At 44.7% G+C, this 72089-nt stretch overlaps 1 protein-coding gene across 3 annotated transcripts; it reads right to left on the bottom strand.

Annotated features, from left to right (window-relative positions):
* Positions 1-17671: 17671 nt before the first annotated feature.
* On the bottom strand, positions 17672-45698 carry map3k7 (mitogen-activated protein kinase kinase kinase 7). 3 transcript variants are annotated; one of them, XM_041975701.1, is made up of 18 exons: positions 45505-45698; positions 44873-44987; positions 44649-44759; positions 43928-43993; positions 43786-43831; positions 40966-41104; positions 36929-37053; positions 36148-36276; positions 35357-35487; positions 32677-32758; positions 31920-32038; positions 31307-31454; positions 30658-30738; positions 26843-26910; positions 22540-22639; positions 21806-21867; positions 20367-20482; positions 17672-18814 (listed from the first exon to the last, which is right to left on the bottom strand). In XM_041975701.1, exons 2-18 carry the CDS (start codon positions 44963-44965, stop codon positions 18634-18636), a joined length of 1797 nt encoding a protein of 598 aa, XP_041831635.1. In that variant the 5' UTR covers positions 44966-44987; positions 45505-45698; the 3' UTR covers positions 17672-18633. The 3 variants fall into 3 exon arrangements, with proteins under 3 accessions (XP_041831635.1, XP_041831637.1, XP_041831636.1); XM_041975703.1 differs by lacking the exon at positions 30658-30738; XM_041975702.1 differs by lacking the exons at positions 44649-44759; positions 44873-44987; positions 45505-45698 and adding an exon at positions 44153-44233 and having other exon boundaries at positions 43928-44065.
* Positions 45699-72089: the final 26391 nt, after the last annotated feature.

Raw genomic sequence — 72089 nt, 5'->3', positions numbered from 1 at the left:
TCTAAAAGTTTTCTGTGTGACTGGGAGCCGCAATTTAATACTGTAATTTGCACAGAACTGAATCCTACGGCTGGAAACAGGAAATACATTAATACCAGATGTTGAAAGTTCTACCTCTAGTGGAAGGGATGTTTATATTCTTCAGCTGAAAATTGGCAGTACCAAGTTAAACGAGTTGTTTTAATTAATTTAACCAGTTTTACATGATCAGAAGTCAAACAACAATCGCAGGTTGACCAACGGTTGCCGGAGCTCAGTTTAGCTTTTAGGACACCTGAAGAACCAACTATAAATCTGTGTGCTCCTTGCAGGTGCAGTAAGCTTTTAAATCATGTGTCACATACAGATACATGTGACTATCATGCATCATTTATTATCCCGCCTTCATGTTTGCTTGCACATATTTTTTCTCTCTTTTAAGGACTGAGGATTGATCTTAAGGTAACCTACGCCTGATGTTAAAGCTGCTGTTATGAATGCCAGTTAGCTGGATCCCCTGAGGCCCCGTCAAAGACGCAGTAATTCATGTAATCAAAGGCATTTGGCTGTGGGTCACATGCTGGCTGACAACGGCGCTGCATTCACGTCTTTGCCTAGACTTGCATTTTTCTTAGCCAGCAAATTCATGGAAGTTCTTGTTGCTTAGCGAGCCTCTCTGAGGCTGCAAGCCCTGATGAATCACTTTGGAAATGAGTCATCCCAGCTCTCCAAGTAATGACTCTTTGACCGACGTGTGTGTGTGTTGCTGGATTTGCTTTGAACACTTTTCCTATGAGTCACTGCTTTGGGCGCATGCAGGACTATACATGTATCTAGTTTGCTTGCTGAACTGCTGCAGCTGTAAACGGTGCTGCTGTTTCTGGATGAAAAGTTCATGAAATCCCCAAAATCCCAAGATCAAGAAACAGAGTCATTAAAACTTGGCATGCATTCTAGTTACACTGTGTAGGACTATGTTCATGATATGGTATCATGTAGTTGCAGATGGACTGCCAAAGCAGCTCTGACTGGTTTTGGGATGGACAGGAAGTGTCCAGGTGTCCCGTGGGAAGCGGCAGAACTCCTGAAAGAGACAGGATGCATGTGCTCTGCAACCGTGTTTTGGGCTAAGACTGTGCTTGCTTATAATTACATGAGTGTCATGGCTGCCTCGTGTACTTTCTGCTGGTCTGAGGCATTGTTTGTGTGTACCCTCTGGAATGAACTCTTAGGTTCAGTAGGGGGCGGTGTAGGGACCAGTGTGACCAGATGGAAGGTCACAGGGTGGACAGCGGCAAAAATGGCTGAATGTTCCTGGTTCTCTACAAGCCGTCATTGCTGCCACACAGTGACAAACAGTTGGCAGGAGATTGGTACGATTTTAGAAGTTGACTTGCAAAAGTTCTTGTAGATATTCAAAATTTTCTACCACGCTTGTCCCTGTCAGTTTCTCACACTGACTAAATGAGCCAGACACACCGTACCGCACCGTAGGCTGCGGTCACACTGCAGGCAGAAGTGACTCAAATTCGACTATGTTGTCCATATTTGACCTGCTTCTGATCTTTTAATCACAGCCTGACCAGCACAAATCCGACCAGGCCACTTTCACATATGGGGCTAGATCGGATCCGTATCCAGACTTAGTCAAAGCGACCTCAGTCTGAATGGTCATGTCGCCTTTCATCCAACTTTCATGGCTTTGCACCTGGCCGGGACACGGTTGAATGTAACCACTGAACAGATCAGTGTTACCATTATTTCTCTCATTGCACATGAAACCGACGCGCACGCTAACACGTGTAGCTTCCATGTTTACCTCTGTAAACACAGCGTGCCACATGTGACGTCAGGTCTTCCTCTGTGCATGCGGGTCACTTCAGGGTGTGTACAGTTCACACTGATGGAGACCAACCACACAAAACATCGGACTTCTGGAAAAAACTGAGCATGAAAGACCCGCAGTGTGAACGCAGCCTAGCGTACCGTCTACGACACCACCCCAAAAGAAGCAAACACTGACCTCATCTATTGTCACCATGTGTATCATGATGTTTATGTTCTACAAATTCAGCAAGTCTGGTCTGAGTTCTCTGACGTGCCCCTAGTGGATTCCTCTGGTACTACAAGCAGGGATGAGCATGACATGTTGGCGGGAAAGAGCTTAAAGTAAGTAAAGTTAAAAGTAAGTACGTTCTCAGTCGTAGAAGTATGTCTTCTTGTCTTAATTCTACAGCCGCTAAGCCAAAAGCACAAGTAAAAGATGGCTGGAGATTGATCCCTACGCTGCCTCGTTAGATACGTATATGTGTGTGTTAGAACATAAATGAAAGGTATAAATAAATTCAGAATTAAACAGTAACAGCATTAAACTAGAATTCAGTAGTTTCACTATTTTTTCTTTTTTAAAAAATCACATTTTAGAGAAATGATCATATATTTGAAATGTGTTATAACTGTCTTTTGGTGTGAAATTTTATTATATTTCTTTTTAAAAATGCAAATGTTATGTATTCTTACCGTTTCTCCTGTTAGACTTGTACGTTCGTAGAATATTTCTGTTATTAATACATTCTAGGTTGAGGAACTTTGTAATGCCACGTGTTTCTAGCGCTACGAACTTCTGTTCTGAAGTCCACGTACTGCAGACAGCACGACAACATAAACATAAATATTTCCTGCTATTGAAAAACTTCAGGAAAAGACAGAAACCATCAGTTTTACTGGTGAGCTGCAAGCTGTACGAAGTAAACAGGGTTAAACAGTAAAGAGAGCAGAATTATTAGATTAGTTAATAAATCTGTGATTTATTTGTCTCAGTTTGGAGAAATATAACATTCAATGATAACAAATCATTCACTAATGCTTTAAAGCTCCATTTCATGCACTAAACAGGCATTTTATTGTGTTATTATTCCCTCTGCTGCAGCCGATGTGCCGTGTTGGGTAATGCTGCGATTTACAGGGTTAATCTTCTTGGTTTATTTCTTCTTTGATCACTTCACAACAAATTAAAGTGGGAGCAGGGCAGCAGTGTGTCGGCTTTACGTCTGGTCCATTGATCTGTTAGATTCAGTCATGACTGAGCATTGGGCCAACACGCAGAAACTCTCTGCTCTATGCAGATATCTGTATATTATTTGGGCCTCAGAAAGATGATCCTGTTTATTTAAATGACATCATTTTCTGTGAACTGAGAAATAATTGCATGTGCATATCCTTCATTGAGCAGCACCTTAGACAATCTAAGCATGAAGTTAGTTTCACTAATGAACTCTAAATGGGATTAAGGTAGTGTCCAGGATGAGTGTTTTACATGCCGGAGCAGCATGTGCAACTTTCCTGCAGCAGTTTCTGGCTTTGCTGCTAAATTTCCTGCATGTGTTGGACATTGATAACCACATTATAAAATGCAGCTACCGTCCCATCTGTTGCAGGATTTATTGCAGGGATGGTTTTTAATTTTAGAAAATCATGTCCTTCCATTAAATGGAAGATACTTTCAGTCTGAAATCTGCACAGTCAGCAAGCAAGAAAGGGGATTTCAGATATTTTGAACGTGGCGTGGTTGTTGGTCGGAGTATTTACTGGGATTTTCACCCACAACCATCTCCAGGGTTTCCAAAGATGGTCTGAAGAAGAGAAAATATCCAGAGCAGCAGTTGTCTGGACCAGGATGCAGCAGAAGACACACCGGGTGCCTCCTGCTAGCTAAGAACAGGAAACTGAGGCTACAATTCACACACACTCACCAACACTGGACAATAGAAGATGGAGAAACGTTGCTGGTCTGATGAGTCTCCATTTCAGCTCCACATTCAGATGCTCGGCTCAGAATCTGCTGGAAACATCATGAAAACATGGATCCATCCTGCCTTGGATCAACGCTTCAGGCTGCTGCTGGTGTAATGGTGGGGGGAGGTTTTCTTGGTCCACTTTGGGCCCCTTAATACCAACGTGGCCTGGTTTAACCAGCACAGCCTACCTGAGTATTGTTGCTGACCATGTCCATCCCTTTATGACCACAGTGGAGCATCTTCTGATGCTACTTCCAGCAGGATAATGCACCATGTCACAAAGCTCAGATCATCTCCACCTGCTTTCTAGAACATGACGATGAGTTCACTGGACTCCAGCGGCCTCCACAGCCACCAGATCTCAGTCCAGTAGAGCAGCTTTGGGATGTGGTGGAACGGGAGATTCTCATCATGGATGCAGCCGACAAACCTGCAGCAACTGTGTGATGCTGTCATGTTAATATGGAGAAAACCTCTGAGGAAGGTTTCCACCACCTGCTTCATCTATCACACCAGGATTAAAAAGGTCCGACCCGGTACTAGAAGGTGGTCCTGATGAAGAGGAGGACCCGGTACTAGAAGGTGGTCCTGATGAAGAGGAGGACCCGGTACTAGAAGGTGGACCTGATGAAGAGGAGGACCGGGTACTAGAAGGTGGTCCTGATGAAGATTTTGGGTCATTTAGGAAACATTTAATGGTGAAAAACAGAAGAGAAGCTGCAGTGGAGACCAGGACCCCAGTAGAAGTGCTGCTTGCTGACAGAGGAAGCAGTATGGGGTCAGTCCAGCCTCCGGCTTTGCACAGGATCCATCTGACAGCGTGAGCCAGACTGAACCTTTCCCATATCTTACAAGTTACCAGGTAAAAGCCTGAACCTTCACAGCACGCAGTGAGCTGGAGAGTTCAGGAAGCCAGTTTCTAGGACATAAACACAACCATTGCAGTTTTCCACAGGCAAAGCAAGGTTTTATAAACCAGATGGACAGCTGTCCACAGAGGAAGAACTGGTGTACTGGGTGCTGAGGTTTGGCAGGTGCTCTGTAAATCTGAGCTGACAGATTTATAATAGCTAATTATTACATCACAAACAGCCTTTCAAAAGCAGCTTCTGCATGTCCTGCAAAATCACTCAAACACATTCTGGATAATAACCAACAAAAGTAGCAACGTTTCTGCACCTGTGAGCTAAAAAAAATGGTTTGTAAGCCGCAATAATCAGGATGCTTACAGCATATCATCCAAACAAAGCAGAGCCAAAAGGGGAAAGCTGTAGTTTGCTCACATGCCTGCTTGAAATACAAAAAACTCATTTCAAAACAGCCATGAGAATTACACGAAACCTGTGACCTAAGTAGAGAGAAAGCAGGTTCTTTAAGCTTTACTGTTGTTTTACTGCACATCGACACATCTTTAAACACTCAGAACGAGATCTGAAAGCCAGCTCATGACAGACTAGATGCTGTTCTTGTTTACTGGAGTCTGGATGAAGAAAAAACAAGAAAAACTTTTTAATCCTTACAAAATAATCACTGATCTTCATTAAAAAAAAATCATCTAGTGTATTCAAAACTATACAACTAATTTCTCCTCATAACCACATCATCAAAGTCATCTTAACTTTCCTGAGGCTCTGCAGCCTTAACTCTGGATCTAAAATGGTTCCTTAGACTGCTTTTATCTAATAAGGAGAAATATACAAACACAATAACAAAGAAGTTGAGACACTGTGTAAAACGTAAATAAAAAAACATCACCCTGGAACTACTTTTTACACCATGCTGAACATCACCCTGGAACTACGTTTTACACCGTGCCGAACACCACCCTGGAACTACTTTTTACACCGTGCCGAACATCACCCTGGAACTACTTTTTACACCGTGCCGAACATCACCCTGGAACTACTTTTTACACCGTGCCGAACATCACCCTGGAACTACTTTTTACACCGTGCCGAACATCACCCTGGAACTACTTTTTACACCCTGCCGAACATCACCCTGGAACTACTTTTTACACCGTGCCGAGCACCACCCTGGAACTGCTTTTTACACCGTGCTAAACATCACCCTGGAACTACTTTTTACACCATGCCGAACATCACCCTGGAACTACTTTTTACACCGTGCTGAACATCACCCTGGAACTACGTTTTACACCGTGCCGAACACCACCCTGGAACTACTTTTTACACCGTGCCGAACATCACCCTGGAACTACTTTTTACACCGTGCCGAACATCACCCTGGAACTACTTTTTACACCGTGCCGAACATCACCCTGGAACTACTTTTTACACCGTGCCGAACATCACCCTGGAACTACTTTTTACACCCTGCCGAACATCACCCTGGAACTACTTTTTACACCGTGCCGAGCACCACCCTGGAACTGCTTTTTACACCGTGCTAAACATCACCCTGGAACTACTTTTTACACCATGCCGAACATCACCCTGGAACTACTTTTTACACCGTGCTGAACATCACCCTGGAACTACTTTTTACACCATGGTGAACATCACCCTGGAACTACTTTTTACACCGTGCCGAACATCACCCCGAAACTACTTTTTACACCATGCTGAACATCACCCTGGAACTACTTTTTACACCGTGCTGAACATCACCCTGGAACTACTTTTTACACCATGGTGAACATCACCCTGGAACTACTTTTTACACCGTGCCGAACATCACCCCGAAACTACTTTTTACACCATGCTGAACATCACCCTGGAACTACTTTTTACACCGTGCCGAACATCACCCTGGAACTACTTTTTACACCGTGCCGAACATCACCCTGGAACTACTTTTTACACCGTGCTAAACATCAACCTGGAACTACTTTTTTTCTGTTGCTGCATCAGATTAACTATCAGCTCATATTTTCTATCACATGGTGAAATGTCTCAGTTTTATTATCTGACTTGTTGTTGATCTTCTACTGGCGATGAAACATGACTTGATGGGATTTATGAATCGTATTTTGTATTTCTTTTCATTTTAGGCAGCATGTAAAGGTTTCTGAAGTCGGGGTTGCATGAAAATGCAAAACACAAGATGCATGAAGAGAAGCGATGAGAGGGGCACCGCCTGCAGTCTAATCCCCGGAGTGTTTTTAGCACACAGTAAATTTAGACCTGTGTCTAACTCTCCCCATCAGTCCAGTAAACAGAAGCTTACAGTCTGCCACGTCTGGAGGCTGTTTACACGAGGAGTGGACCTGGATCTAACTAAGCCGCTTGTCCTGAAGTCTAAACAGGTGAAATCCTTTAAGACGGCCAATCAGTGGGTGCCGGTCTGTCAGCGCTCTGGCTGGAGATGAGTGGAGTAAACAAACAGGAGTGAAAGGATTGTGAGAAATGAGTCATCAGTTCTGGGCTGCCTCAGTCTGCTCGACATCCGCTCCCCTGAAGGCCCTCGTCACCACAGCCATACTTCAGCAATTACCTTCCTGCCCACACGCTGTCACTCACATGGGCTGTAATAACAGGCCGTCCCACCCCAAGCAGTTCACCCGCTCTGCACACGCTCAGTCTGATTACAGAGGACGCACATGCTCAAAGTAAGTTTTTATGGCATGAAACAGGTTCTCAACAAGATAACCAGATGGACCGCTTTAGCCACATTTAGCTTAGCATTTCACAGCAAACCTTAAATAAAGTTTCTCTGGACGAAAAACAAGAAAACGGCTTGTTGTCACTATTAATACAGACGTTTATTTCTGTCTGATATTCACGGTAAACCAGAACATTGGCTTTAAAGAACAGATGTAGTGGATAACACTGAAGGCTGCACGGTGGCGTCCACGGCATCACAGCAAGAGGGTCGCTGGTTCGAGCCTCGGCGGGGGGGAGGTTCGGACCTGGGGGGCAGTGGCCCCCCCACAGAAAGGCCTGTGTATGCCTGGGTTGTCAGCTGGTTCTCCGGGTTCCTCCCACCGTCCAAAGACATGATGTCAGGTTAATTGATCTCTCTAAATTCTCTCTAGGAGTGGGTGGTTGTTTGTCTCTCAGTGATGGACTGGTGACCTGTCCAGGTGTACCTGCCTTTCGCCTGCTAAATGCTGGGTTAGGCTCCAGCTGCCCCGTGACTCATAATGGACAAAGCGGTATAGAGAATGAATAAGTTTAGTGGATAGAAATCTATTTTAATCCTATTAAATACATCGGATGTTCTTCACAGAACAAAAAGTTCAAGAAATTTAAATGTATGCAGTTAAATTTACGTAAATAATGACGGAGGGTTCAGCAGATTAAAGGTCCCATAATACGCAAAACTCACCTTCTAAAGGTTTTCTAACATCATGTGTGTCCTCATAGCCTGTATGAGGCCCAAAAATGAGAAGATTCTGTCTCCTCTCTCACCTGCTTGCTCCACTTTTTAGTGACAGACAGGTGAGTCTGAGATTGTTCCCTTTGTGACCTCATGAAGGGAAATGACCACTCACCCTGGTAGTGGATGCTGCCATCGACCTGCCCTCCCGGCTAGCTGAGCCTGCCCTCTAAAATCACGAGTGGGCACCAGTGAAAGCCGGATCCTCTCCCAGAGAGGGGCGTGGACAGGTCCACTCATGAACATTTAAAGGTCCTGCAGCAGCTCGCCTGACGGCGGTTCCTGCCTACCTGTCCCTGTGTGGGTTTTCTAGGCGACTTTCCTCCTGCAACATGGTCCTCTGACTCTGCTCAGCTTGGGATGGACTCTGACCTGTCCAGGATGGACCGTGCTCTTACCCCTCCCCACCTGATCGGCTTCGGCCCACACTGGGATAATGCAGTAGTCCAGGATTTTGGAGCGCCACACGTCAACATCTCCGGCGTCTGAAGGTCTCGGCCATCTCGTACTTGTAGAAAACATTTAGCTTGTGAGAGACCAGAGTTTCCAGTAATCTTTTCTTTTTCCTTGCTTGTGTGATATGTCTTTTTAACGATTTAGAATAGAATAGAATAGAAATACTTTATTAATCCCTTCAAAGAGTCCTCAGGGTAATTTGGGTACCAGCAGCAATACAACACCAACAGTAAAGCAGGACAAGCACAAGACACAATATATACAGGTACAAAGCAGAATAGAGGCAACAAGGTGCAAGAAAAGCACAAATAGAATGCAATAAATAACAATAAGATAAGTTAGATAAAACAATATAAACAAGCATTGCACACAGTAGAGGTGGTACAGATTCCCAGTTCACTATTGCATGTATAAGTTATTGCAACTGTTTGTATGGGTTATTGTGCATGTGTTGTATCAGGCGGACTGCACACCTCCCTCTCCCCCCTCCTTCTCCCCCTCCCTCCCCCCCCTCCTTCTCCCCTCCTGCCTAATGCAGAGTTGTACAGTTTGATGGCTCGGGGGACAAAGGAGTCTCTGAGCCGGTTGGTCCTACTCTTGGGGAGGAGCAGCTTGTTACTGGTCAGGCTTCTCTGTGCACTGATGACAGTGTGCAGAGGGTGACTGGCATCATTCACAATAGCCAGTAGTTTTTTTAGTGTTCTCCTCTCTGCCACTGTCACCAGGGAGTCCAGCTTCATGCCAACCACAGAGCCCGCCCCCCTGATGAGTTTTTCCAGCCTGTTAGCACACCTTTTTGTCATGTTACCCCCCCCAGCAGACAACAGCATAAAAAGCGTACTAGCTAACACAGACTGATAGAACACCCACAGGAGTTTCCTGCAGATGTTAAAAGATCTCAGTGTTCGCAGGAAGTACAGACGGCTTTGGCCCTTCTTGTACAGGTGATCTGTACAGCATGTTCAGTCCAGCTTGTTATCCAGCCACAACCCGAGGTACCTGTAGTTGTCTACAATCTCCACCTTATCGTCCCTGATGGTCACTGGACGTGGTTGTGGGCTGGACTTCCTGAAGTCAATAACCAGCTCCTTAGTCTTTGAGGTGTTAAGCTGGAGATGGTTCATCTGACTCCAGGTGACAAAGTCACTGACCAGATTCCTGTACTCGTCCTCTCCATCATCCCTGATACACCCCACGATGGCTGTGTCATCTGCAAACTTCTGGATGTGACACAGCTCTGAGTTGTAACAGAAGTCTGAGGTGTAGAGTGTGAAGAGGAGGGGGGCCAGCACCATCCCCTGGGGTGCTCCTGTGCTGCTAATAACAGTGTCAGATGTGATGTCCTTTAGCCTGACATACTGTTTCGTTTACGTTTCTTTACACACTGAATCAGTTTGACTGACTTTTCAGTCCTTGTACCTGAGTATTTTCAGAGTTTGCTTTTCTTTATTTATTTATTTAAGCCTCTGAAGTGTGACTCCAACAGGCTCCGGCTGAAGGGACGAACCAGTGATGTTTTCACACACAACAGGAAATGAGGCCATTTTCAGTCTTCAGGCACTTTGTTCCAGACCTCATTCCTCTGCTTTTACACGTTAGATGTGCCTAGGTCGAGCACTGAAGGGAGAAACTGTTATGGGATGGATCTCAAACATCTTTTAGCCAAAAACTTTCTACAGCCGGTGAACAGAATCTGAAAGTATTCTCCTGAAGTATCCAGCAAAGACCTGATCCCAGGCCTGAGAGATGCATCTGAAGGCTGGATGCTACCCAGAGCTCGGACCTTGAGGGGTCTGATGGAGGGATGGCTCCTCCCCTTTTTTCTTTCAACAGATGGAACCGTGTGGTCGATATGTGGAAGAACAACTTTAGTCCTCCTTCCTGATCCAGTTCCGTTTTCCTGGGCGGTAATCATTCATGTGGTGGCTCATTAGACCTCACAGAGTTAAGAATGGCCCTGCCAAGAAGCTGGAAGTCTCTCCTCTGAGCGGCTGCTGACTGAATGCAGCCAGCAGGTAAATAACAGCTTCTGGACACCTGCTGGTTAGTTAGTTCTCAGATCTGTGCTGGTGGAGAAGCTGCAGAGGTGAAGCTTTGTGTCCATCGGCCTCCACTGTCAGCTCCACCTGCTGCTGAAAGACGTGCTGTAAAAAACTACCTAACCCCTGGTCTCCAGCACAGGCCTCCGTTGCTGTTACATTGCATTTTAAAGGCTTTACTCCCCACATGATTGGCTTGATGAGGTGTACAGGCCTTGCTCATGCTGTACAGACATCTCATTTTCTTTTCTAGCGCTTGTCTCTCAGCTCGTGGTGAACCCCAGGACATCCGGGAGACCTCAGCGTAGCACACGGACGCTTCACTTCCTCCTCCTGCAGCATGAGGCAGTAGCCATGTCTGCTCTTCAACACACAAACACCTTATTACATCAATTTCAAGTTTATCCCAACGTACGTCATGCAGACAGGTGACCACACAGTAAATGAATCTTTTACTTTTATCTAATCCAGTCACACTGCTCCATGTTTGCAGTTTGACAGATGACAGGATCCACGGTCAGATCTTTGACTCATTCCTGCTCCTGTGCTTCAAATAAAATGTCAAACGTTTCCAGCTTTTCTCTCTCTCCTTTCATTTCACTCAAACTTTCACTTTCACCCTGATTCACGGCGTTGCAGCTTCTTTCCAGGCGGAAATAGATCAACTTCGCTCTTTCTTCCAGCATCTTCTGTTTCTCTGCACCCCTTTAGGGGTACAAAGGCTTGTCACTGGTCTGGTACCCCCAAAGGTACAAATAATCATTAATAGTTATTAATATGAATGATTAATAATAATTAATAATGATAATTAAGAATAATTAATAATGATTATTTCCACCTTATAAGTGCAGTTTTGTACCTCTGCTGACCATCTCGTACCCAAACGTAAAGCAGAAACCTTCAGATGCTGCTGAATACAGGGTGAGACCATGTGGGGTTCCTTGTGTTGCCCAGGGAACCTTCAACATGAGGAGAAACCTGGGCTCAAACCACCGGCCTTCTGACTGGAAGACGACTGCACTTCCTCCTGAGCTGCAACCAGGCTGCAGATAAAAATCAGGTTTATGTGAAACAAGTTAAAAAAGTGAAATGATAGGAAAAAGGCCTAAATGCACATAAGACCTCACCGTGTCTTTCCTCATCACTGCTCTGCTGGTTTTTTCTTACTGGCTGCTGTAAAGGTGGTTATTAGATGAAATGAGGACGGAACTACTTTAACAACTATATAGACATTTATTTAAAATCTGCCCTGAATGCAGAACAGACTCTGGAATCTGTGCATAAAGCTTGTTGAACTATTACTGTCTTAATCCTGATGTTCTCTAACAAAAAGAAGAAACAGTACAAGCTTGTACCGTTTACTAATATAAACGTACCTTTTAGGCCCTCAGATGTGTACAAATAGTTACCTTGCTAACCCATTTCCAGTAGAGGATCATGTCTGCTTTTAATGCAGAAGATCACCAGCATCCAGCCTTGTTCCCAGTGCACAGGGATTCCTCCAGATTCTCTGAATCTTCTGATGATATTCTACACTGTAGATGGAGGATCTTCAAAGTCTGAGGAACATTTTTCTGAAATTGTTCCAGTTTTAGATCCAGTTTGTCTCAGATTGATGAAGCTCTGTCCATCTTTCCATCTGAGAGACTGTGCCTCTCTGAAATGCTCCTTTTATACCAGTCATGTTACTGACCTGTTGCCAGGTAACCTGGTTAGTTGTCCAATGCTCCTCCAGGTGTTTCTGGTTTGTACCAGGTACTTTTCCAGCCTTTTGTTGCTCTTGTTCCAACTTTTTCCAAACATAGCATCCCAGTGTTTTTGGTATTCCAGTTGTAAATCTTTTCACAATTCGTAAAGCAGTTAACTCCCAATTTTCCATCAGGAATAGATCAGCTGCCCCCCTCCCAATTAGTGTTCCTCTAAATAGACCTATAGTGAAATTATGAATGGGACATGACAGAGCCGATTGCTGCTCAAAATAGTAAATGAATTCAACATCTCAATTAGCATTCCCACACTTGCTGTGGCCAAAGCAGTTACATAATGCATGAAGTGAAGTAAACAAAGACTTTGGTGAGAACGTGAGTCTCCTTCTCTTCATCTCTGACTGTAAGAGGACCTCACTGAGCTCTTAAATCAGTGCCTGGAGCCACTTTAAAGACCAACCAGGGACTCATGCAGATTAATGGAATCCTAAGTGGCACACGATGCAATTTATAGGTCTAATGTGCAAGATTTTATGACCCAAATTCTGTCCATTATTAAAACTTGTAGCATCTCTCCCTGCCACTGCTAGCCTATTTATGTCATCCAGTTTCCATGGCTACCATGCCATAGATTAAATCTAAAGCACACACAGTTTTCAAGTGCTAGATAAACTTTGGCTTCCAGAGGGGGAGAAACATGACGGCACTGCTTTACACTCATTAACGTACTTAAACAAAGACCAGTCAGGACATGACATCACCGGGATGGGCTCCTGGTTTTCTAGGCGGTTAAAATGGGAAAGTGACGAGAGGCAGGAAGCCTCACCGACTCCCAGTCACACTGAGGTGTGACATGTTTCTGGAAATTAAAAATTCAGAGACAAACACCATGACAGGTTTTACTTCAGCCAAACTGAGTCTGTGTTAAACCAAGTACAGAAAGCAAAATGTTTCCGTAGCAACAAGTACTGAAATCTGAAATGATCTTTTTTTTCCTCTTATGCACTTTAATCTCTGACACTTATCCTGATTTAGAATAAATCTGATTTGTTTCGATTCAGACAAGTTTGGTGTCAGTCAACTTTACGTTTGGAAAATTTTAAAGATTTTCAATGCATTCATTTAAATAATTAAGTCATCTAAAAAAAATGACATCAGGTGTTTCATTTGCCTGCACGGATCTCAGCAGCAGGATGAAGTCAATACACAGTGTCTGTGGACAGAAGCCTTCCTTCCTTGGTCACACACACAAATGAGCTGGATTTCCTACGAGCCTGGGGAACCGACTTTTACATGCCTATCTGGGAACAAAAGAGCAAAACTGCCAGTGGCACCCCACTTCCCCATTATCACCAGTTCAATGAGGTTAAGCTGCAGCACACACACAAACACACACCTTGCAGGAGAAGGAAGATGACTTCATTTCTCAACAATGAAATGACTCATTGTTCCCATTTAAAGCAGTGAGAGAAAAAAAGAGAAAAACAGATTTTGTCAGCAGAATGTTGAGAGGGTTGGGAGTTGGAGTGTAGACCAGCTGTCTGGACTCTGCACAGTAAACACACTCAGCTTATTATTTCATCAAGGATCTTCACAATCAGAATAGACACATCTTCTGTGGTAAATTATTGTTGCGGACTGGATGAATCATCTTTACGAGTGGAAGCTGCTGTTTGAACTGTTTGGAATTAAATTAAATCAGGTCTACTGGTGAGACATTTACCAATTCATTGTAAACATTGAACATATACGGCCCTTTGTCTGGAGTGCAATGCTGAAACTCTGTGATGTTATGTGGATATTTAGTGACACCTGCTGGCTCAATGAAGTAATTACACCAACAACCTCAGGAACGGAGCAGAGCCTGGATGGTTCATTCAAAAAAATTTAAATAAACAAAGTCTGGTCATTTAGAACAGAAATGATCCCATACCAGTCTGCATTAAGCAGCAAATTCTCACACTGAAATGTTGTCATGCTTATGTAATAAATCAAAACATACTAAATTGATTTAACCTCTTCTTTTTTTCTGCCCTCTGAAAACAAAACAAAACAAAATAAAAGTATTATATATTCACAACTATATGGGACGTAAGGAAGTATGAACCTGGTATCGGCAGAGAGCGGAAACATGTCACATTACAACAAAAGAATGAGAATCAAGTTAGTTTCACTGTCAGTGTAAATTCGCCTGTAATACAGTAGAAAATTGAAATGTTATCTCCTACTAAAGAAACCAGGTTACTTTAACTTTAAACCACAGAAAAAGAACCGAGATGATCTAGGAATGAGTAAAGTAATCAAAGAAATGAGTGGAGCAATCCCAGAAATTAATAAAGTAATCCTAAAAATGAGTAAAGTAATACTAGGAATGAATATAGTAATACTAGAAATGAGTAAAGTAATCCCCTGAATGAGTAAAGTAATCCTAGAAATAAGTAATGTAATCCCAGGAATTATTGTAGTAGTAGTCCTAGAAATGAGTAAAGTAATCCCCTGAATGAGTAAAGTAATCCTAGAAATAAGTAATGTAATCCCAGGAATTATTGTAGTAGTAGTCCTAGAAATGAGTAAAGTAATCCTAGGAATTAGTACAGTAATACTATGAGTACTGTAATACTAGGAATGAGTAACGTAAACCCATGAATGAGAAAAGTAATACTAAGAATGAGTAAAGTAATTCTAGGAATGAGTAAAGTAATCCTAGAAATGAGTAAAGTAATCATAGGAATAAGTAAAGTTATCCTAGGAATGAGTACAGTAATACTAGGAATGAGTAAAGTAGACCTAAAAATGATTAAAGTAACCCTTGGAATGAGTAAAGTAGTTCTAGAGATGAGTAAAGTAATCCTAGGAATAAGGACAGTAATACTAGAAATGGGTAAAGTTGTCCTAGAAATGAGTAACGTAATCCCAAAAATGATTGAAGTAGACCTAGAAATGAGTAAAGTAATCCTAGGAATGAGTAAAGTAGTCCTAGGAATGAGTAATGTAGTCCAAGGAATGAGTAAATTAATCCTAGGAATGAGTAAAGTAGTCCAAGGAATGAGTAAAGTAATCCTAGAAATAAGTAAAGTAATTCTAAGAATTAGTAAAGTCATTCTAGCAATAGGTAAAGTAATAATAGGAATGAATACAGTAATACTAGGAATTAGTAGAGTAGTCCTAGAAATGAGTAAAGTCATCCTAGAAACGAGTAAAGTAATCCTAGGAATGAGTAAAGTAATAATAGGAATGAGTAAAGTAATCCTAGGAATGAGAAATCCTAAAAATGAGTAAAGTAATCCTAAGAATGAGTAAAGTAATTCTAGGAATGAGTAAAGTAATCCTAGAAATGAGTAAAGTAATCATAGGAATAAGTAAAGTTATCCTAGGAATGAGTACAGTAATACTAGGAATGAGTAAAGTAGACCTAAAAATGATTAAAGTAACCCTTGGAATGAGTAAAGTAGTTCTAGAGATGAGTAAAGTAATCCTAGGAATTAGGACAGTAATACTAGAAATGGGTAAAGTAGTCCTAGAAATGAGTCAAGTAATCCCAAAAATTATTGAAGTAGACATAGAAATGAGTAAAGTAATCCTAAGAATGAGTAAAGTAATCCTAAGAATGAGTAAAGTAATTCTAGGAATGAGTAAAGTAATCATAGGAATAAGTACAGTAATTCTAGGAATGAGTAAAGTAGTCCGAGGAATGAGTAATCCTAAAAATGAGTAAAGTAATCCTAGGAATGAGTAATCCTAAAAATGAGTAAAGTAATCCTAAGAATGAGTAAAGTAATTCTAGGAATGAGTAAAGTAATCATAGGAATAAGTACAATAATTCTAGGAATGAGTAAAGTAGTCAGAGGAATGAGTAATCCTAAAAATGAGTAAAGTAATCCTAGGAATGAGTACAGTAATACTAGTAATTAGTAGAGTAGTCGTAGAAATTAGTAAAGTCGTCCTAGGAATGAGTAAAGTAATCCTAGAAAAGAGTAAAGTAACAATAGGAATGAGTAAAGTAATCCTAGGAATGAGTACAGTAATACTAGTAATTAGAGTAGTCCTAGAAATGAGTAAAGTCGTCCTAGAAACGAGTAAAGTAATCCTAGGAATGAGTAAAGTAATTCTAGGAATGAGTAAAGTAATCCTAGGAATAAGTACAGTAATTCTAGGAATGAGTAAAGTAGTCCGAGGAATGAGTAATCCTAAAAATGAGTAAAGTAATCCCAGGAATGAGTACAGTAATACTAGTAATTAGCAGAGTAGTCCTAGAAATGAGTAAAGTTGTCCTAGAAACGAGTAAAGTAATCCTAGGAATGAGTAAAGTACCTAGAAATGAGTAAAGTAATCCTAGGAATGAGTAAAGTTATCCTAGGAATGAGTACAGTAATACTAGGAATTAGTAGAGTAGTCGTAGAAATCAGTAAAGTCGTCCTAGGAATGAGTAAAGTAATCCTAGAAAAGAGTAAAGTAATAATAGGAATGAGTAAAGTAATCCTAGGAATGAGTAATCCTAAAAATGAGTAAAGTAATCCTAGGAATGAGTAATCCTAAAAATGAGTAAAGTAATCCTAAGAATGAGTAAAGTAATTCTAGGAATGAGTAAAGTAATCATAGGAATAAGTACAATAATTCTAGGAATGAGTAAAGTAGTCAGAGGAATGAGTAATCCTAAAAATGAGTAAAGTAATCCTAGGAATGAGTACAGTAATACTAGTAATTAGTAGAGTAGTCGTAGAAATTAGTAAAGTCGTCCTAGGAATGAGTAAAGTAATCCTAGAAAAGAGTAAAGTAACAATAGGAATGAGTAAAGTAATCCTAGGAATGAGTACAGTAATACTAGTAATTAGAGTAGTCCTAGAAATGAGTAAAGTCGTCCTAGAAACGAGTAAAGTAATCCTAGGAATGAGTAAAGTAATTCTAGGAATGAGTAAAGTAATCCTAGGAATAAGTACAGTAATTCTAGGAATGAGTAAAGTAGTCCGAGGAATGAGTAATCCTAAAAATGAGTAAAGTAATCCCAGGAATGAGTACAGTAATACTAGTAATTAGCAGAGTAGTCCTAGAAATGAGTAAAGTTGTCCTAGAAACGAGTAAAGTAATCCTAGGAATGAGTAAAGTACCTAGAAATGAGTAAAGTAATCCTAGGAATGAGTAAAGTTATCCTAGGAATGAGTAATCCTAAAAATTAGTAAAGTAATCCTAGAAATGAGTGAAGTCGTCCTAGAAACGAGTAAAGTAATCCTAGGAATGAGTAAAGCAATCCTAGGAATGAGTAAAGTAGTCCTTGTGTTTCTAGTTGTAAATGTTCCTTTCTTTACTCTGAAGCAGAACTCCGTATTCTGTCATGGTGAAGCAGGAATCAGTCAAATATTTTTTCACCGTTTATTTTATAATGCCTTGCTCATTGACATACTCCTGGTGGCTTTTAAAAGCAAGACTTGTCAAGTCCTTGACTTTTAAAAAGAGAATAGCTTAAAAAGAACCAAATTTGTACACGAGCAGACAAAACTCAGTGATTGTGCAAAAATATTTGAAGGACGAGACAAGAAAAGAAGGACATGTGGCAAAAACATGAACAGCTCACTTCCTCTTCTCAAGTACATTAAAAGGGTCTGTTTTCATCCTTTATCCTTACTACATGTCACGTAAAACAAGCACTTCTATGCAGGCAACCTCGAAGGCAACATGTGAACTAAAAACAAACTGGATACTGTACGGTGAGGGGAAGCGCCTCCCCGTTGTCTGCAAGAGCATTTCCAGACCAAAACATATCCTAATGGAAAAAATGACACAAATCTATCATACCAAGTGAACTACTGGATAAAAAAAACACAAAAACAACACTGAGGTGAAACAGTAAGGAGCCGTCCTCCTGGTCTGCAGCAGGTCCAGGCTTGGGTCAGGAAGGGGAGATTTTAGAGATAGATACAGTGATTTCATGGCGGAAACTGCAGAGTACATCTCACACACCCTAAATGGCTTCTGGTATTTCTGCAGCATCATCATCGCTGTAGCATGACTCGTCTGGTTTTCACTTTCTGAGGAGGATGACGTGGCAGCTGCAGAAATGCTGAGAAGGAAGCCTCCAGAGGAAAGGGAAACGTTTCCTCATTAGTCCCCCGTGGTGCTCGGTGGATGCCGCCGCCTGGCATCAGGCCACGGAAGCAGGGACTGTGTCCGGGATGAGCCCCCTGCTGGCTGGACATGCAGGACACAGTCTACGCGGGTGGAGTTCGGATGAAGCAGAGTGGGTAGTGTTACTGTGCAGGGCAGGAGAGGATGGGGCGGGAACGTGGAGGAGGAGGTGGGAGACTGTAGGTCTCTGTCCCATCACGACGTGCCCTGTCTCTTCTGTTGCTGCACCCGGATCAACTCCAGCTGCTTTTTGCACTTCTGGTAGTACGTGGACAGACTCTTGTTCTCCTCCAGCAGTTTTTTGTGCTCCTGGACCAGACGTGACGTGTTCTGCTGGTCCTTCTCATCTTGGTCCAGTTCAGCGATGAGCTCCTTCCTGCAGACAGGAGTCACATACAGGATTCATCATTTCAGTTTTAAAACCTTAGTTTATCCAGAATCACTGGCTGCCGTCATACCACAGAAAGCTCCAGATGTGAGGACCAGTTATTCCTGCTACTATTTACCTGCTATCCTCACTAAACCAACTCCAGCTCAGCTGCTTTGTGGCGCCACCGTGCATCAGAAACGTCTTCTTGGCTTCATTCCAGCCATAGAGGAGCATTATTTTTCTTCTTTTCACACACACATAGAACTTTCTGCTCACTGGTTGATCTTTGGCTGCTCCTGATTGGACGTTACTGTCAATCTAAGCTCTCTGATTGGTGGAAAGTCTGACAGGAAGTGGCTTCATCATCATGTCCAGGTCTAAATAGAGGTCTCTTAGCAACATAGTAGTGATGGTGATGTTTTTATGATGAAATGTGATAAATAATGCTGTTATCATGGATCATTGTGGGTTTACCAGATAGAGTCTCTGAATTAGGGCTGCAACGATTGTCGACAATAGTCAACAATAAAAATAGTCGACAATGAATTTACCCGTTGACTATTGTCAGCATAAAAAAAATAAAAATAACAAAAAAAAATATATATATATATATAGAGTGAGACATCATCTTCTTTTCCTATCTCTGCTGAGAGTTGTACGTGCCCAATAAAGTCCGCCAGGGGAAAAATATGGTGATGGAGCAAAAAGGCAGTAGAGAACATCAAAAGCCTGGGATAACTTCAAGTTAAACTTATCAAATAAGTTAAATACATGTGAGGTTTGTAAAGCGGACCTTGTGTACCACGAAAGTACGTCTGCAACGCTCGAACATTTTAGGAGGAGGCACGTCGGACTTACATAACAACCTCATGCAAGATTTCAAAGCTGAAAGTGAAATAAGATCCATATATAATAATCATGAGATACAAAATACGATTGGTCGACTAGTCGTTTTAATAGTCGGTGACTAATCGACCAACAGAATAGTCATTAGTTGCAGCCGTACTCTGAATAAAACTACATTTACTGGCTGGATTGTAAACCTCCTGGAAATGCCTGGAAAACGTCCGTAGATCAGCTAAAGGGTTAAATATCCATCACATTTACCCCACAGAGCTACACACCACCACTCCTGGTGGTGGAGGTAGACATCTGGAAGGCCTGCTGGAGGTTTAAGGGTTTAACTCTGAACTAAAAGTCAGCCCCAAACTGAAAAAACTCTGAAATCTTCTGTACTCGTCAGTCACTTTGGATAAAACCCCCTGCCGAATTAATGTTAAGTCATAAACACACATACGCAGTGATGTTGTGTGTCTCATCTGATGAACAGCTGATCCCTGTTACCGTGAGACGGTAGCTGGAAAAGATCCTCAAATAGCACTTCATTCTGCCGACACCATTTCCACCTTCATAGTTATTTATGCTAATTTTGGATGTAGTTAGAAACTAAAAGCTATAAATAGTTATTAAATTAATTTCTTCATAAATGAGTCTTTCTTTAATAAAAGCGAAACTTCTGGCTCATTAATAAAGTTTAAAAAGAATGAGCTCCACTTACTTCCTCTGGATCAGCAGGGCGATCTCCGTTTGGACCTTCAGATATTCCTGGGCCATCTTGCAGTGCTGCTCGAACACAGCCATGGACTCTTTGGAGTTGGGACAGGGAGCAAGAGGCTGCATTGCACAACACACTGCTTTTAATGGGCTTACACAGAACTTGCTCTCTGATAGCTGCAGAGCTAACGCACATTAGCTGCAGAGCTAACGCACATTAGCTGCAGAGCTATCGCACATTAGCTGCAGAGCTAACGCACATTAGCTGCAGAGCTATCGCACATTAGCTGCAGAGCTATCGCACATTAGCTGCAGAGCTAATGCACATTAGCTGCAGAGCTAGCGCACATTAGCTGCAGAGCTAACGCACATTAGCTGCAGAGCTAGCGCACATTAGCTGCAGAGCTAACGCACATGAGCTGCAGAGCTAACGCACATGAGCTGCAGAGCTATCGCACATTAGCTGCAGAGCTAACGCACATTAGCTGCAGAGCTAGCGCACATTAGCTGCAGAGCTATCGCACATTAGCTGCAGAGCTAACGCACATTAGCTGCAGAGCTATCGCACATTAGCTGCAGAGCTATCGCACATTAGCTGCAGAGCTATCGCACATTAGCTGCAGAGCTAACGCACATTGGCTGCAGAGCTATCGCACATTAGCTGCAGAGCTAACGCACATTAGCTGCAGAGCAATCGCACATTAGCTGCAGAGCTATCGCACATTAGCTGCAGAGCTAACGCACATTAGTTGCAGAGCTAAAGCACATTAGCTGCAGAGCTAACGCACATTAGCTGCAGAGCTATCGCACATTAGTTGCAGAGCTAACGCACATTAGCTGCAGAGCTATTGCACATTAGTTGCAGAGCTAACACACATTAGCTGCAGAGCTAACACACATTAGTTGCAGAGCTAATGCACATTAGTTGCAGAGCTATCGCACATTAGCTGCAGAGCTATTGCACATTGGCTGCAGAGCTATCGCACATTAGCTGCAGAGCTAACGCACATTAGCTGCAGAGCAATCGCACATTAGCTGCAGAGCTATCGCACATTAGCTGCAGAGCTAACGCACATTAGTTGCAGAGCTAAAGCACATTAGCTGCAGAGCTAACGCACATTAGCTGCAGAGCTATCGCACATTAGTTGCAGAGCTAACGCACATTAGCTGCAGAGCTAACGCACATTAGCTGCAGAGCTATTGCACATTAGTTGCAGAGCTAACACACATTAGCTGCAGAGCTAACGCACATTAGTTGCAGAGCTAATGCACATTAGTTGCAGAGCTAACGCACATTAGTTGCAGAGCTAACGCACATTAGTTGCAGAGCTAACGCACATTAGCTGCAGAGCTATCGCACATTAGTTGCAGCGCTAACGCACATTAGCTGCAGAGCTATCGCACATTAGTTGCAGCGCTGGAGGTTTTGCCAGGATACTGTACCTGCAGCTGGTGATCCAGGGTGAGATAAGCCATGGGAATGGAGTTGTCTGAGCCGTTAGTGTCTGAGAACACGGAAATAGAGAGATAAAAGCTTGGCTGCTCTTCATCACCATCATCATTGTTCAGACATCTGCATGGTTCAGCTTCGTTACTATTCCTAAACATTTCAAAAAGCTGCAATAGCAAATGTAAGAGAAATAAATGTATGATCTGCCAGTTTCACACCAAAAGTAGAACATTTAAACAAGTTTTTATTCAGACACGGGTACACACACTAAAAATGCTGTGCAGGCTATAATCTACCCATCCAGTATACCCCTACGTCCAGGGGGTCCATTACGTTCTGGGCCACCCTGAGATAATCAGGCTACTTCCTCTTATTTTACGCTAAACACATGAAATGTATTTGCTCTGAGGCAGCGACCTGCTGGCAGACATAGAGGTCAGGAGCTACAACTCTCCAGATGTCGTCAGTCCACATGCTGTCCAGCAAAGACATTCCTGTTCACGGTCAACCTGCTGGCTAATGCTAAAAATGTATGAAGTGAACGTTTTCTCATAGAAAGCTGTCATGTTGCCAGATGAAAAATGGATGGTTGAGTAAAATCTCCAGCTAGGGGGCCCTGTAGGATGAATATGACTAGCAGATTAGCTTCTACTGAAATGTTCCCGGTCTGGCCTTCTGTTACTGAGAACCGTGTTGCCCTCCCTACCAACATCTTTCTGACATGTACCTGTGGGGTCATCGGGGGAGAAGTAACCTCTGTTGCCTGGCTTGTCCGGCGGCATCATCCTGACACTTGGACTGGAGGACCGACTACTGTTCCTGCTCCCCTGCAAGAGGACAGACACAGAAAATCATCTGGACGGCCGGACACAGCGTCACGTTTGAGTATGTGGTAGAAAGAAAGATGGACAACATGAGTAACCTGTTTCACTACCACATGTAAGTCATGTCTTTATTTATACAGCACCTTTCACAGCTGCAAGTCAAAGTGCTTCATATAAAAAAAAGAAAAATAGTTTAAAACAAAATTAAAAATTAATTAGGCTAATAGAATTAATTAAAAAGCTTTAAAAAGAGGACGAGTAGAAAGGTTGAAATTATAAAACGAATTGAACACAACAAGCTACAAACAGACGGACTGATGGACTGTGGACAGGCCACGCTGAACTATACAGTGTGTGCAGAATTATTAGGCAAATGAGTATTTTGACCACATCATCCTCTTTATGCATGTTGTTCTACTCCAACCGGTACAGGCTTGAAAGCTTACTACCAATTAAGCATATCAGGTGATGTGCATCTCTGTAATGAGAAGGGGTGTGGTCTAATGACATCAACACCCTATATCAGGTGTGCATAATCATTAGGCAACTTCCATTCCTTTGGAAAAATGGGTCAGAAGAGAGATTTGACGGACTCTGAAAAGTCAAAAATAGTGAGATGTCTTGCAGAGGGATGCAGCACTCTTAAAATTGCCAAGCTTTGAGGCGTGATCATCGAACAATCAAGCGTTTCATTCAAAATAGTCAACAGGGTCGCAAGAAGCGTGTTGAAAAAACAAGGAGCAAAACAACTGCCCATGAACTGAGGAAAATCAAGCGTGAAGCTGCCAAGATGCCATTGGCCACCAGTTTTGCCATATTTCAGAGCTGCAACATCACTGGAGTGCCAAGAAGCACAAGGTGTGCAATACTCAGGGACATGGCCAAGGTAAGGAAGGCTGAAAAACGACCACCACTGAACAAGACACACAAGATAAAACGTCAAGACTGGGCCAAGAAATATCATAAGACTGATTTTTCTAAGGTTTTATGGACTGATGAAATGAGAGTGAGTCTTGATGGGCCAGATGGATGGGCCCGTGGCTGGATCAGTACAGGGCAGAGAGCTCCACTCCGACTCAGACGCCAGCAAGGTGGAGGTGGGATACTGGTATGGGCTGGTATCATCAAAGATGAGCTAGTGGGACCTTTTCGGGTTGAGGATGGAGTCAAGCTCAACTCCCAGTCCTACTGCCAGTTTCTGGAAGACACCTTCTTCAAGCAGTGGTACAGGAAGAAGTCAGCATCGTTGAAGAAAAACATGATTTTCATGCAGGACAATGCTCCATCACACGCATCCAAGTACTCCACTGCGTGGCTGGCCAGAAAAGATCTAAAAGAAGTAAAAATAATGACATGGCCTCCTTGTTCACCTGATCTTAACCCCATAGAGAACCTGTGGTCCCTCATCAAATGTGAGATCTACAGGGAGGGAAAACAGTACACCTCTCTGAACAGGGTCTGGGAGGCTGTGGTTGCTGCTGCACGCAATGTTGATCGTGAACAGATCAAGACACTGACAGAATCTATGGATGGCAGGCTTTTGAGTGTCCTCGCAAAGAAAGGTGGTTATATTGGTCACTGATTTGTTTTTGTTTTGTTTTTGAATGCCAGAAATGTATAATTGTAAATTTTGAGTTGTTATATTGGTTTCCCTGGTGAAAATAAATAAGTGAAATGGGTATATATTTGGTTTTTGTTAAGTTGCCTAATAATTATGCACAGTAATAGTCACCTGCACACACAGATATCCTCCTAAGATACTAAAACTAAAAAAAGCCCCACTCCAACTTCCAAAAATATTCAGCTTTGATATTTATGAGTCTTTTGTGTTCATTGCGAACATAGTAGTTGTTCTATAATAAAATTAATCCTCAAAAATACAACTTGCCTAATAATTCTGCACACCCTGTAGACCTTGTTATACCAGGTCTAAAGTTTTCAGCCTGATCCTAACCAGGCAGATGGAGTCGGTATCCCGAAGCCTGGTTCCATGGACAGCTTAAGGCCCTGCCCCCATCTACCACAGCCGGCTTATAGCTGCAGATCAGGGTTCAAATGTTCACCCGAGTTCTCCTGTGTTTGCCCGAGTTCTCCTGTTTTCTCTTATGTTCTCCCGTGTTATCCAGAGTTCTCCTGTGTTCTTCTAAGTTCTCCTGTGTTCTCAGTGGACAATAACAAGGAGATCTTCACTGACACAGAATCTCCCTCATCTTTGCAAAGTGTGGAGATGGAAAAGGCAGTTTTAGTCTGTCTGAAATGAGTTAAGGACATTCTGGTTAGAATAACACTTTATTAGTAATCATTGATCTCATATCTCACTACATTTTATTTTATTTCAGTCTTCATTAATATTTTTCTTTTTTCCAGTGTTGGAAAGGTTTTTCCTTGGTGGTTATAACAGCAGTTATTATTATTATATAACCCTGTTAACTATGGGAACGCCTGCTGGCTTATGTCTCAAGAGGGTTGATTAGTTAAAATATCTTGGTGTTTGGTTAGACCTGGAGCTTTCATTTAAGCCTCATATAAACAGTATAGTGAAGAAAAGCCAGGCCTGTTGGGGCTCATTGTACCGTACCATTTATTAATTCGCTTTCCAAGTTCGAAAAAGGTGAGTTTCACAATTAATATTACCAGTTATTGATTACAGAGATTGTTTACATGAAAACACCTGATACTCTCCTGCAGCCCATCAACGTGCTTTTAAACTCATTGTGTAGATTTATTTTGTGCCCTTTTAGAACTCACCATTGTTTTATTAAGTTTGGCTTTCACCCAAATCCAGAAGGCTCTATCACTGGTCTCCGTTTATATTTAAATGTGTGTATTTTACATGCCCTGCTTACCTGAAGGAGTCTCTGGTCCCACTGACTTACACATTTAGACACACTCCATACCCAGACTTCTTGTTCCTAGAATCCTTAAAGATGTTACTGTCATTTCAGTACAGAGCCTGTCTTGTTGTTGTCTTTTGTTTTTTGTTAGTTTGCTTGTATGTATATGTCATCTTGTGTTATGTTCCAGTTTGTAATGTGCTGTTAATCTTTTGTTTCCATGGAGTTGTTGCATCTCAAGCTATCCATTAAATACATTTTAGATATTGCTGCCGTCAGGCGCAAACCTCCTATGTCCAAAAGTGTTATTTTTCAAAAAATGAATAAAACTGTATGGTGTTTGTAATAATGGCCATAATGCCATCAAACTCTGTGTTGTGTTTTACATCATATATCTTTGGTTAAATATTTGTAAAACAACAGACATAAAGGGTGACCAACAGTACTGATTTATGAAGGAAAAAGAAAATGTTGGCCATAGGAGGTTTGTGCAACGTGCATGTTTTTAATGAGGATCCTTGCAGAGTGGTGAATATCTGATTTCTATCAGAGGGTCTCAGATTTCATCCAGTGTTGTAAAAATATGTGGTTGTTTTCCCGTCAGTAGCAGCTGGATTAAAGGCCTGTTTGAGGGACGAAACTCATTTAGTCGTGATGACCAAATGAGATTAGTGTCTGAATAATAAAATCGATCCTTGAAATATGGGTAGTCGGGCTGTCTGCTTACGTTTGAGCCTTTTCAAACCTCTGAGCTTATTTCATACGTTCCATCTCCCAAAGCATTTATTTGTCCTGATAAACGCTACAGCTGTCTGCTGGGCGACTAATTAATCCGCCTTCTATGCAGATGGACTGGCTGCACTCCGCCACCCCTTCCTCGCCTGCTCCCTGGTTCGCTGCCCTCTGGACCAATCGCTGCTGCTGCTCCAGAGATAAAAGGGCGGGGCATCCCTTTATCCAATGGCAGCGGCGCTCTGGTGTGACAGCCAGGCCTCTTGTAGAGACTCTGGTTGGGTTTGTGGGTTACTGAACAGTTTTTGGGGACCTGGGCCAGTCAAACCTGGAACTGCCAGCCTTGTTTCCATGGGAGCAGAGCTTTCAGCTGCTCTGCTCCTCATCTCCAGAACTCCCTCCCCCCAGACCTCCGTAACTCTGACTCTATACAACTGTTCAAATCCAAACTCAAAACACATCTGTTTAAACTGGCATCCTCACTGTAATATTTCACACTGCTTTTATTATTGTTTATGCATCCTTTAATTTAGGAGTGTATTTATTGATTTGTTTTATTCTTGTGTTTTATCCTGTATGGTGACCTTAAGTGTCAAGAAAGGCGGACCGTGTGCCGTCCTTTCTGGCTTCCGGGTCTTACCTGGCTGGACTCCGTGCCGATACCTGGCAGATCCTGTATGGACCGACGTCTCTGAGCCTCACACGTGGCTGGGAACAGGGTGCAGGGACAAGAGAAGACAGGAGAATAAAGTTAGAGCCGTGGGGCTGGGTAACTGGTGGGGGACTGCTTCCTGGGTTTGAGGGACAATTAGACCTACAGGGCCAGGAAGGACACATGCACTGATTCACTGTGTCATGTGGACGGGCTAATCGGGGTAAAGGGCAGACGGTGAACGGAGGTTCCTAAAGAACTAACCCTCCATTCATCCATCTGCTGCCCAGTTAGCCCATGTTAACAGCGACATCCCAGACGTCAGCTGCAGCTACATCAGCTGCAGGAGGACGTGAACATGTTCACACTGATGTCCAGGTCCAAGTCGAGACAGCCCTGCAGTTTCACATCTAACGGGAAACCAGTCTAACATAGGCCTCTTCACGCATGAAGTAAATGATGTGTGGAAAAGTTTATTTTTGGAAAATAATCAAGCCTCCATTTCCGTCAGAACCATCAACTTTTAAATCAGACAGAAATATTGTGTATAATTGAAGTTCAATCACAAAGAAAAAACACCAAAATGAATTTGACCAAGTTTGACATGATGCGGATTGGAAAGCTGAGGTGATGCGTGGAGGCTGTAGGAGGTTATCGAGCAGACTGTTTCACACCAACTAACCACAGATGTACAAGCTTATTTCATCCACGCTAACTACAGGCACTGCCTAGGCACGAGAAAACCATGAAACACGAGGACACAAGGTGTAAACACACACTCAGCACACACAGACGTTCACTATGTGCTGCAGCCAGAAATCAAACTCAACTTTAACACTTCCATCCTCTGAGTTTAAATAAAGTTGGGCTGCCACTCAGACTTTTACAAGCTCCTGAACAGCAGGGGTGTATCAGCACCTTTCCTGAAGTTAGGAAGTGAAATGTTAGATGTACTGCATTTTTTATCCTGTCTGGATTTTCAGTGAGACACTGAAACCAGGGCTCCATGATGCTGTGGAGGAATATCTAAAGGAAATGAAAGCTGACCCTTCAATTATCACCTTAATATTATTAAACAGCCTACATTAGCATTAGCCCAGAGCTAACCAACCATCTGTTTAGCTTTCATCAAAGCACGGCAGCTTCCCTGGAAACCACAAAGTACCTCCTTAATGCATTAAGTAACAAGGAAAAAGAGCTCGCTCACTTTTATTCTCCACGTTGACTCTATGAGCTTGTATTTACTGGTTAGAGCAGCGGTTCTCAAACCAAGGGGTCGGCAGATAATTGTAAAAAATATATATATCCTACATTTACCAAATAAATGACTGCTTTTTACCAAAGCGGCCAAAATTAAGCCATTATTGAAGAGATAAATCAACACACTGAGGCTAACAAAATTAGAACACATGCCAGACTAAAACTCTGAATGTGACATTATCTCTGCGAGAGAAGCTGATCTTGGATGTAGGTGCCTTGTCACAGCGGTGAACCACCAAAAACCACTTTATCCTCCTTATTTTTGAGGATTCTGACAGTTTTCCAGCCTTACATTTAGAGGAGGCTGCAGGACGACTGGTATGTTATCTAGGTTAGACAACCACTGGGTTAGAGTACTACACATAAAAGCTGCAGCTATGGGAGGAAGTGGTCAGTGGAGTCGAAGACACATTGAGGATGCCCAGCAACACATTTACCAGCTGGTAGCACAGTGTCGAGGCGAAGAAAACCCTGCTGCTCATCACAGCTGATTCTCCCCTTCACCCAGATCCGGCCTCATTGCTGCCAGGATATAATCCCCCATGGACCCTGTGGAACGCCACACAGCTGATCATGGGCAGTCACCATCTCCCCAGCTGGTAGGTGATGCATTTGTCAGGTGTGGTGTGGATTGATGACTCCCTATGGAAGGAGCTGCTGTGGTTCAAGTGAGCTTGGACTTGCTGGTTTTCATTTAAGCTGCTGTAAACGTGTCCTGAGCTGAGACACCGCAGCATCTCGGTCTGCTCATGTTCTGACTTTCTCATTTTATACGGTGCTTGGCTGGATCTGTGATGTTACATTAAAATGTATTTACTGAACTGGGACTTTAACCTGAACCCATCTTGTTCCGTGTGGAACTTTTCGGATCATTTTATGAACCTACGTGGCACAACTAAATAATCTGTTAGTATATTTGCTTACAACCTTTTAACAACATTGAGGACAGACCACAGACGTGTGACCAGTCCTTGAGGAATAAAAACATTTGTTATGCTATTTGGTTAAATTAACTCATATATTTTGAAGTCCCTTTCCTAAAAATGCTGTTTGTCTGGTTGGCCCATTTTGAATCATCAGACCAAAAGTGGGTGAGCGAGTGCATGCCAGGTCCAGGATGTTCTGGACTATCCTCTCCAAGACCAAAGCAGGGTTTGATCAGGGCTTTCTCAGGATTAGGAGCCTGGTCTTTAGCATAGCAGCCAGCCTTGGGTCAGAAAGAACTATTCTGGTAAGAGGTGGCACCAAAGACAGGGTTTGTTTGTGGGCTGAGGCACACAGACATGTTGCTAAAAACATGGAAGCTCTGCAGACCAACAACTCACTGTTTTATTGGTTCACAGTCTGAAATGTACGCGCTATCATCATCAATCCAGGATGCTGGCTCTAGAGCGGGGCACATACTCAGTCTCTAGGGTTTTTATTTCATCTAATTTATCTTGCTAGTGCCCAAAAACAAGAAGAAGCTAAGGATGATTAAGAAGGTGTACAAGGGAAAGATGGAAAACAGGTTCCAGTGGAACAACCTGCAGGATATGTGGTTAGGGATGAAAGCGATCAAGGATAAGGGGAACCAGCCTGATGAAAGTCTGGACAGAGACGATGAGCAGTTTTACCCACTGGTTCGTCACACCTGTACAGCATCACCTCAGGCACGAATCCCAACACAGCCCAGGACACACAAGATTCCAGGACACTAATAAAAGGGGTAAAATACTTTAACATTATTCTCAAGAAATGAAACTAAAAGAATAATAAGTAACTTTGTGGTACTGCCACCGACTAAAACCACAAAATTTGTACACTTATTGATGGCCCACAGCCAATGAACATCAGGGATTAATGTGAAAGCGCCCAGTGTTCAGGAGCCAACCTGCAATGATACGTGTCATAACTACTGACGTACAAGCTTTGTCTGAAATCCAGAACTGTCCCCGTTCCTCATTCCTCATCTGTATCTGCTTGTAATAATAGCTCTGACCCTCAATGTGACGGAAATTAATCAAAATGCCTTTTTCAAAGTTAATGGATGTAAAGAGAGCAAGAGAAGGGGAAAAACAGGCATGCTTTCTCAGAGTCCTCTATGCATGAAAGCCAAGGACAAGCTCAAATGCAAAGAACTGGTGAGCTGATTCACTCCTGCTGCAGCCAAGTCAAGAAGGCTGAAGACAGAGCCATGAGTTGGAGAAGCTGTCCCATCTGTCTTCATGATCTGCTGCATCATTGTGACTGAAAGTCTGCATTAACCTCTGAGACTGATGAAGTAGAATTTGGTTCTAAAAGGTGACGACAGATGAGAAAACTCTGGGGTGAACTCATGTTCTGCTTCTACCAACAAACAGAAAACAAGGAGACATGAGGCCGCTCTGATGTGTGTTACCCACTACATTCCTGAGAAATTCAACAGAAATGGGCCTGTTTACATCCTGTGAGGATCATATGAAGGGACACACAGCAGAGACCCATGCCAGATGACAGCAACCCACAGGCTCTTCCCAGCCAGTTCCACCCGATCACCAGGAAAACCAGGGGTCCACTGATACCTGTGACGACGATCTTGGGGACATCCAGAATGGTTCCAAATGATGCAGTTTTACGATGGCCTCTCTTATACTGGGGATGTGCTGCAAAAACACACATACACACACATACAGCTGCGTACACAACAAGCATGCAGACTAAGACAGACAGCGGGAGGGCACATATGGGGCACATACATGCAGAGCATATGGTGTGCATGCAAGGCAGACATGCACCGGTCCATTCCAGGAGCAGAGGAGCAGCCTCTGCTCCTCCCAGCACTGACAGCCATTCCTCTCATTCCTTCAGAGGAGGCTTACAGGACTGTAACTCTGAACAGCAAAATAACAGCAATATAAGCTCTCTGATGTAAATACTACACTCTGCATGGGGTGCTCCTGATCGTTCAGATGTGTTTACTGCTTCCTGTCTGGGCCTGGAGGGAAGGAAGGTGCTGGATGCAGCCTTCAGTGTTCTACCGAAATAAGGAATCAACTTTTGACAAAGCCACAGACAATGAAAAGAGATGGATTGTTCCATGGACTAGCCTCAGTAAGAACGCAGCATACCTTTCCTGTTAAACTTTCTTGCTATCAGTCTCCAGTCCATGCCCAACTGTCTTGATAATCATGGTTTTCAGAAATGACTGTGCTGTGTGAAGCCTGGTGTTACCTGCGGGTGCAAACGGCATCTTAGGCTCCAACTCTGACAAGTCAGCACTCATTCTTTTGCTGTCAGAGGACGCTGAGCACTGTGTTCGTGCCGGCAGGCTCTCAACGCTGCCCCCTCTGGACAAAGGCAGAGACCTTAAAGGGTCTCCCTGGAAGAAACACACAAAGCTCAGTCATCACTAACTTCTCTAATGATGGCTATGATGTTTTTAATCTAAACCGGCCAGTCTGATTGGTGGAAAGTCTGACAGGAAGTGGCTTCATCATCATGTCCAGGTCTAAATAGAGGTCTCTTAGCAACATAGTAGTGATGGTGATGTTTTTATGGTGAAATGTGATAAATAATGCTGTTATCATGGATCATTGTGGATTTACCAGATAGAGTCTCTGAATAAAACTACATTTAGTGGCTGGATTGTAAACCTCCTGGACGGGATAGAAATGCTGGAAAACCTCCGTAGATCAGCTAAAGGGTAAAATATCCATCACATTTACCCCACAGAGCTACACACCACCGCTCCTGATGGTGTGGTCCGGTACAATCATCTAACAGAGTTTTAATTCCTAATCGGTCCTATTTACCCTGATGGCATAAATAAAAAAATAAATCCTACCTTTGGCTTGAAATGTGGGGCAAACTGAGGTGTGATCTTGATTGTGTCATTGCGACTGTGTTCCATATTTGCATCACTTTTGTTGCTTGTGTTGGTTCCAGTATAGTCCACATACGAGCCTAGAGGTTTCCAGAGACATTGGAGACATAGGTGGTGAACTCCTGAGCGTTTTATGTTATTATGTGGAATTTCTGATTTTATTTCTTCTTTCACAACATGGAAAACACACAAAAACTGAAAGTCTGATGAATGTTTTGACAGAAAGTTGTGTTGTCAGAAATATAAACTAAATAAATAAACTCCAGAGCTCTCCATCATCACTGGCTGCTGGGAAACGGCTCATTTAGAGCCAAACAGCGACAACATTAAACCAATTTCCCGTCCTAATGAAACAGGTTTAAATAGACGGGCCTTTTATAATATCAGCCAGTTACTTTCAGACTACATGACTGCTGGATAACATCCACCCAGCAGCTGTGATACTGACTGGCAGTAAAATCTATCCTGGACCAAACACAGTCCTGACCACATTTCATCACATCTCCATCAACTTAAAACACAAGAATCAAACATGCAGCACATGATAACACACTGCTGCCTGTTTCAGGTCCTTTTATAACGACTGAGACAAACCAACACACATTTCCATGTTAGGAAAAATGAAAGGAAATTACAGGCCCCATTTGAACTTCTGTTCCTGGGGCCTTTCAGGGAAGGATCACCTCTGAACACAGGCAGGTGTAGGTTTGTGCTCTACCTGTACTGGTGGCAGAGTTGCTTTGTCCCTCATCTGAATACTGGTATGGATACTGCAGAGGTTCATCAGATCCTGGAAAGTACTGCAAAAAGAATTTAATGGGCGGTCAATGTGATGGGACTTTCTGAATGAAAAGATGGTCGAGCATAAAAAACAAAAATAACTGGAATGTAGGAGGTTGGGCAATCATAGCATCAGTGGGAGGCTTGAATATTAATACTACCCTGTTTAATTAGGCATTTATCAGCAGCAATGACAGAAGATGATGAGGTTACAACCACCGACGCTACGCCGTAGATGGCGTGGCGTCTGCGTGCGGTCGGCTACGGCGTGGATGGTGCGTGGATGGCGTGTGGCGTCTGCGTGCGGTCGGCTACGCCGTAGATGGAGCGCGGCGTCTGTGTGCAGTCGGCTACGGCGTGGATGGTGCGTGGATGGCGTGTGGCGTCTGCGTGCGGTCGGCTACGCCGTAGATGATGCTGGTAAGTTTGCTCTCGCACTCGAGCGCAGGGGAACGCGTTGTTTTGGTGTTGTGTTGCAGTTTCTCCTCCTAACCTGAAGGTGGCAGCAGGGGTGGTATCGGCTGGTAAACTCACCAGGTCAGAGTTTTTCTGATGGGTCACTTCGAGGGTGGTAGGTATTTTTCTATTTTAAAACAACAATGGCGTCCAAAATGGCGCAGTGTCTTCCTGAGCTCGTGGAAACAAACAGAGAAATACAGACGTGGATAAAAGTGTTGGTTCCCTTCAGTTAATGAAAGAAAAACTCACAACGGTCACAGAAAATAACTTGAATCTGACAAAATTAATAATAAATAAAAATTCTATTAAATTTAACCAATGAAAGTCAGACGTTGTTTTTCAACCATGTTTCAACATAATTATTTTAAAAAATAAACTCATGAAACAGGCCTGGACAAAAATTATGATACCCTTAACTTAATATGTAGTTGTACAACCTTTTGAGGCAACCACTGCAATCAAACGATTCCTGTAACTGTCAATGAGACTTCTGCACCTCTCAGCAGGTATTGTGGTCCACTCCTCATAAGCAAACTGCTCCAGTTGTCTCAGGTTTGAAGGGTGCCTTTTCCAGACGCCATGTTTCAGCTTCTTCTCAATAGGATTTAGGTCAGGGCTCATAGAAGCCACTTTAGAATAGTCCATGTTTTCCTCTTAGCCATTCTTGGTGTTTTTAGCTGTGTTTTGGGTCTTTGTTGTAAGACCCATGACCTGCGACTGAGACCAAACTTTCTGACACTGGCAGCACATTTCTCTCTAGAATCCTTGATAGTCTTGAGATTTCATTGTACCTGCACAGATTCAAGACACCCTGTACCAGATGCAGCAAAGCAGCCCAGAACATAACAGAGCCTCCTCCATGTTTCAAAGTAGGGACGGTGTTCTTTTCTTCATATGCTTCATTTTTCCATCTGTAAACATAGAGCTCAAAAAGTCCCATTTTTGTCTCATCTGTCCATAGGACATTTTCCCAGAAGCTTTGTGGCTTGTCAACATGTAGTTTGGCTTTTTTTTATGGTTTGTTTTTAACAATGGTTCCTCCTTGGTCGTCTCCCATTAAGTCCACACTGATGTTCCTTCAGCTTGAAGTTCACCTTTAACCTCTTTAGAAGTTTTTCTGGGCTCTTTTGTTACCGTTCGTATTATCCGTCTCTTTGATTTGTCATCAGTTTTCCTCCTGTGGCCACGTCCAGGGAGGTTGGCTACAGTCCCATGGATCTTACATTTCTGAATATGTGCAGCTGTAGTAACAGGAACATCAAGCTGCTTGGAGATGGTCTTATAGCCTTTACCTTCAACATGCTGGTCTATAATTTTCTTTCTAATCTCATGAGACAACTCTTTCCTTTGCTTCCTCTGGTCCATGTTGAGTGTGGTGAACACCATGTCACCAAACAGCACAGTGACTACCTGTAGCCTATATATAGACCCACTGACTGGTTACAAGATTGTAGACACCTGTGATGCTAATTAGTGGACACACCTTGGATTAACACGTCCCTTTGGTCACATTATTTTCAGTCTTTTCTAGGGGTACCATCATTTTTATCCAGGCCTGTTTCATGAGTTTATTTTTTTAAATAATTATGTTGAAGCATGGTTGAAAAGCAACGTCTGACTTTCATTGGTTAAATTGGTATTGGTATTAAATTGGTAAAATTTTTATTTATTATTACTTTTGTCAGATTCAAATTATTTCTGTGAACATTGTCAGTTTTTCTTTCATTAACTGAAGGGAACCAACAGTTTTGTCCACGTCTGTAATTCCATCAGCCTCTCATCAACCATTGCATGTTTTATAAATGGTGGTTACTGTACAAATTCAGAGAGAAGATCCAGAAATCCAGAAACGCGTAATCCCCAACTGACCAATCAGAAGAGAGCACTTCCTAGTAAAGGTCTGCGTAGTAGGGGTGCATGCAGGTCTGAAGAGGTGCACGGTGAGCCTCTGCCATTACCGACCTTTCACACACGCCGTGCGAGTATAAATCCGGCTTAACAGAACGACTGTGCTTTGTTCATTCAGCTTCCTGTAACAAGAACCACCGAGAGACAAATACAAAGCTGGAAACTGTCCTTCTGAGACACGGGAGGTGGGGGGAGTCCACTTTAATAAAAACCTTCAGCAGGTTGTAAAACAGTGCAAGATGAAAGATTACCTTCATTAAATGAGTCATGATCTTCACTATCTCCTCCATGGAGGGCCGCTGAGAGGGGTCTTTAGACCAGCAGCGAGTCATCAGGCTCTCAATGGGTTTGGGCAAGTTCTTGATTAAGGGAGGCCTCGTACCTGAATGGAACAGTATAGAAAACGACGGCCTCACATGGAAGCATGATGCACTCACCAAAAACCAAACCAAAAAACGCTTTTCAAATGATCAACATCATTTTTTTAATGAGCACAATTTTACAAAAACAGAATGTTTCTGAATTTTCATTAAAAAATCTCTAAATTAACAAAATTATTGCCCAAAATTAACAGTTTCTTACCCAAAAAAGGTTTTTCTGAATTAAAATGATCATTTTTTTCTCAGTTTTTCTGAATGAGTGAGATCATAGGAGATGATGTGCGCTGCTCGTCGTTAACCAATCATTACTGAGTTTACACATGTACCAGAAATTCAGCTCAATAAAAGAAGCAGAAGCTGGACTTGAAACAGGATCTCGAAACTAGCTTAACGTTAAACTAACGTCGACAAACGGGACGTTCCAGGAAACAGAGGCCACTTTGTGTAGAAGTCGCCTGTTAACCTAAACAAGCAGATTTTCTTATTATATTTATCTTTTATGGTAAATTTAATCCATTCAGAAAAATAATTTCTTTGTAAAAATGACCTTGTTAATTCAGGAGAAACAGAGGCCCCGAGGCTCAGACAGCCATGGCGGTGGTGAAGCGCCACTTCCACCGTCCTCTTCCCTGCCGGCTCTGGGCATGCTCAGTCTGACTCACCGTTGTGAACGGCCCACATGATGCGAAAAGCTGGTCCTCCGATTTCATCAAAGGGCTTTCTGCGAGTGATGACTTCCCAGAGAATGATTCCCCAGCTGAACACATCACACTTTTCGCTGTAATTGCTGCCTGCAAATAGACAACCCAGACACCCTCAGGTCCTTTCAAGCAAGGAACAACAGCTCGGGCTGACGTCACTGACTAATAAATGAATCCTCATGGCACGTTGGAGAAAGTGGGAGGAAGGAAAGCTCCTGTGTTGCTTCATTACTGCTGAATTTAAGCATCACAAACCTGTTTTAAAGTCGCTGTGCTGAGGTGTTTTAGCTTTCTAAACTGATGCAAATTAGTTGTGAAGAGTTCATGGAGAGGGCAGAAGTGAGTTGCTTAATTGCACCGGAGTCTTGTAACTTGCTTCCAAAAACAAGATAATGACAAGGCGCTGATTCATCCATCTTCCTGAAGCCCTCGCCAGAAAGGCACCTCATCATTTAGCAATGCATTAAGCTGCTGGCTGAATGGGAACACAAATTCTACTGTGAGTCTCTCTGGGGAAATAAAGACATGGCCAACAAACCATTCATCTTCTCGCCATGTTTTGGCGACTACTATCAATAAAGCAGAAGACGACGACGGTGGCTGATGGTGAATTAAGGAAAAATGGATCCACGCTGGAAGCACTGAGATGCAGTTAAGGTGAAAAGTGACTGAAAAAACAAACCAGGGCACATCTGCTTCCAAACTAACTAAGAAGAAAGTAATGCAAAGCACCGACACTTGCCTTCAAATACCTCTGGAGCCATCCATGCTGCACTTCCCTTGTTGTTGGTCATGTGGGTCTGAATGTCACAAGCTGTTCCAAAGTCACAGATCTTCAGCACGGTGCCTCCTGCCACCAGAAGCAGACTGAAACACAGCAGACGTCTCATTAATACAAGCTGAAAGCAAAGCTTGTACAGCAGAACACTCAAAGTCTGACTGATCTTCTGATGACGAAGGAAAACACACCTTGTGTCAGGTAATACTCCATTAGAGGTGGTAGTGGCTGTTTTTATTCCACAGGAGTTACATCCCTGCTGCGCTCATAGAGTCAGTTAACAGAAAATAATTCATTTATCTGAATACCAGCTTATTATAAAAAGATAAATGTGTTGTTCTGAATCTACAATAAAACCTGTAAAAACATTTGGCAACATAGGACAGCGCTGCTATCAGAGAGTACAGACGAGCGTCCAACCGGAGAGTTTACAGCGTTCAGGGTGGAGTCTGAGCCACCTGTTCTGTCTCGGTGTGTCCAGGGTCAGTACCGCGCTGCCATAGGAAGCTAAAGGTACTTTTTCCTATGGTTCATGAACACAACTCTTTCTCCTAAGTTTCACAGTGAATTAACAAACTCTGCAGAGCAAAGTTCACCACTCAGTAAACAGGGCCAAATGTAAAGTGTGAGCTTAAATGTGCTCATGGATTCAAGAATGAGAATGGGTGTGTAGTCAGATTTAATGATGCCAAGGCCGTTGCCCCGCAGCGGACCACATATTCTGTCATCTTTTTTAAGGCATGTTAGATAGCAACACAACATCATCAGCAATTCATCCACAGCGGCTGAACCAACCAACACGTTTATTACAAACCACTATAACATCTGCATTTAAACATCTGCATTATAACATCTGCATTATAACATCTGCATTTAAACATCTGCATTATAACATCTGCATTTAAACATCTGCATTATAACATCTGCATTTAAACATCTGCATTATAACATCTGCATTATAACATCTGCCGGCGTCCTCATGCTGTAGGGCCGGCGTAGGGCCGGCGTCTGCGTGCTGTAGGGCCGGTGTACGTGGCTGTAGGGCCGGCGTCCTCGCGCCGTAGGGCCGGCGTCCACGTGCTGTAGTGCCGGCGTAGGGCCGGCGTCCGCGTGCTGTAGGGCCGGCGTACGCGGCTGTAGGGCCGGCGTCCGTGTGCTGTAGTGCCGGCGTAGGGCCGGCGTCCGTGTGCTGTAGGGCCGGCGTACGCGGCTGTAGGGCCGGCGTCCGTGTGCTGTAGTGCCGGCGTAGGGCCGGCGTCCACGTGCTGTAGTGCCGGCGTAGGGCCGGCGTCCGTGTGCTGTAGGGCCGGCGTACGCGGCTGTAGGGCCGGCGTAGGGCCGGCGTCCGCGTGCTGTAGTGCCGGCGTCCGTGTGCTGTAGGGCCGGCGTACGCGGCTGTAGGGCCGGCGTCCGTGTGCTGTAGTGCCGGCGTAGGGCCGGCGTCCACGTGCTGTAGTGCCGGCGTCCGCGTGCTGTAGTGCCGGCGTCCGCGTGCTGTAGGGCCGGCGTCCTCGTGCTGTAGGGCCGGGGTACGCGGCTGTAGGGCCGGCGTCCGCGTGCTGTAGGGCCGGCGTAGGGCCGGCGTCCGCGTGCTGTAGGGCCGGCGTACGCGGCTGTAGGGCCGGCGTCCGTGTGCTGTAGTGCCGGCGTAGGGCCGGCGTCCGTGTGCTGTAGGGCCGGCGTACGCGGCTGTAGGGCCGGCGTCCGTGTGCTGTAGTGCCGGCGTAGGGCCGGCGTCCACGTGCTGTAGTGCCGGCGTAGGGCCGGCGTCCGTGTGCTGTAGGGCCGGCGTACGCGGCTGTAGGGCCGGCGTAGGGCCGGCGTCCGCGTGCTGTAGTGCCGGCGTCCGTGTGCTGTAGGGCCGGCGTACGCGGCTGTAGGGCCGGCGTCCGTGTGCTGTAGTGCCGGCGTAGGGCCGGCGTCCACGTGCTGTAGTGCCGGCGTCCGCGTGCTGTAGTGCCGGCGTCCGCGTGCTGTAGGGCCGGCGTCCTCGTGCTGTAGGGCCGGGGTACGCGGCTGTAGGGCCGGCGTCCGCGTGCTGTAGGGCCGGCGTCCGCGTGCTGTAGTGCCGGCGTAGGGCCGGCATCCGCGTGCTGTAGGGCCGGCGTCCGCGTGCTGTAGTGCCGGCGTAGGGCCGGCGTCCGCGTGCTGTAGGGCCGGCGTCCGCGTGCTGTAGGGCCGGCGTCCGCGGCTGTAGGGCCGGTGTCCGCGTGCTGTAGGGCCGGCGTCCGCGTGTGGCAGGGGTGTAAGCACGGGTGTGGAAGAGGCGAGCATCGAGACTCCGTGGAGTAATACGCATATGGCGGTGACGCCGTAAATAATCTTATGCAGACTGTGCGAGTATAAATCCAGCTACATTAGAAATGTTTCCACCACCATCTGTAATGCTTTAAATGTTTGTTGTGAAGCACTTTGAGTTGTCTTTTACTTAAAATGTGATGCACAACTAAACCTGACTTGGTTGTGTTTTTTCTCACATTAACTGCACCAGTAGCTTTCAGGGTGAAGGACTAGGAAAGTGTTCTCTGGACTGAGACAATTCCATGCTAACACATGCTATCCTGTTAGGCCTGTCACGATAACAAATTTAGCTGTACGATAAATTTTCTTAGAAATTATCGCGATAAACGATAATATTGCGCAGAGCACTAATGTGTCATTTTGAGACCATTCTCAACTAATATAGTGACATATGCCGTAATAATGCAAGTACACATTTTCAAAGGTCAATAAACTAAATAAATAAAAGCGCCTTTTTCACTGTTGCATCTTCAAATAAACTCCAGACAAGTAGACAAGCATGCCGGTTTTAATGACGAACCAAACTTAAGCACTTTACATCGAACAAAAACCCGTGTTCTTCTTCTGCTCTTCAAAATCTACTGCTTGTGAAACAAAGTCATTCTGCCCTCTGTTGGCCTTATAAGTAACTACAACCCAGCAGTTAGCTGGGATACCACATTCACATACGCCGGGACACCGGCCCAAAAGTTATGCGGCCCACTGGGAATCCTCCCAAACCTCTCGATTAGCCGGCATTGCTCTTAATGTGTATTTTGTCATATACGGTAGTATATAGGCTGATTCTATTTGCGTAATGTGCCTGCGGATTACAGGGGTTATTACGGTAGACCAGGAAGTGGGGGCTTTGTACTGACGTCGTAAGCTAGAATGTGTGTGTTCTGCTTACATGTGGGAAGCAGCGAAACAATAAAAGAGGAGATGCTTGCATCTATTATTTACATATTTCAGCATGAGAATCGGAGGTTTAGCGCGAGAGCGTGAGAAGCCACTTAAATACGCAAGTCTCACGGCCATTGCGTGTTGGCAGCCGTGCAAAACAAATGCGGCTTACCGGCTCGTGCTGCAACATGCTGCAGTCAAGTGTGACACTAGAGAGATCACTCCGGAAGAAACCAGAGCGTTTAGTCGAAATACTCCATAGTGAAACCTATTGTCATACACAGTCTATGGTAAAGGGGGGACGAAAAAAAATTATCGCGGCCGGCAAACTTATCGTGCTCTTATTTTCTTATCGTTCAATTAATTGACTTATTGCTTATCGCGACAGGCCTATATCCTGTATTTCATATTTATACATGTGCATGGGTTTGCCCGTACCATTCACCACTCCTGACCAGTGCACTGCACCAGCCTCCCAGCCAGTGGCTACAACTATTAGCTATTAGCTAGTATTTATACCAACACGTCCCTCACATATCCAGTGTGATTTATTCTGTAAGCATGAAAGATCAATGTGTCTATTCTCCCATCATTTCCCTTTTCAGTGCTTTATAATCTGTCTTTGGAAAGGTTGTAGGTATACCGACAGTATAACAGAGGAGCTGGAGAGGACTAAGGTCCAATCTAACGCGCTAAAAATACAGAAGTCTGAAACCATAACCAGCATTTAAGTGCAATGAATAAATTTAAAGGAATTTGGTGAGAGTGAAACAAGAGACAGGAGTGTGTGAGGTGAGGTGAGGTGAGGAGGAGCGTACTTGGGTGGCTTGAGGTCCCTGTGAATGAGAGCCTTTGGTTTCATGCCATGGAGATAGGCCACGCCCTGGGAGCACTGTAAACACCAGCTCATGGCATGGGAAGCAGTGTAATAAGGGAGGGGTTCAGCACCATGCAGCACTGTGGACAAGAGAGCACAGTCACAAACAGACAAACACCACCATGACACAACAAAACTCCAGAAGAACCCAGCAGAGAACTGGGCTGCGACTCAGGATGGTGTCATCCACACAGAGACACACACAGGAGCTCACATGGAGGTTTTCTCATCGTGGCCACACTCCACCACTTACAGACAAAACGTCACCGTGGCTTGAGGTCCCTGTGAATGAGAGCCTTTGGTTTCATGCCATGGAGGTAGGCCACGCCCTGGGAGCACTGTAAACACCAGCTCATGGCATGGGTAACTGGTTCAGTCACCTCAGAGGAAAGCTGATGGTGGAGTGTGATGCAGAGAAGAGTCCCATAATCTAAAAATTGAAGATGGTCACCCCAGCCACTGATGGTCACCCCATCCACTGATGGTCACCCACCCCATCCACTGATGGTCACCCACCCCATCCACTGATGGTCACCCCATCCACTGATAGTCACCCCATTCACTGATGGTCACCCCAGCCACTGATGGTCACCCACCCCAACCACTGATGGTGACCCCATCCACTGATGGTCACCCCATCCACTGATGGTCACCCACCCCATCCACTGATGGTCACCCCAGCCACTGATGGTCACCCCAGCCACTGATGGTCACCCACCCCATCCACTGATAGTCACCCCATCCACTGATGGTCACCCCAACCACTGATGGTCACCCCAGCCACTGATGGTCACCCCATCCACTGATGGTCACCCCATCCACTGATGGTCACCCACCCCAACCACTGATGGTCACCCCAGCCACTGATGGTCACCCCATCCACTGATGGTCACCCACCCCAACCACTGATGGTCACCCCATCCACTGATGGTCACCCACCCCATCCACTGATGGTCACCCCAGCCACTGATGGTCACCCACCCCATCCACTGATAATCACCCCAGCCACTGATGGTCACCCCATCCACTGATGGTCACCCCATCCACTGATGGTCACCCACCCCAACCACTGATGGTCACCCCATCCACTGATGGTCACCCACCCCATCCACTGATGGTCACCCCAGCCACTGATGGTCACCCACCCCATCCACTGATAATCACCCCATCCACTGATGGTCACCCCAGCCACTGATGGTCACCCCAACGACTCATGGTCACCCCATCCACTGATGGTCACCCCATCCACTGATGGTCACCCTATCCACTGATGGCCACCCCAACGACTCATGGTCACCCCATCCACTCATGTTTATGATGTGTTTGTAGAACAGTTGGTTCTACAAACACATCATAAACATTAAAACGGACACAACTTCATTTTTCAAAAATGAAATTCATGTAATTAAACTGTTGTTCTGTCATAATTTAGGTAACAGTTTTATAACAGAGGAATTACATCATTTTAATCAGGTAATCCTCAGAAAACAGCAACACTCTCATCAATAATCCCACATGGTGAAAAACTACAGAGATCAGAGAGAAGCTGATGAACAAGCCAACACGTTATTTAGTTTAAAAACCCAGCTCAGGATAGGCAAGTCCAGTCCTCAATAGTTGCTGCAGGTTTTAGATGTTTCCCTGCTCCAACTAGGGATTTCACGATAACTTCATTTTACATGGTATTAAATGCTACGATTAATTTATCGTGAATACCTCAAAACCATCAGTTAATGTAAAATGTTATGCAGCCTGACAGGGACACTACGGCATCTTGAGGGGAACACTACGGCATCTTGAGGGGGACACTACGCCATCTTGAGGGGGACACTACGGCAGCCTGAGGGGGACACTACGGCAGCCTGACAGGGACACTACGGCATCTTGAGGGGGACACTACGCCATCTTGAGGGGGACACTACGCCATCTTGAGGGGGACACTACGGCAGCCTGAGGGGGACACTACGGCAGCCTGACAAGGACACTACGGCATCTTAAGGGGGACACTACAGCAGCCTGACGGGGACACTACGGCAGCCTGAGAGGGACACTACGGCAGAGGAAGAGTTTTCCTTCCAAATTAACGGATTAAGACATGCTTGTTGGATTTTCTTCATTTTTTTTGGGGGGGGGGGGGGGGGGGGGGGGGGGGGGGTCTCCAGCCTGTAAAAGTTTGTAGAGAAAAGAGGAAATAGACCCGTTTCACCACCTGCAGGATAACCAGCAGTTTTTTATGCTACAGTAAAGCTAAATGCACCAAAGCTTGGACAAGTGAAGTGAAATGTTATTGTGTCATTTGCTGTTTTATGTCTGACTCGGTTTGGTCTTACAGCCACGTGATGCGTTCGCTGAATGTTATGGTATACAGATGAGAATTTAAACTAATAATGTCTTTTGTGATGGACAGTTTCTGTGTTCAACATAATCGACCCGGCATGAGGTCCATGGCTTTCAGTCGTTAGTGTGCAATAGTCACAGTCTGTAGAAGAAACTGCATTTAGCTGGAGCTGCCTACCCCTGCCCTGGATCCTTATGGATATCTAAAAGTGTTAAATAATATCTGGTTGTATGTTTCTGTGCAGTGACATGTTTGTTAAGGAATCAGACCAGTGGCTCTTCATGCAAACGGTGGGGAGACAACTGGACAGGACAGCTTCTTACGTCTGTGCAAGGCTGCGCTTGTTTCACCGCCAGCAGAGTGGAACACGTGCCAGCATCTGAAATATGAAGAACTGCTCTCTGGTACGACTTCTAGACTCACCATTGTACAATGATCCGCCTTCAGCGTACTCCATCACAAGGCAGACCTGAGGGAAAGACAGCCATGGACAAAGAACTTACAATCACACACACTGAAATTTGAAATAATTCATTTGAGTAACAGGATAAAATTTTTCACTTACTGGATTTTTGCAAGCGCCGTACAGCTTCACAATGTTTTGGTGGTTCACACGTGAAAGCTGTCGGAGCTGGAGACCGAGAGGGAACGTGACACGATTACATCCACATCCTATCACACCAGGTGCTCTAAAGGCCCATTCCTGCTGGACGCAGAAGACGATACGCAAACGGCCGTCCGTCTCCTGCGTATTTTACGTATGCATGTGGTTCACGTTCGGGGGTCTTACAGATCCATCGCTTGAGCAAAACCACCGGAAACCGTAGGGGTCAATGCTGAGCAGGATAGCTGACATGCGAACAGCAAAATGAACAAGCTAGAGAAGAAGAAGAGGGACAGCAACAGCAAAAAGAAGAGGAAGAATGGGACAACAGCTGTAGAGATGGGGGAGCTTTTAAAGAAATAGTGTGTAAGCGTGTCAGGTGGTTGGAAACAACTTTATAACGGAGCATTACCACCACCAACCAGTGTCAGAACGTGGAAGTTAACTCTGAACTCGGCACTGCCGGCTGGTGGATGAAGCGATTTCATAACCATGGCAACGTAAAAGACACGTGGACGTATGAGGGCAGCGACATATGACAACGCTTGAAACGGACGTCCTAATTTACACACATAAGGGAGCAGAAATGGACCTTTAGCATGAAATTAAAAACAAATTGTGAAGTTGTATCTTCATATGAACGTGTGACATTAATGAAAAGATGACGGTAAACGTGTCAAACCTCAACAATAAAGGCTTTCCTCTCGGATTCACTCTCAATGGTCTTGATGGCGACATCATTGCCTTTCCATTTGGCTTTGCAGACAACTCCAAATGCTCCTCTCCCCACCACCTGCAAACGCACAGATAACATTCAAGTTTCTAATAATCAGGATAAAGACAACCTCCATATCAAATAAACTCGAATGCACACAAACACAAATCATAAAGATTAGCACAACTCACCTCTTCAACTTCAATATCCTCATAATTTATTTCTTCAAATGGATATCCAGGTGGGGTTTCCAGCATATCGGAGGATGGTAGAGTTAGAGACATTACTAGCTAAAGTCAGCTAGTTCTGCAGGGGAAACACAGACAGGAAAATGTAAATGTAACGTGTAATTACTGCTAAATATGGCACAGTGATATAGCAGAATACTTCCTACACACATCACGCTAGAACAATAGTATTAGTAGCACGTCATTACCAAGGAATATGGCTAATTCGCGTAATAAGTTCAATTTTTGTCTAAACTTTTGTCAAGAGCGGTCAGGAATCTTAAAAGGACAGACGTCAGCTTACAGTAAGCTGCTATAATGCAGTAAACCAGCTGATTAGCCAGCAGAGCTAGATGCCCAGAAAAAAAAAACCCAAAATTATAACTAAAAGGAGGAGCTCGAAATGAACTGTAGAGTTCGTAAAACTAAGTCAATATAGACTGGGGCTGACCACTGATTAACAATTAACCCAACAGTCGCACGTAAAACCAGATATCTTTAACAAGGCCTACGATGTATGCTAGGAAGCTTACGTTAGCTACCTAGCCTAATTGCTAATGCTAACTACCGGGACTTATTAGCCTAAACAAGCCAACCATTCGCCGTTGAGGTATCACCAGTGCCGGCTCTGTAGACATGGGGGATATTTTCAACTATTCATGTAAGGAAAACCGAGAAAAAATGTCCATTTTTAGAAAACGTCTCTCCGTAACTACTAGACAACCAGACATAACTTATTCTCAAATCGTGTAGCTGACTTGCTAGCACTGTTATCATCGCCGAAGCATAGCAACTACTTATCTGCGGATCGATACTGAAATGTCGATACCGCCTATACCAACATTTTATGTTTTGGAGTTTATTTTCATGTTAGAATATCTATATTTTAGTAATTTGGGGGAAATATGTAATTTATCATTAACTGGAAAACAATGGAAAGTAAACTACTATATCAGGATCCTGACTAAATTATGCACAGTTGGTAGGAACTACCTTTTCTTCCACCTACCATAGCAGTATGTGAAATAGCAGTGTGTCAGTCATTTATTCAGTCTGCAGCATCACTTGTGGAGGTGAACAGCAATAGTGCAGTATGAAGTATCAATTGGGTATTTATTGGATATTGTAGCATCACCACAAACCTCCTTAATCATCTGAGAACCAATCATAGCACAGAATATGATAGAAATTTGAGGAGGAGGAGGAGGAGGGACAGGTGCTGCAAGGGTGAAACAGACATCACTCCTTTGACGCTGCGGGCAGGTACTATCAGGTAGTATCAGGTACTAACCAGTATCAAGGTAAATAAGGAGAAAATGTGAATCGCTGATGCTGAACTCTGGGAGAGTGACCTTCATCTGTCTGCTAGGTTTCAGGGTTTTGTGCTGATGTTCCAGGAGTTATTCGTTATTCAGACTAAAGTGTCTTGTTATGTGCAGCTTTAAATATGGTTATAAAACAAGAAAATGTTACAGTAAATATATCTGTATGAGTTCAGCTTGAAATGAGTCCCTGATATCAGGTCACATCAAGTCAAAAGGCCTAGATTTAATCAATAAAAATGCTGCAGAGTCTTTAAATATTCAGGGTTAGGGTAAACAGACATTGTAGGGTTTTAAAAAATAAAAATATGCCAGAAAAATATTTAATAGATAGATATTAATCATTCTTATTTGTAAGAACGATGGTTAACTAAACATTTTAATGTGTAGGTGTTGTCAAATATATGCAATTATTGCCACGTTTATATAATTATTTATGCATTTTACTGGTAATTTTAGTTTGACTCACAAAGTATTCTATAAAAATGCATCTATCACTTCCTTTGCCCTCAATTTTCCTAACACATCAAGTTTTTGTACAAAGTATGGGTATCAGATCGGTATCACCGATACTGGTTTGACTATAAGTTGGTATCGGACCGGAAAGAAAATCAGTGGTATCCCACATCACTAACAGCAACTCCATCCGGAAATGTGTGCACGTTGTAATTCTGTCCCCCCAAACAGAAAGAGAGTTATTCCCCCCCACCCCCACACCAACGTTTGTTAAATTAAATGAAATCAAATTAAATCTTAAGATGAACAAATTCTAAAGGGACACATCTTAACTATGTTTTGCAACTATTAATTTATTATTATTATTATTATTATTATTATTAATAATAATAATAATAATAATAAAATTTACAAACAATTAATACTGTAATAATTAATTTATTAATGCAATAAATTACAAACACAAATATATTGACAAATATATATAATATAATAATCTGATTTGAATAAACTTTATTAGAAACCTTAAAAATGACAAATGTTTTAAATAAATAGTTTCCATTATTATCATATATAATGATAACGTCATTTTAGAAACCTTTTTTTTTTTTTTTTTACTAATTTTTATTACAAATGAATCAACATTTTTAGATTGTCTCATTATCCTGTGGCTGTAGACACAAAAAATGTCTGAGTGCTAACATGGCACACTACACAGAATAAAACCTGGAGGAGGTGGCACTTTCTAACCTTCAGAAAAACGAGACCCTCCCTGATCAGAGTAACAACTGATATAACATCAGGATTACATTTGGGAGGAGGAAGTTGATGAATGCTAATCATATGCTCCTCACAAAGGGAGTAATAAAGCAAGATCCCAGTGGAGACTTTCCAAACCACTAGGCAAGCACAATTCATACTAATGAGCACAAACTAATTTGTTGTGATATTGAACAGAGGGTTGTTAATAACAGGAGCCATCCCTCTTCCCTGAAATAATTATTCTAATCGTTCTTTTGAAAGGTGATTAAAATGCTTTCACTGGCAGATTTTCTGGGACTACCTGCACCGGCATATGGTTCGGGACCTGCGGTCAAGAGGAAGTTGCACGTTTGTTTGCTCTCGGCTGCCAAAAACCTTTGTAAGGGTCAGACCTGATAAAAGACTTTCCTTCTGGTTATGCCACCTTTGCAGCGTAGGGAAGTGTTCTTTAGCCACCTGGCTTCCTTAAGCAGCAACATTAATAAAATCATGAAGCTGGTGGTTCACAAGTGATGTACTGAAGCCACTCAGGTGGCTCAAATGCTAATTTGAGCTTTTTTTGTGCTCTTTGGAAGGAAAAACAAACGACTTTCATCAGCTGTATGAGACTTTCAGAGGTCACAACACTGATACAGGGATAAAATCCAAACTGGCTTTCAAGGTTAAGTTTCAGGAAAAGTAGTTTCCAAGCAGTTTATATGCAGTAAAAGTTGAGCTCAGCAGCTCCTGTACAGCACAGAAAACTTTTTAATTGCAGTGTTTCTCTAGAGAGTGACCCACTTTAGCCGTAGAAATGCCAGCTGAACTAAAATACTGTAGTCTGACTTATCATCGTCATAACTAACATGTCAGCTTGTGACTTGACAAAAAACTGGAATGGAACAAACTAGGGATCCACAAAATTGAATTTTTGGCCAATATCCGATATCCCGATATTTTACAAATCATTCGACCAATAACTAAAATCTACATTTCCCCCAAACCACAGACTATCTAGTTTCCTGTGTGAAACTAAGATAAAGTTTTATTCTGCAGACTCTTTGTCTTGTTGGCCTGTTGGCAAATGCAAACGGGGTGATGATGTCATGTTCTTGTGGAAAATAAGACCAAATTCAGCTTCATCATGCACCATTGTTTTTAAACAAAACGAGTAAGATACGTGCGTCCTGGATTCTGTTCTCCCAGCACCTCGTATTTTATGGTTAATTATATCAGTGGACTGGCCATTCGCGATATTTCTTTTTGAAGCCGATATCGATATTGTGCTTATTATTTTTACATGGTGCATCTCTATAACAAACCAAATCTCCAAAACTACAAACCTTACATTACATAACAGTAAAATTCATATCTGGCATTTTTTAGTATTACAGATCCTTGTTTTCTTTATTAAACACACACCTTTACAGGCACATGCAGGTTTTAGTATCTGCATGGTTTTAGTAGATATTTTCTCTTGCACACCAACATGCAGACTCCAGCACCGTAGGATCCCTCAGCTTTAGATTCGGTGAATGAAACTGCTTCTTTCTATCTGCGGTTCTTGTTTAGCTTCGTACCTTCTCTTTCCTTTCGGCTTATTCTTTCAGGGGAATCATCAGGACGTACTCGCTCGTTCCTTTGGCATGTTTTAGGTTGGATGCCCTTCCCGATGCAGAACCGATCCAGATTATTGTAGTGAAGATGTGACCACAGTTACCACAGCTGTGATGGAGAGAGGGTTGTTTCCTGACCACCTCTGGACCTCCATGTATAAAAGTCTCTGCTTTGCATTGTACATTTTATTATTACTGCTGGTGAAGCGTTAAAGTTACAGAAAACCTTGGTTTGAGTTTTTTGATGAATGATAAACCATTTCATTGTTTTGTGTATTTCTCTATCTGTGATTTTAGGAGTGTTTAGGAGGCTTTGAGCCATCACACTGGTCTTTCTTTGGGACGTCGGCTCTGTGCTGCTGTCTTCCTGCACGATTCAGTTTGCTTTGTGTGCTAATGGCCACAGGGTGTCGCTGTTGTACTTCCCACAGCTGGTCTCCCTTCAGCTCAGCCTGATAGGGATCACTCGCGTCCCCCACTTTCTCTCCACTTATATAAGGCAGATATATTTCATCTGTTTGTGTGCCACTATATGGGAAATTTCTCACAATTAGTATGCATCCATTTATATTCTTATGTCAGCATCAGCACTCTCCTACACAGGAAATAATCTGTTTCCTCTGCTAAGTCGTATGATTGATTACAGCTCACTTGTGCAGCTGATGAACATTTGTCTTGTGTTTATGGCTTTTAAGTGCCACAGGAGCTGAAGGTTGGCATTATGGATATCTCTGTCCCTGATAAGACTTACATTGTTTAATTAGAGTGGAGGGAAAAGACCACTCTTTGCAAATGTACACTCATATCATTTTCCATAAGTGGAGCAACTCCCACACCTGAAGCCCACCCCCTCCCCGAGAAGAACACACTGCTCACGGCTGCAAAGCAATTTTGCAAAATCATTATAACTTTACCTAAATGCTTCGTTTACTTAGGCTGAATTTATTTGACAAGACATACGTCTCATGAAAAATAATCCCATAGGTGAATTAGCATCAGTGAGGAAGCATTTCTGCAGCGTGCACATGGCCCAGCCACAGAATGAATCCAAGAGCGGCGCCTGAGAGGAGCCCTTTCATGCTGCAGGAAAGAAGTTATTACAGCCAAGGCATGTTCAGAGGCTGCTGGAAGAAATGATGCATTATTTGCCGTCTCTCTGTTCTCTCTTGAAGAGTGGATTTAAATCAGATTGTTACCCTTTTACCTTCTCTCCCCACCTGTTCGCTGTGTGAAATAACAACTCAGCCAGTAAAGTTGGTGGGGGCTGGAGAGCCAGCTGAGAGTGACCTTTCTTCTCCCAGCGTATCAGGCTGGATAAGTGGTCCAGGGACTGGAGACACAGGGGGCCAACCTTGCCTTTATGCAGACTACCCCGTCCTTAGCAGGACGTGTGACGTGTGACCAGTCCTGTGCTGTGGAGGGGCTGTCCTTCTCTTTGTAAACACTAGTGAGTTTTGGATGTTGGTGTGAATTATTATACGCTAACACAGTATAAAACTAAGACTCAAGAACACATCATACGTTTTTCAAAACATGCAGTGAGGTAAAATATCAAACTGAACTTCTGTTACTTGGCACATTGGCTGCATGAAAATGAAAATTTAAACAAACAATAAGCAACTTCGAATTTCGACTCGACTTCTGGTTCCGGTCACGTACAAGGTGGCAACTTGAATTCGATGCTTCCAGAAATTTACTTTAATCATTTTTCTATTCATTCTATTCTTTACTTTATTTTCATCATTAATTTCTTGGCTTTGTTTCCTCTCATCACAGCAGTAAACATATTTAAGGAGAATCAATCAAATTTAAGCGCAGAGCTGCTGGATGGTGGTGCAGCCTCCAGCCTGACGGCCAGGCTGCAGGTTTCGGCTGAACAGAGCGGGGTTATGGAAATAAATCCAGGGTTAGTGGTTTTTATACTCATCCAGGAGTTTGGTGTTTTTATTGGGGCTTTGAGAGGTTCTCATGGGGCTCACAAATATCTGGTAATGACGTTTAGACTGCTTCCACGGAGTTCCTGGTTAAAAGTAATTCCTCAAACAATGCAGCCAAACAAATGAAAGAAAAACTTCTGAGAGGTTTTTCATCTTTTTTATTTTATTTGTTCGTGGAATGAGTAGGTCCTGACATCTCCTCAGCTGTAAATGAGGAGGTGGCCGGCAGCAGGACATCAGCACTCTGAACCACCATGGCTAGAGGACCGGGATGAGGCCGCTGGGCGGACGGACATTATCAAGGCCAGCAAAGTGTCTCCGGTGGGGGGTGAGACAGGGATCAAGGGCTTTCTTCTTCTTTCTGATTATTCCACCTCGTATCTGCAGGACTGCTTCTGGAGGTGATAAGAAACAGCAAGAAAACCTGGACAGTTTTAAAGCTGCTCGCTCTCATCTCACAAGCCCCATAAGAAATGGTTACAGTGTGAGGAATTAATTTCTTTTTAGTGTCATTGGGTCGGGTGTACCACCTTCCAGGGATTTAGAGGGATTATGGCCACCCTTCGCACCGCCTCTCTGCCTGACCGCAGACTTTCATTTTGTGGTGTCTGTGCAATGGATCACGCAGCGTGATCCCTTTCTGGGTAAAAACCCCTCAGAGTTTCGTTGGAGACGGACCACCATGCAGAAACACCATCAATACTTCACACTGGCCAAATGTTGACTTAAACAGTATTCAAGGTGTAGTTCATCGAGATGGGCCCTGCCCCTCTGTCACCGGCTGGCAGCTGGGACCCACATCATCACATGGATTCAGACCTGTTTTCACCGGTAAACATGCATTTACTGAGTTTAACAGTTTACAAGAGTACAAAAATGTAATATATTAAAGCATGTAACAGTCCAGCTATAAAGAAATCCACACCCCCACCCCACAGGAAAAAACCAGTAACGACAGTGGTTATCATACACAGCTTAACGTCACATTATCAAACAGTTTGGGATATTTCAGCTTACCAGTGCTTCAACTTGATAATTCTTTAGTGATGTAAGAAAGGGATTCCAGATGTGTTTAACTTCAGCTGATTTCCTTTTTATCGTGTATGTTAGCTTTGCAAGGACAAGGCTGCCGGTGGCCAGTCGAAGGACTCTTGACGTCTTTCCAGCAAAGAGGGATCAAGCGTCGAGCTTGAACTAAACATAAGCCCGTAATTTTCTTCTTTTTGCTGTTTAGCATACAGTCCTTTGGGTTCAGATTAAGAATACAAAGTCGGGTACTGGATTCAAGGTCATCTCAGAAATGTATTTTATAACGTCCTTAAAGAACTTTCGTATCTCAGGACAGTCCCATAAACAATGAAATAAGGTGCCCTTTTTGACATTGCATTTAATGCAGATATGAGGAATATTTGGGTTCACCTTATTCAGTCTATCCGGAGTAATATAGGTTCTTATAATCCAGTTATACTGAATCAGTCTGAGACTGTGTTTATTGTTAGGAGTGTCGATCACACCTCTCTCCAGTCCTCCTCAGAGATATGTTTTTGAAAGTCCTTTACCCATTAAATTTCTTATGCTCAGGAGAGTCTTTGTGATTTTTTACCAGCATGTTGTAAAGATATTTGGCCCGTGCCAGTACAATTATTAACTGCTAAGTTTTCCAATATGGACAAGTCAATTTTTTGACAGATGCAGAGTATAAATAGGTGTCAAGCCGCAGGCCTTTAGTGCAAATATTTTCAACTTGTACCCATGGTAAGTAAGGTTCAGACATAAACCAGAACATTACAGCTGTAGTTTGAGCAGCCAGAAGTACCATTGTAAGCTGGGTAACTGTAATCCTCCTCCCTCATATGTCAGGTAAAGAAGGGACAGTCTCAACCTGGACCTTCTATTATTCCAAATAAACTTTGTAAAGATTTGCTTCATTTTGGGGAGAAACTGTGGTGGTGGGGGTAAAGTTTGGTAATATATTCATCTTAATTATATTTACATGTCCTAATTGAGAGATTGGCATTGATGACCAACGATTCATTTTCTTTGGAAATCATAAGATCATCGTTACAGGATACTACATTTTTAATGGTTGGGGTAATGGTGATACCAAGACATCTAGATCCATTTACGGAGGATTGTGGGGAACCTGGTAGTCTATGTCCTGTCTCGATAACCAGCGGGGCAGGAAAGATGTCAGGTCCCAGGACGTCGGGTAGCCATTTTTCCAGAAAAGTGGCTGCATTGCCCTTTTCAACTTTCTCCAGGAGATTCAGCAGTCTGAGATTTGAGCGATGGCTCCTGTTTTCCAGGTCATCCACCATAGAGGTGAGTTCAGACCTTCTTCTCTGGTACTGCAATTTTGGTTTTCTCACCAGCAATATCATCCTCTTTGTCACCAATACGGTCCTCTGCTTGCTCCAGTCTCCCTGTAAAGTCCTTAAAGTCCAACTTGATCTCTTTTATTGCAGTCAGGACTCCATCAACTTTGGAGCCAAAGTTGTTTTTCAGGGCTGCAAAAATCACCACGTCTTCAGGAGTTTGCACGTTAGTAGTTATCGTACTAGCATTTCCCCCTTTTTCTTCAAGTTGGTCGGACTTATTCTGAGCCTTTTTCTGGTAGCACGAGGTGGGTCTAGATTGGTTGGCCGACATAACCGATACTCTTCACTATAGTTTGAAAAAGGAGTGCGTCCGCTTTTAACTCTGGATAATTAAATTTAGCTGATTCCTGCAGAGAGTTCGGAAATGCGACCGCTCAGACATAGCCACGCCCCCTGGACAGACTTTTAATGTCCACATGAGCGCCTAAAAAGTCCCTTCTTAGTTCTGATGAGGCTCAAAGCCACGTTTTGGGTCCAGCCTGGCGTGACCCGTATATGCTGCCCCTGCATTCATCTGCTTCTAACAACAGCATCTCTTCTCACCGATGACCTGCAGATCAGACCGGCTCATTTAATCTGTTCTTGTGTTGCCTGTGGATGTCTTTACATCTCTTCCAAAGAAAGGAAAATAAAACAGAAATGGCCACTCCGGGTCCTCTATCAGCGTGTTCCTGGGTGGCTCTTTTAAACTTTGCAGATGAGTTCTTGCTGTAGTCTAAGCTAGCTTTCTCCGTCTGAGACAGTTAGCCAGGCAAAGCCAAACCTTCCTGCTAATGTCTTTAAACACGTGACTGATCTGTTTACTACCTGCAGACTGGATGGTTCTGTATTTGTTTTGGACCAGTCCTCTCTCCAGCTGGTCCAAAATGCATCCGCTGGTCTATAGACTGGTCCAGAGTGTTTAACCCAGTGTTAGCATGGCTTCACTGGCCTCCTGTTACTCCCAGGATCCAGTTTAAATTTTACTTTTAGCTTTTATGTCTCCTAATGGCAGAGCTCCTCCTCATCTGTCCGAACTGCTGCTGATTCATGTTCCAGTAGAACCATGAGGTCCAGGTCTCGTCTGAATTTACCCCCTCCAAGGACAAACCTGAAATTTGGAGGTGACGGAGCCTTTTCTGTAGCAGGACCCAGACTCTGGAATAATGATGTTTAATCTACTGGAGATGCACGAGCTGACTGAAACATTTATTTGTTTTAATTTGTTTCGTTGTTGTAACTGTGTTCTTGTAAAAACCTCCTGTGTGGTCGCTGGTGTGTGTGTGTGTGTGTGTGTGTGTTTGCGGTGAATACAAATGCCTGCAAAGTGATTTATCGTTTCTACACATTTAGTTATGAGTACTTTTAGATTTGGTGTAATTTTTAAATCAAATCAAAGATCAATGAGGACAAAATTTAATTTCTTGTAAAAAATGTGTTTCTACTGGTTTCTACTGTCAGTAAATCTTAGATATTGGACCTTAAAGACTCGATCTTGTGTCCATTCACAGACGCTGCTACAGAGCTAGGGGGGGACCGCCGTGCTCCTGTTTTTGGTCTGTGGTCTAAATCTGTCTTTTGAAGAGTTTGTGGTTCAGTCATGTTAAAGAACAAGATAAAATGATGACTAGGACGTAGCTATTCATTAGAGCAGGGATCCCCAACTCCAGGCCTCTTGGGCCAGTGTCCTGCAGGTTTTAGAGGTTGCCCTCATGCAACAGTGATTCAACCCAAATGGATCTCCAACAGCTTGAAGTTCTGCACAAACCTCTGGATGACCCGTTAGTTTGAGTCAGGTGTGCTGCAGCAGGGAAACCTGCAGGATGCTTTTTCTGGAGATCTTAAACCAGGACGAGGAGGGAGCAGTTCTGCTGAACCAAGTACAAAACTGCAGAAAAAAACCCTTGATTTCCTAAATGGAATTCTAACTTGTGTAACAAGCAAGCCGCGAAGCCGCCCTGCTGATGACTTCCAGCCCTTTTACTGCAGAAATAACCTGCTTTCCCAACATGAGCACAGCATCTTCACTGAAGCTCTGCCGTCCCTCTCGGAGCAGACATCACACGTCAAACCTGATGTTTTGGATAAACACACATGATGCCGGCTGGCTGCTGTGGATCAGCGGGTCATCCACCAAACAGAAGCCTGGTACTTCTAGTCTCAGCATGTCTATGCGTCAGAGCCTCCGAATCCCACTTACATGTACATGAATGAATAACAAGCAGCAGAACTGGATGAATGAGAGACACTGTGTTTTGTAGAAGGTAAGGTTAAAACTCATCTGTTAACATATTTCATGTGGATTCATTCTCTCACCTCCTACTTAACAGGTGCCTGTGGACATGGTGACAGAGTCTAAATAGAAAGAGTGTGTACTCTGTTCAGACATCAGATTGGCCACGAGGTTCCAGAGCTCTGTGGCCCAGCGTTTATCTCCATATGGCTCTTGAGGTGATGGGCAGCTTATTTCCAGCTTTGCCATGGCTGATGAACTGTGACATCTGATGTCTGAACAAGTCAAAGAAACTGCCTGTAATGAGGAATGTGCTGCTTGATAGACAGATGCCATCCAATTTCAGATACAGTTCTTCTGCTGCACTGCTGGGGCCACACTGGTCCTGACAGGCTCAGAGTTCTGGTGGATGTCACCTGATGGCTCGTTCTGACTTCCACACTTGTTTTTCTGAGCAGTGTGGAGAAGCAGGATCTTAGCACTACCTGGCTGCAAGCAAATTTGGCTCTGGACATAGAGCCTGATAGAAAATGAGACCCTGTGATTTAGCCACCTTCTAGTACCGGGTCGTCCTCTTCATCAGGTCCACCTTCTAGTACCGGGTCGTCCTCTTCATCAGGACCACCTTCTAGTACCGGGTCGTCCTCATCATCAGGTCCACCTTCTAGTACCGGGTCGTCCTCTTCATCAGGTCTATCTTCTAGTACCGGGTCGTCGTTTTCATCAGCACTACCTTCTAGTACCGGGTCGTCCTTTTCATCAGGTCCACCTTCTAGTACCGGGTCGTCCTCTTCATCAGGTCCACCTGCTAGTACCGGGTCGTCCTCTTCATCAGGTCCACCTTCTAGTACCGGGTCGTCCTCTTCACCAGGACCATCTTCTAGTACCGGGTCGTCGTTTTCATCAGGACCACCTTCTAGTACCGGGTCGTCCTTTTCATCAGGTCCACCTTCTAGTACCGGGTCGTCCTCTTCATCAGGTCCACCTGCTAGTACCGGGTCGTCCTCATCATCATGGCCACCTTCTAGTACCGGGTCATCCTCATCATCAGGACCACCTTCTAGTACCGGGTCATCCTCTTCATCAGGACCACCTTCTAGTACCGGGTCGTCCTCTTCATCAGGTCCACCTTCTAGTACCGGGTCGTCCTCATCATCAGGACCACCTTCTAGTACCGGGTCGTCCTCTTCATCAGGTCCGCCTTCTAGTACCGGGTCGTCCTCATCATCAAGACCACCTTCTAGTACCGGGTCGTCCTCTTCATCAGGACCACCTTCTAGTACCGGGTCATCCTCTTCATCAGGTCCACCTTCTAGTACCGGGTCGTCCTTTTCATCAGGACCACCTTCTAGTACCGGGTCGTCCTCTTCATCAGGACCACCTTCTAGTACCGGGTCATCCTCTTCATCAGGTCCACCTTCTAGTACCGGGTCGTCCTTTTCATCAAGACCACCTTCTAGTACCGGGTCATCCTCTTCATCAGGTCCACCTTCTAGTACCGGGTCGTCCTTTTCATCAGGTCCACCTTCTAGTACCGGGTCGTCCTTTTCATCAGGTCCACCTTCTAGTACCGGGTCGTCCTTTTCATCAGGTCCACCTTCTAGTACCGGTTCGTCCTCTTCATCAGGTCCACCTTCTAGTACCGGGTCGTCCTCTTCATCGATTCCACCTTCCAGTACCGGGTCGTCCTCTTCATCAGGACCACCTTCTAGTACCGGGTCGTCCTTTTCATCAGGTCCACCTTCTAGTACCGGGTCGTCCTTTTCATCAGGTCCACCTTCTAGTACCGGGTCGTCCTTTTCATCAGGACCACCTTCTAGTGCCGGGTCGTCCTCTTCATCAGGACCGCCTTCTAGTACCGGGTCGTCCTCTTTATCGGGTCCACCTTCTAGTACCGGGTCGTCCTCTTTATCAGGTCCGCCTTCTAGTACCGGGTCGTCCTCTTCATCGGGTCCACCTTCTAGTACCGAGTCGTCCTCTTCATCGGGTCCACCTTCTAGTACTGAGTCGTCCTCTTCATCAGGTCCGCCTTCTACTACCGGGTCGTCCTCTTCATCAGGTCCACCTTCTAGTACCGGGTCGGACCTTTTTAATCCTGGTGTGATAGATTGAAAATGTTGGAAACCTTCCTCAGAGGTTTTCTCCATATCAACATGACAGCATCACACAGTTGCTGCAGGTTTGTCGGCTGCATCCATGATGAGAATCTCCCGTTCCACCACATCCCAAAGCTGCTCTACTGGACTGAGATCTGGTGGCTGTGGAGGCCATTGGAGTCCAGTGAACTCATCGTCATGTTCTAGAAAGCAGGTGGAGATGATCTGAGCTTTGTGACATGGTGCATTATCCTGCTGGAAGTAGCATCAGAAGATGCTCCACTGTGGTCATAAAGGGATGGACATGGTCAGCAACAATACTCAGGTAGGCTGTGCTGGTTAAACCAGGACACGTTGGTACTAAGGGGCCCAAAGTGGGCCAAGAAAACCTCCCCCCACCATGACACCAGCAGCAGCCTAAAGCGTTGATCCAAGGCAGGATGGATCCATGTTTTCATGATGTTTCCAGCAGATTCTGAGCCGAGCATCTGAATGTGGAGCTGAAATGGAGACTCATCAGACCAGCAACGTTTCTCCATCTTCTATTGTCCAGTGTTGGTGAGTGTGTGTGAATTGTAGCCTCAGTTTCCTGTTCTTAGCTGGCAGGAGGCACCCGGTGTGTCTTCTGCTGCATCCTGGTCCAAGTCGTCCTCAGTATGTCTACATGACTAAATGCACTGATTTGCTTTCATGTGATCAAACAGGTGGACCTGTTAAAGTGTCTGGTGAGTAAATATCCATCGGCATAAATGCATGATTAAGCAGTCTTACAGTTATTGAGATGTTCTTGATTCTCATACATCTCCATTTTTACACGTTAAAATACAAGCAAAAGCTTCAGCCTTTTGTCAGTTTTGCACAACTTTGGCTTTCAAGCTTTCAGAGATATGCATGTGGCTGCCAGCATGTTCAGAGGGAAACCTAAACACTATATATTGTGTAACAGGCCCGGGGCATAAACACTGGCACCTCTCAGTGTTATGACGACAATCTTTTATGTGTGGCCTGGTTTCTTGTGTTTGAGTGAGAGCTCCCCTCACAATCCCCACGCAGTCCCGCCCACATTCCCAAAGACCCAAGAATTACAGATGTTGTCAACAATGGCAACGGCGGCTGCTAAAAAGGCCAAGACTAGAGCATTCCAGTCTTCATGGACAAAAGAGTTTGGTTTGGTGTTTTTGAGTGGACCTTATGTTGTGAAAATGTTGCGTGCCGAATGTCAAGTGTTAAGAAGAAGCTTGAGATTAAAAAGCAGAGTCTTCTAAACGTGCTGTGTCCAGGTATTATTCAACATTTTGGGATTAACATCGGGAAGATGTTTGTAGTGACCACAGATGGATCTCCCGCCATGGCTGGGAGACAAAAGGGAGCCTTCAAACTGACTGAAAGAAAATTCGGCTAGGCCATCATCAAAGTCCGCTGCATAATACAAGTTCAGATCTCAGTGAAGTCATGGCCACAGTGGCAAAGGTTATTAAGTTCATGGTGAAGCGATGCTGACTGGCACACCTGCTGGAGGAGCTGGATGGCGTTACACTGATCTCCCACCGCTCAGCAGTGAGAGAGCTGCAGAAACGTTCTGGAGCGATTTATTAGCTTAGAGAGTTGTCCTCCCACTGCAACATCAACAGCACTGAAATAACCACCTACATGAACTGGAGGCCGAGTTCACATGATGCGATGGAGTTTAAAAGGTACGGACCAGAGTTCTCTTTCTTGATCGAGCCAAAAAAGCTTTGATGGACATGATTTGGATGCTGTTCTGATCGGCTGCATGGAGCCAGAGGACATGGAAATGCAGCTGAGTGAGCTGAAGAGCACTGTGGGAATCGCAGAGCTCAGAAAACAGGAGATCACGAAGCCACATCCTCACCTGCTGGGCTTCTGCAGTCCCGGGTCGTCTCCGGGACATGGCGCTGGCACTGCTGTCAGTCTCGACATGTCTCTGTGAGCAGGTGTTTTCACACATGAAACACGTGCTCAGTCCACCCACAGTTAACACCGGAGCACTCTGAGGCATGTTTGCAGCCCCAGATCACAGAGCTCAGCCAAGCAAAGCCGGGCTCACACTGGCTATCTGGTAGGCATCTGCTCATTTGTTAAATTAACAGCTACGCATTTGTTGAATGTGTGGCTGTTTGTAGCATGTCTTTGAAATGCTGATGTGGCTATTTTGTTGTGATATAATAAAGATATAGCATACCTACTGTTATGGCTGGTTTGTCATGAAATACAGACATGGTACAGGTGCACTGTGGTCTCAGTTTTGGCCTCTCTTCCCAGTGCATTATGTTTATGAAAGAAGTTTTTGAGTTAATAACAGAAAAATATTTTTTAAAATATGATTAGATGTGCTCTATATGGATGGATAAAATTCAAGGTGTGTTATTTTTGTACTTTGCGTAATAATTTAACTTTGTGTTATCACAAAGGTTGCCGACCCTGCTGTATAATACGCTAATGTTTGGTCATTTTTACAAACAATTCTGCTGTTTTCATCGAGTATGACTGATAAGAGAAAAAAGCCGAGGCTCAATGTGGAGAAAACAAACGGAGAGAAGCTGAAAACCATGAGCTGAATGGTGTCTTGGCAAAACCATGAGTTCAAGACACTAAAACAAACAAATAAACAGAAAAAAAAGCTTCAACTGCATAGACATGGATTTATGTGTGTGTGTGAGTGTGTGCTGCTTCAAAGCCAGCATGTCTCATTCAGCATTAATGGGGTGCAGCTCTGGACCATCATGGTTTTCTTTTGACCTGTGAACTGACAGAAGGCTGGATGCTCCTCCTCAGCCTGGAGGACATGGTTTCCAGGATACATCACAGGACAGTTTCCACTGGGTTTCGCTCCAGGTTAAAGGAACTCGGACCCAAAGAAGACGGCAGGGTTCCACGCTGTTTTAAACCCGGTCTTTTCTTAACATGAAGAGTTTTAGCTAAACTGATTTCTACATAATTATTTCTTATTTTAATGATGCCTTTAGGAGCTAAAGACAATCCAGTACTGGTCTTTGGTGCTGTATATGGATATCCATCTTTATTTCCCACAGACACTTCGTCAGGACTGTAACAAACCAGGTTCACCTTTAGAGAAACTTTCATCCTGGTTGCACAACGATGAACCAGATCTTCACCTTCTTAGAGATGCTGAAGGGTATGTGGGAGTTAACCAGTCTACATGAGCTTGGTAGACTTGGAAAAGGCGCATGACCTTATAGTCTCTACAAACTATGATGCATTGTGCTTTAGGTCACTGCGTAAGGCTCCACAGGTTGGGTTGGTTAGATTGGTACCCCAACGGAAGGCTACCAACAAAGTAGGATAGGCCGGATTGGATGTTAAAGTTCCCTTCCCTGTTTTTGTGTGTGGAAACACAAAAAATGGGCCCCGACCCGGCCTGACCCGAATCTGGGAGGACTCCTAAAAAGCCAGTTGTGAAAATCCCATTGACTGTCTGTAACATCTGTAAAGCTCTTAATACTGTATATATATATATATATATATATATATATATATATATATATATATATATATATATATGTACACACACACACTGTTCGTGTATGGAATTCAAGCTGGTTGGTACATGTAAATCTAATCAGAACCTTTGCAATGCTGAGTGTCTGCTGAGGTAAACATTAATCACACAGGCTTCATTTTGATGTAAGGGTGCAAATTAGAACAGAAAAATATTTTCTTTGGTTAGCAGGGATGTACTCACAGCTTTTAGCCCAAAGCCTGACGGTACCCTGCATTTTGCTGTGGAGAACCAGGGTGGGCCCCCTCGCTTGTTATCAGGTAGTCTCGGAGGGTCTGGCCTTCTAGATGTTGGGCATGTAATGCAGGGCTGGCTCAGGAGACCCTGTACTGAAGCCCAGGAGTGTTGTGGTGTGTGCTGAATGTGCTGTGTGGGTGCAAATGAGGTGTCTTGTTAAGTGGTGGAGGTTAGAAAAGTGTAGGGGAAGGGAGCGGAGAAGGGTGAAGTCAGGTTAGGATTAGGCCCGAGGAAAGGGAGAAGGTTGGGTTAGAGAGGAGAGGAAGGTGGAGTGGGAGTGGAAGGGATGGAGGAGAAAATGGAAGAGTGGTGAGGGTTGTAAGTGGGTTTCAGAAAAAAGGATTAGTGTAAAAAATTGGGGAGAAATTGGCCGATGATGCATAAACTTAAAAAAAAAACAAAAGAAACAAACAAAAAAACTAAGAACACTGAAATTGAGGAAATGAAAAAGAAAAAATGTAAAACGAGACCATGTTGTGAAAAAAGAAGCATAGAGCTACACGTGATATGCTAAAATATATATTAGAATATAAACCATACTCGTCTTTTAATGAGGAAACTGTACCTGCAGGTGACCTTGTGGGTCAAAATCATAGATGTTTTTGGAGGTTTTGTGGATTTTAAGTTTTAAATTTAAAGGTGAAACAGGGGTCATTGGTCCAAGATCTGTGGGGAGGGAGATCAGTCTTGTGACAAGTGACGTGCAGTCTGGTTCAGGCAGAAAGTGTCCCAGAGTCTGGTCCCAGGGACTGGGACTAAAACCAGCCCTGGACCTTGACTCGGCATGGCACACAACAGTCACTGTGGGGAAACTCAACCTCGTCTGGCTCGGGTGTCACAATCCTTGTACCAGGTTATGTCTTAGATACCCTCAGAAAACGTGTCTTGCACGGCCCGCGTGCACGTTGCTCCGTTCATGGTTTGCCTGCAGCTGGTTTGGCAAACGCTAAACTTACAGCACAATACGCTGTATGGTTCTTGTGTGTCAGCTTTTCTGTCTGGGCCATCTTCATCTTTAAACTCCGTGCTGTCCGGTATTTTGTCTTCTGAGGGTGAAGAGAAAAACTGATTGTCTGACTTTGGGATCTTACAGTCATTTAAGGTTCAGGTGGAGTGTGTGTCATCCTCGGTCCTAAGCTCAACATGAATAAACAAATAATGAAATAGATTTTAAAAAAAGCTTTATGTATTTAAATAATTATAAAAGCACATTATATAAGCAATTCCATGCCATCTTAAAATTTCATTATTACTTAATAATCTTAATTTTTTTTTTTTTTTTTTTAACGGCGCTGTAGGAGACGGCTGCCTTACCACTGTCTGTTACGCACCCGAGTGTTTCTTTCTTTCTTTCTTATCGTTTTATTCCTTATTATATATATATATATATATCCTATTGAATATTTTTTAACTCTAGTATGGCACTTGCACGTCGTCTTGTTTTTTCAAGAGAGGAACTTTTTGCATGGAAGACTAATGTCGGAATGCAGCACAACGTACCGACAGAGCTGAGGAGGAAGTATAGAGGCTGGAAGTCAGGATCTAAGCTAAAGGCTGTTCGACGACGTTTTAAGCCAGTGATCCCCTCTGTACTAATGGGGAACGTCAACTCACTACCTAACAAGATGGACGAGCTGTTGGCACTGAACAATCAACGGAGTTATCGCGAGTGCGGCTTATACATCTTCACAGAGACATGGCTCACTGATGCGATACTGGACGCTAACGTGGATCTACCGGGTTTCACTGCTGTGAGAGCTGACAGAGACATGAATGCCTGCGGTAAGAGCAGAGGTGGGGGGCTCATCATATATGTGAACAAACGTTGGTGTTGCCCAGGACATGTCTCAGTGAAAAAGGAACTGTGTTGCCATGACTTGGAACTGTTAGCCGTTAGTCTGCGGCCATATTACTTGCCGAGGGAGCTTAGTCACGTGATTGTGCTCTGTGTTTACATCCCGCCCAGCGCGGATGCATCAGCTGCCTGTGAGTACATCACTGACTGGGATGTACTGCTGAGACAACATGGTGAGGACATAGAGGAGCAGACTCACTGTCTGACGGACTACATCAACTTCTCGCTGGACGTAGTCTCCCCCAATAAGACTGTCTGTTGTTATCCAAATAACAAACCTTGGATAACACAAGATGTCAAAGCTGCCCTCAACAGGAAGAAGGTGGCTTTCATGAACCATGACAGGGAGGCAATGCAGTCAGCACAGCGGGAGGTGAAACAATGCCTGAAGGTGGCGAGGGACACCTACAGAAGGAAGGTGGAGGATAAACTGAGTGAGAGCCATATGAAGGAGGTCTGGGATGGTGTCAACACCATCACAGGGTTCAGATCAAAGGCCATAACAGTGAAGGGGGGGACAGTGGAAGAAGCAAACAGGCTGAACATCTTCTTTAGCCGCTTTGACCAGCCCACTGTCCCCCCTCCCCCACTGCAGTACACAACCTCCCTGACTTCATCCCCTGTGCAGCCCCCCTGCCAAACTTTACCCCTCCCCCCATCTCAACACCCTCCACACATGACAGCAGAACAGGTGAGGGGAGAATTGAGGAAGCTCCACCCATGGAATGTTAGGGTTCTGTTATGGTTGCTGGGTTTTTGTGTTTCTTGGTTTATTTAGTTCTGATTATAGTTTGGGTTTCTGGGTTTTTGTCATGTCCAGTTCTGTTTTCCTTCATGTCCTCTGGTTTCTGTTCCTAGCTCGTTACCCCACCTGGTTTGATTTGTCATTCACGTCACCTGCTCCTTGTTACTCCGTCTGTCTTTAAATGCTGTTGGTTTTCAGTTATGCGTTGTCAGATCCTTGTGTGTGGTTCCTGCACCTGTACCGTGTGTTTCCTGCTCCTCAGTTTGAGTTTAATAAACTCATTTTCACCTGCACGACCTGTCTCCTGTCTCGACTGCCTGCAAGTGGGTCCGCACCTCCGACAACACACGCATAACAGAAGGATCTGACCAGAACCAGACTCAGTAGGCAGAATGAGCTGGCCATACAGGGACATCTCAGAGCGTGACCATTTGGAGGACTGTTTATTCCTGGCCGAGGACTCCTACATCAGGAGTTTGGAGGGGCTTTATCCACCCCTTGTACGGGAGGCAACCGCTACCAGGTTGATAAATTTGTGGACTGAGTACCTCACCTTTCCTGGAGCAGCTGACCTAGGGTTGGAGTCCACTGTTCGAAGGGCGAGGGCTGAACTCTGTCCGCCGGCTCCACACCTCACGTCACAGAGGTCGCCTCCAGCCCCAGTGCCTCAGCACCCCACACCGGCTCCCAGGTCTACTCCAGTTCTTCAGCGTCTGACGCCGACTCCGGGGTCCTGCCCAGCGCTGCAGTGTCCGGCGCCAGCTCCGAGGTCCTGCCCAGCTCTTCGGCGGCCTATGCCGGCGCCCAGGTCCTGCCCGTCTCTTCTGGTTCCTGTTCCTGGGGGGGTCAACGGTTGTGACGCCTCTCTTCTGGTTCCTGTCCCTGAGGGGGTCCCCAGTTGTAACCCCTCTCTTCTGGTTCCTGTCCCTGAGGGGGTCTCTGGTTGTGACGCTCCTCTTCTGGTCCCTGTCCCTGAGGGGGTCTCCAATGGTGACGCCTCTCTTCTGGTCCCTGTCCTTGAGGGGGTCTCTGGGTGTGACGCCTCTCTTCTGATTCCTGTTCCTGAGGGGGTCAACGTTTGTGACGCTCCTCTTCTGATTCCTGTTCCTGAGGGGGTCAACGGTTGTGACGCTCCTCTTCTGGTCCCTGTCCCTGAGGGGGTCTCCAGTGGTCACGCCCCTCTTCTGGTCCCTGTCCCTGAGGGGGTCTCCAGTGGTGACGCCTCTCTTCTGGTCCCTGTCCCTGAGGGGGTCTCCAGTGGTGACGTCTCTCTTCTGGTTTCTGTTCCTGAGGAGGTCCCTGGTCAAGACGCTCCTCCTCTTCTGGTCCCCGGCGCCGAGGAGATTGCCCCTTCTCCGCCGCCAGAGATCCAGCCTGCCCGTCCGCCGCCAGAGATCCAGCCTGCCCGTCCGCCGCCAGAGATCCAGCCTGCCCGTCCGCCTGAGAACCTACTGTCTGTGCGTCCTCCGGGTCGTCCTCCAGAGGTCCTGCCTCAGTCCATCCGGCCCCCCGGCCGGCCTCCTGAGCTGATCCTGCTGTCTGCTCATCCTCAGGGTCGTCCTCCAGAGGCCCGGCCCAGGTCTTCTCGACCTCCAGGTCGACCACCGGAGATTCTGCCCCAGTCTTTCCGGCCTCCGGGACGGCCTCCTGAACTGACCCTGTTGTCTGCCCGGCCTCCGGGTCGCCCTCCTGATCTGACCCTGTGGTCTGCCCGGCTTCCGGGTCGCCCCCCTGAACCCTGTCGTGGGGTCTGTTTTTGTTTTGGCCTGGACCCTCCTCCTGGCCCCCTCCGCCCGCCCGGCTTGGCCTCTTGTCAGTCCTTGTTGGGGTTGTCTGGTGTCCGCCCCTTGAGGGGGGGGTCCTGTTAGGGTTCTGTTATGGTTGCTGGGTTTTTGTGATTCTTGGTTTATTTAGTTCTGATTATAGTTTGGGTTTCTGGGTTTTTGTCATGTCCAGTTCTGTTTTCCTTCATGTCCTCTGGTTTCTGTTCCTAGCTCATTACCCCACCTGGTTTGATTTGTCATTCACGTCACCTGCTCCTTGTTACTCCGTCTGTCTTTAAATGCTGTTGGTTTTCAGTTATGCGTTGTCAGATCCTTGTGTGTGGTTCCTGCACCTGTACCGTAGGTTTCCTGCTCCTCAGTTTGAGTTTAATAAACTCATTTTCACCTGCACGACCTGTCTCCTGTCTCGACTGCCTGCAAGTGGGTCCGCACCTCCGACAACACACGCATAACAGAGAAAGCAGCAGGCCCTGAAGGAGTGCCTCCTCGTCTCCTCAGGACCTGCGCTGCTGAACTAGGGGAACCACTGTAAACATCCTGTATTGTTCCAGTTCCAAAGAAAAAACGTCCTGGTGAGCTGAACGATTACAGACCGGTGGCACTTACATCCCAGCTGATGAAGACGATGGAGCGGCTCATCCTCAATCTCCTCAAGCCCCAAGTGCAACAGGCCCAGGACCCCCTACAGTTTACCTATCACGCAGGTGTGGGTGTGGAGGATGCTATTCTCTACCTCCTACACCGTGTCCAAGTACATCTGGATAAGGGGAGGGGCACAGTGAGGATCCTCTTCTTGGATTTTTCAAGTGCCTTCAACACAATCCAGCCCCTGATGCTTCTGGACAAACTGAGGGAGATGCAGGTGGACCCCTGCTTGGTGTCCTGGATTGGTAACTACCTCACAGAGAGACCGCAGTACGTCAGGCTAAAGGACACCACATCTGACACTGTTATTAGCAGCACAGGAGCACCCCAGGGGACAGTGCTGTCCCCCCTCCTCTTCACACTCTACACCTCAGACTTCTGTTACAACTCAGAGCTGTGTCACATCCAGAAGTTTGCAGATGACACAGCCATCGTGGGGTGTATCAGGGATGATGGCGAGGACGAGTACAGGAATCTGGTCAGTGACTTTGTCACCTGGAGTCAGATGAACCATCTCCAGCTTAACACCTCAAAGACTAAGGAGCTGGTTATTGACTTCAGGAAGTCCAGCCCACAACCACGTCCAGTGACCATCAGGGACGATAAGGTGGAGATTGTAGACAACTACAGGTACCTCGGGTTGTGGCTGGATAACAAGCTGGACTGGACATGCTGTACAGATCACCTGTACAAGAAGGGCCAAAGCCGTCTGTACTTCCTGCGAACACTGAGATCTTTTAACATCTGCAGGAAACTCCTGTGGATGTTCTATCAGTCTGTGGTAGCTAGTACGCTTTTTTATGCTGTTGTCTGCTGGGGGGGTAACATGACAAAAAGGTGTGCTAACAGGCTAGAAAAACTCATCAGGCGGGCGGGCTCTGTGGTTGGCATGAAGCTGGACTCCCTGGTGACAGTGGCAGAGAGGAGAACACTAAAAAAGTCACCCTCTGCACACTGTCATCAGTGCACAGAGAAGCCTGACCAGTAACAGGCTGCTCCTCCCCAAGAGTAGGACCAACCGGCTCAGAGACTCCTTTGTCCCCCGAGCCATCAAACTGTACAACTCTGCATTAGGCAGGAGGAGGAGAAGGAGGGGGGAGAGGGAGGTGTGCAGTCCGCCTGATACAACACATGCACAATAACCCATACAAACAGTTGCAATAACTTATACGTGCAATAGTGAACTGGGAATCTGTACCACCTCTACTGTGTGCAATGCTTGTTTATATTGTTTTATCTAACTTATCTTATTGTTATTTATTGCATTCTATTTGTGCTTTTCTTGCACCTTGTTGCCTCTATTCTGCTTTGGACCTGCATATATTGTGTCTTGTGCTTGTCCTGCTTTACTGTTGGTGTTGTACTGCTGCTGGTACCCAAATTACCCTGAGGACTCTCTGAAGGGATTAATAAAGTATTTCTATTCTATTCTAATTCATGCATTTGGATAATTAATCTTACTGCAGAAATATTAATACCACATAAATAAATCTATAAATTTATTTTACGTATTCAAAGTTTCTAAGTATTAACCATAATGTTACCAAAGCTTTAAAAAGTAAAAGACAGATACTTCACAGTTTCAAAGTAAAATTCAGTTTTTTTTAGATAAAAGCACCTTGTCCTTGTCAGTTTTGTTCTATTTTTATATTTCTTAATATTTATGCTGCATTAGCCATTTTACAGCTAAACTGTTTAAAGTTCATTTTCAGCATCATACCAAGCAGCACAAAGACGTCATGGTGTGGCGGTGGAGGCGAGGACCTAATTGCAGGCAGGAGACAGAACTGTGCAGGGTAACCAGATCCAGAAAACCACACAAGGATGTACCACAAGGATCTGACAAGGGCAAACTGAAAACCATGTGGTATATGTACACAGAGGGACTAACAAGGAACAGGTGAACTAACGAGCCAGAAACAGAAACCACAGAAGCACAAGAGGGAAAACTGAACAAACCAGAACTATAAACCAAAATCCAAACTAAAAAAATGATATACATGATCATGACATACGTAGCAACCTGAGCGACATCTGCTAACATCAGGCCAAGCAAGTAGCTCTTTCTTCCTTTCTCCTGTCCCCTACTCCCCACCAGTCCTTCCCCTCACCATCTCATGTAGCCCTCTCCACCTCTGTGATGCTGCTAGCATTGACTTGAGCTTGTGCTGCAGTGCTGCTGTTGGTTGAGCTGCCAGCATTTAGCTTCACACAAAAAATGTCACATTTTATCCATCGCTTTCTCAGGCCCACCCTTTTCTTACATTCTTTACATGCCCTGGCAAGCTCAGTCCCTTCGTAACGACGCCTCAGGTGGTGCATTTCTCTGACTTTAGCCTTGGTGAAGCAACATAACAGAGCTTGCAACACTTGTCTTTATCCTCGTTTCCACACATGGGTCTGGCTTGGTTCCGTTCGGGCCGGGTTAGGTACAGGTTCGGATCGGTACGAGACGCTGTGCATTTTATTATGTTTCCATAGGCAAAAACTGGGAAAGGTACCAGAGCATTTTCTAGACCTTTCCGTTGGGATTCCGATCTTCCCGACCCTAAAGGGTGGAGCTTGACATACTACAATCCTCTGATTGGTGGAAAGAATCATCACTTCCTGTGTGACCCAGCAATCAGAACGAAGCAGGAGCAGCTCCATGTTTAAATACACGGAGGGTTCATTGTTGTTTAAATCTATGAACTCCTTGATGTCCACCATCTTCCTCCTTCGGTTCTGGGTCGCCCTCTTTCTCATGATTGAAGGAAGACGTCATGCTGGTACAATGCAAACACATCCATCGATATACAGCTGATACGCCACCTACCAGGTAAGAGTGCGGCTGACTCTGGAAGTGCAACTGAGATCAGGATTTACTGAAATTTACCGTCCAGTACTGACCCGGACCTGCTTAGTCCTCACGTTCGTCGCAGCCCTGGTCAGTCAGACGTGGCGGCGCCTTTAAGCCTTTGTGAATAAATTCTTAAATCTGCCTGACTCCAGCCTGTAGTCCTGCTTTTGGGTCCTTGCTCCTCTCGAACAAGGCCCATGCAGAAACCCTCTACCACCACGGTGACCCAGGTCCAGTCAGACCTGTGCCTGGAGGATCCTTCACTAGAACAGAAACAGAGGCTGCAACAACAGAACATGGATAAGTGCAGGCCTTAGTCACAATCCTGCAGTGAAAGGGTGGCTTCCTGCACTCGCTAAAGTTCCTGGAACTTTCTGGGTTGGGTTGGATCGGTTCTCTGTTCCTGGTCAGTGGTTGTGTGTTTATCCCCAATGTCATGTCCAACATTGTGTGTAAGCATCACCTCTTCTTGTGTGGTAGTGCAATAAAATGTCAGGCCAGGTCCACTTTGAAGCAAATTTACAGTGACGTCTGAAATTAATAAAGGAAATTGAGATTCATTTATACATGCCGGCCTCAGCAGGCACATCAGCAAAACTGTCAAGCAGAGGTCACACACATCCAGGCTTCCTATAGAAGAGGCTGTAAGCCAAGAAGAAAATTACTCCCTTTTCCAGCACCAACACGATGTGGCGTTCTCCGGGACCTGCAGCAGACATCTAACAGCTATATATCCTCAGTTTTAAGAGCTTGTCTGTCTTTTTCTGAGGTTTTCAGTAAAAGGGCTAAAGTAGAAACTTCACAGTGAAACACACAGAAAACAGATTAAATACAACTTCCTTGTACATCAAAACCTGTTTTGCTCTTCAAGTAATTATTTGAGTTCATTTCATCATCTGGCTCAACGGAGAATTGATTGGTGATGTTTTACCTTTAAAGTTAACCAGTGAACCAGGCTTATTAAATCCCCGTAAAACTTCTATGAGACAGACTCAAGTCTGTGCAAATTTAGTAATTTCTGTTTCCTCCTCCAAAGTCACGCACTTCTCTAAAATCTGCCAACAGAAAAATCTGCTGCACCTCAGTTCAAAAGATAATTACTATTCACCATCATTAGCAAAACAAACCTTAAGACAGGTGTAGTGGAAGGGCTGCTCACCTGATTAGATTCAGGTGAGATGAGGACACCTGGTGTTCAGCTAATGGCAGCGAGGTGCCCCTCAATCATGAGCAGCTGATTTTGTTGCTGCAGGATGGCTGAACAAAAAGAGCTCCTCCTACCCTGGTCTCCAGAAAACTTGGCTGGTATGTTGCCTGGTATTTGTACTTGAAACACTGCGAGCAGCTTTATTGTTAAAAGGCTGATTCTGAGGTAGCTGCAGTCTGTGGGTTGTGGCCTCCTAGGTGGGACCTGCTCTGCCCACTAAGTGCCAAACTCTCACTCTTAATTAGTGTGACTGTTGTTTCTTACACTGCTCATGCCTCCTAGACTTAGAGGACCTGAGGGGACACTTGCCCCAGCAGCACCAACGATCCACTCCGCCTCAGGCTTCTGATGCCCTGCCTACATGCTGTTTGCTGCTTTGCATGGTTGAGAGTCTGGCAGGCTGTTGTGGCACTTCTGGTGGAGAACAGGCCCTCCCGGTGGAGGACTGGCCTTCCCGGTGGTGGACAGGCCCTCCCCGTGGAGAACAGGCCCTCCCAGTGGAGGACAGGCCCTCCCAGTTGAGGACAGGTCCTCCCGGTGGAGAACAGGCCCTCCCGGTGGAGAACAGGCCCTCCCGGTGGTGGACAGGCCCTCCCCGTGGAGAACAGGCCCTCCCGGTGGAGGACTGGCCTTCCCGGTGGTGGACAGGCCCTCCCCGTGGAGAACAGGCCCTCCCAGTGGAGGACAGGCCCTCCCAGTTGAGGACAGGTCCTCCCGGTGGTGGACAGGCCCTCCCGGTGGTGGACAGGCCCTCCCGGTGGAGAACAGGCCCTCCCGGTGGTGGCGTCTCCTTTTGTTGTGTGCATGTGAACGACACAAACTGGTTTAGGTGGTGCTGAGTGAGTGGTTTGTTGTAGGGTGAGTTTGGTTTGTTTTCCTTTTTTTGAGATGCTCCACAACCAGCAAGCCCAGGTGGATTTTATCATTTTATCCTGGTTTTTATTTCTTGCCGGACAATTCTTCTAAACTATTTAATTGGTTTATCAGCACACCCACTCACCACACAGGACAGATAGCTTTGGATCTTAACATTCATCTGAATATCACCGAACACGAACCGCTGACTACACTTTCATACCATGAATAGAGGGGTTTCTATCAGGAAGATAATGAACCCTGAACAGACCTGGTGGGACACAACGGGGGCAAGGCCTACCCAGTCACAAACCATCCAGAAACTGGCCTTTTTATTTATATACTTCTAAATATCATTTTCATTTGTAAGTATTAACTATTTTTATATTGGGGCCATATTATAATATGTAAATCTGTTCCTGCGTGTGCTTTTTCGGTTCTGAGAAAACTTCCCTCTCAATGTTTGCAAGTTGTGCAATTTGGACAATAGACATAAGAAAGTGGTTAAAGCAGCACTACAGATTTTCTCAATGATGCCCCTTCTAACGATGGCTAATCTGGCATTGTCTTCGTCCTGTCTCTTCTCTGAGATCTCTCCACCCAGTACAAGTCAGTCTTATGCAGTGTTGGGCAAGTTACTTTAAATTAGTAACTTAGTTACAGTTACTAGTTACTCCTTCCAACAGTAACTTAGTTACTTTGGTTACTCATTACT

This window comes from Melanotaenia boesemani, chromosome 22, assembly GCF_017639745.1.
Source record: "Melanotaenia boesemani isolate fMelBoe1 chromosome 22, fMelBoe1.pri, whole genome shotgun sequence".
Classification (NCBI taxonomy): domain Eukaryota; kingdom Metazoa; phylum Chordata; class Actinopteri; order Atheriniformes; family Melanotaeniidae; genus Melanotaenia; species Melanotaenia boesemani.
The sequence above is the reverse complement of the archived record's forward strand: the minus strand, read 5'-3'. Positions and strand labels throughout refer to the sequence as shown.

Coding starts and splice junctions, on each gene's coding strand:
- map3k7 (XM_041975701.1), bottom strand. CDS start 44,965: ATGTCTCTAACTCTACCATCCTCCGATATGCTGGAAACCCCACCTGGA. Junction 35,488..36,147: donor CATGTGGGCCGTTCACAACG/GTGAGTCAGACT, acceptor TGTTCCATTCAG/GTACGAGGCCTCCCTTAATC. Junction 31,455..31,919: donor CCCCACATTTCAAGCCAAAG/GTAGGATTTATT, acceptor TGTTTCTTCCAG/GGAGACCCTTTAAGGTCTCT.